General features: G+C 40.2%; 1 protein-coding gene across 1 annotated transcript; it reads left to right on the top strand.

The window, feature by feature from the left end:
* Nucleotides 1–34,860: 34,860 nt before the first annotated feature.
* Nucleotides 34,861–69,771, top strand: LOC124777784 (dehydrogenase/reductase SDR family member 11-like). The gene is made up of 6 exons (XM_047253295.1): nucleotides 34,861–35,011; nucleotides 40,990–41,152; nucleotides 53,837–53,966; nucleotides 60,746–60,875; nucleotides 66,568–66,714; nucleotides 69,638–69,771. The coding sequence occupies exons 1-6, from the start codon at nucleotides 34,874–34,876 to the stop codon at nucleotides 69,677–69,679; spliced, it is 750 nt and encodes a 249-aa protein (XP_047109251.1). The 5' UTR covers nucleotides 34,861–34,873; the 3' UTR covers nucleotides 69,680–69,771.
* The last annotated feature ends 2,318 nt before the right edge of the window (nucleotides 69,772–72,089 follow it).

Genomic DNA, 72,089 nt, shown 5'->3' with positions numbered 1-72,089 from the left:
TTGTCCATGGTAACGAGAATGTTATTAAACCATTTCAAATGGGAACATAAAATGAAGGTATTCTGACAAAGGGAAATTCTGTTAAATTTGGTACATCTTAAAGTAGTTGATACTTGCTCTTAAAAGCTGCAGAGAAAATTAATTGTTAAATAGTATTAAAGTTAATTATGAAACTTGTCAGAAAATCACCATCGACATTTCTGGTAAAAGTAGAACAACATCACTCTGACATCATGTTGCTATGGTCATAACTTAAGCACACAGTATTTGCTAATCATCACTTGTAATGTCCAAGATTCCAAAGTGTCAAAAAAAAGGAACTTAAATCTAACAATATCTCATTCTCCTCATAAGCTTCAAATATATTCTTAAAACCTTGTATGAAACCTCCCTTTCTTTAAATATCTCAGAAGCATCAAAATCATGAGTCTCATCTTCTTATATTCATTGTCAATACTCATATTACACCCTTTAGCACGAAAACCCTAAGTAAACTTCAGGAAAATTGGTACCACTAGCTTAACATCAACATACAAAGTGGCCTTCGTTACTAAAAAATCTTGTTGCAGTTAGTGTCATTACGTAACATAAATATAGTTCAATGTAGTCATCGCAAAGTAACAGAGGTTATCATCCAACAAAAAAACAGGACCAAAGATATCACGTAGAAAGTATCAACATCAATTTGATGACCGAAATTCTCAACTGTAATGTCAACTTCAAATGCAAGTATGAAAAGAGTTTCACAGAAAACAATCATGTAATTCATCAGCAATGTACTGAAATAATTCCAGGTTATTACAATAAGTAAGAAACCTATAGCACTCCGGAAAGAAAGCAGGTAACACTACTAAGCTGTCTCCAGAACAAGATGTCTCCGAACTCATGTCTTTATGATAATACCAGAACAGAACACAGGTGGTGTTATTTGGAGCTTTTGCACGGGGAAATCTTCTGAATGTTTGCACGCTGGAAAATAAATGAGTGCGACACAGGCCTAATGACGTGAAAAAGAGTTCTGTCCCACTGATGTTGCTTGTTGAGGCTATGAGTGGAAATATACCTGGATGGCCGACCGCCTGCTTCTTCCGAGCACCGAGCTGCGACTCCCGAGTTTTTTACTGCGCGCGCCCGGCTCTCTTAACCATCAATGATCTACCTACTCAAAGATATTATGCTCATTCCACCTTGTGGTTGGCAACTATCGACTTTATTTTCTGGATCTACTCTGATCAGACCTTAGCACATACCTTTCACAGTGCCTCTTCATTCCAGTTCTATAATGTCTTCTTCCTAGTCAGGCTACATAAGTATGGAGCCATGACACTCCTCATCTTAATGAAACATTTGTAAAAATTTACAAAGCCTAAAAATACTCATAACATTTGCTTGAATTTAGGCATTGGAGACTCCTGAACATCTCTCAATTTGTCTGGGTACAGTCAAATGTTTTGTGATGACTCTATACACCCTACGAAATTTAATTCCTTTTTTCCCAAATTCTGACCTATTCGTGTTCACAGTAATGCCATGCGTATAATATGCCTGCAACGGATGTGTGTTTCATTGTGCTTCATCCATGATCTTTCGGCTTTAAGCACATCGTCTACATAAACATAATTTTCCTGCATAGTGTTTCTGGTATCACAGTGTTAAGACCCGAAATGAATACTGATAATGGTGTGTTCAGACTAAACGGTAATTTCTTGAACTGAAAACGTCTTTCATGGCATAAAAAGACGGTGATTCCAATTCCACCTGCAAACAGATTTATCTTAAGTCGATTGAGTCTAGAAATGTGATTCGCTGGAGTTCTCTGAAGCAACTCATCTAAAGTTTCCGACCTCTAAGGACGAATCTAATAGACCCATGTGTTTTTGGTGTACAGTTCTATGACATAATTTTCTAACATGGAGTTGATCTCAGTCTCTATCAGTCTTTATATGCAAGTGATAGCTGGTACGGCTGCACAAGGAGTGGACAATGTGGCTTTAATCTGGTACTAAAAAGGCTGGTTTGCTAAAAGTCTGAACGGCTCCAAGGTAATCAGAGTCACTATTTTATATGCACCTGGAAAGTCTCCCAACTCCCTGCATTCAACTTGGGTTTCTAAGTGTAGTTTTTTTTCCCTTGAATACCACATCCAAGCTTTTTGCTACTTCACAACTGTCCTGCTGTGATCCTGAATTGACTCCATACCTTTCGTCCATTTACTCGTTTGAATACACTGTCATCCTGAATGATTTGCGAACTGGATTACTTTTGATTGCAGTCTTGTGAAAAGTTAACGCTTAGATAAGTTCATTCACGCTTAGTGCGATGGAACTATCCTTCAAATTCCTTCAAATTTAGTACGACCAGGTAATGATTTACGAAATTCAAGCCAAGAATCACTTCAACGGTCAATTTCGCAAGGATCAAGAAAATTGCGCCAAAGGTATGCAACTGGCATACTCCAACTGTGCTGAACCACTCTTATGATCTTCGTTTTCTAAAGTGTCAGTACTGGTCACATTCTGCTCACACTACAGTAATTGAAAATAGCTTCCTAAGTAATGGACAGCTGACTGCCAGAATCTAGTATACATGTTATTAATATTTACACTTGTCATGGAACACTTACGAGATAAAACCTCTTCATTCACTTCAAGCAATCTCTCTCATGTCTTCGTAGTCTATGTTGAGAACAGATGAGACTTTCTTCCAGCCAATCTGACGCATCATTGACCTCACATTACTTTCATTTTGTGGAGGATCAGCCAACCACATGACCAGTATCAGAGGAGGCCCATGGTTCACATGCAGTTCGTTTTCAGCGAATCGCTGTCTATTATTAGTGTAGGAACACTGTTCCCGTGATTCAAAACCATAACTCCCGCTCCGCTTTCCGAAATTTCGGTTCTCTAAAAAACCTGCGACCGGTTCCTTCATTCGTGACTACAGTTTCGAGATGGATCTCACTCAGATTTTCTCATAAAATACGAATTATTTGACTCAGTTGTATCGTAGCCCTTGTAACAAGTTTTGGGAAGAGTTCACAACTTCCATACTCCTCTCGGCAATTACTAACTCCCATCACAACTTCTGGATCATTTATGTTATACAAATGCGAATCAGTTCAGGCAGATCATAAGGAGCATCCAGGCGCTGACTATGTTTTACCATGCCTTTGAAAATGTAATGAGTTTAGGATCGTCAGGATAGTCATAATTCTTCTCCGTAAGGAGATTCAAGTTTATTTGGTATTATATGTTTTTGGATTAATATATGTTGAGAAAATTTCCATGAACATTATTATATGTTGCATATTTGCACATCAAAATTAGCAAATCTTCTTCCTGCAAACGGCTACAGAAGAGTTTCCTATTTAGAACGAGTGCCCAGTAAGATGGAAGCTGATGATCAGACTGATCAAGCCACAAACTCAGAGGCTGTTCATTTGTCACATCTGGAAGAGATAATAGTTTAGCATTGATATACTATGTCACCTGCTTTCGTGATTGTGAACGTCTACACTTTAATTATGAGTCGCCGTGCGGGATTAGCCGAGCGGTCTGAGGCGCTGCAGTCATGGACTGTGCGGCTGGTCCCGGCGGAGGTTCGAGTCCTACTTCGGGCATGGGTGTGTGTATTTGTCATTAGGATAATTTAGGTTATGTAGTATGTAAGCTTATGGACTGATGACCTTAACAGTGAAGCCCCATAAGATTTCACACACATTTAAACATTTTTTTCACTATGAATAGAAGAGGCTACAGTGTCTAGAAACTAGCGAATGTTACATGATCTTCCTTCTAATTCACATAATGCTTCCAAATCCTTCCATCTCCATTTCCTGTGCCAAACTGCACATACGATCGGATTGATCCTATCTATGCGTGAATCTTCCCCATCTGAGTTTGTCTGCCAACAGTTCCTGATTCCTCCTGTTAATTCTGAGTTATATTTACTTAAACCTCATGAATGAAAGGAATTCTTTACTGTTGCCTACTCGATCACATTGTGTTTGGTCCAATTTTCCTTCACTCCATAATAAAATCTACTCAAGTGCAACCATAAGTGCATCCAGATTTTCTGTTACCTTTCTCCAATACTTGTTGTGTTCTTTGATGATACACGTGGTCAAGAATCTTTTGCTGTTCTAAACACATATCAACCTCTACCTCCTTTTTATGGCCTTTATCTGGTGCTATTCCATTACAAGTCAACAAGTCTTGTTCGATCCCAACCATGTAGCTCCTGAGTTGATCTGTTAGTTCTGTCTGGCTGCTCCATACTTTATTAACTTTCACTGCTATTTCATCTTTACAGCGACTAAATGTGCTGACCTCTGCTGTATCGTGCTTACGTCATCCGATTTTCAGCAGCTGTTGCATCTTTTGAGGCCCTCAGTTAATCAGATTTTTTTTTCTTTTCGTCTAATGTACTAAGTTGCTTATCACACCTTTTATCAGCTTCCCTTTTTTCCTCCCCATGCTTCCTACTCAGCGCTGTTTGATCTCTGCTTTACTCATCTAACTTTTCTTTCATGTCGTCGCTTAGACTTTGCGAAATTAGTGGACAGCTTGTGTATGTGTCAAAGATGTCGTTGTTTGCTGTATGTGAACGCTGGCTGGCGATACCATACCAATAGCAGCCCTCTTGTTCCGGATGTATGTTTCTACATTTTGGGAGCACTGAAAGCACTCTTCAACTTTCCCCAGCTTCGAACACTTGTCGTCTAGAGTAACCGACTGCACACTAAAAACGTCCTACAAGATCCTTCCCCTTATGTCGCCTCAGCAAACTCGCCCATCCTTTCTGTCTCCTCAAAAGCATTGCTCTGTTCACCCAATCCATCGTTACAAAACTCTATATATTTTCTCGCTACCGATCATAATATTAATTCTCTAACCTCGCACAACATCAAAGAAAAGAAACGTCACTGTTATCAAATCTTCATTACAAACTCGTAAAACTGGAGAGTTAGATATTTCACATGCATGTATCTATATGAATAAGTTTCCTGCACAGGAACAACACACAATACTCTAGGAATCAAACGAGAACAACAGTGTTGGTCAACTAACGGAACTGTGCGAAACCTGAAAGAAAATTTAATGGTTATTACTCATCAAAATGTGACTGTTTATCAAAAACATTCTCATATTCGAGTAAATCCGTAACAGGAACCACCAAATGAAAGTTGAGTGTAATGAAAATTAGTTTACATTTCTTCACATGTTTAGTCACGCTTTCTACCTCATATGCAGGTTAATCCTAGCCAAAAATTTAATTATATTAGCTCTTAGCCCAACGGAGAATGTTAATTAATATGAGCTAGTCAGGGATGGAGCCATAAGCTACTATATACTCTTATTACAGACTCCTCTCTCCATTCATTACTACACCTATTGTCAGTCTCGTTACTGCTGACATACTGGATTGGTCTCTTGAGCTAAAAGAATCTGCGTGTAACAGACAATGTTTTGGTAATGGAAAATTATTTACATAACCAAACAAACAAACACCGTCAAAAAGGGCCTTGAAGTCCCGACGGTACCGACCGGGCACCGTGTGATCCTCAATCCTTGGGCGTCACCAAATGCGGATACGCAGGGGTTCCTGTTTCATTAATGGCTGATGTTTGTTTTCTTAAAGACCAAGAGTTGGCGCAAACAATTTGGGACAAAATTAATACATTTACCACGGGAACGAGTGCATTAAATCATACGAGAAAGGATGGTCCTTTGATATGTGACTTGAATAGGATTATCTAAGCACACAGTGTATAACATGGGCGAACAATGGAAGATTCAAATAGTTGTAACATGCAAGCACTCATGTAAACAATAAATAGTGACCAACCAAACGAACTGCTGCCTGCTGTAAGCAAGCAGAGCAAAGGATGAGTGCATCGGCCAGTGGACGAAGTCATTCCAAAGACACATCGGCAGATTCTTAAATAATAAAAAAAGTGGCTACTAATTAGTGTTTCAGGCACGACGTAGGTAACTGTACTACACAGGGTTTAATGATCTATACACACAGTTTTCAACATTTTTGAGTTCGGGGCTCCCCTGAACAGCTATGTAGGATACATTGCAAAAACTGAAATAATTAATAAAAAATTTATGCAGAATGGAAGATCTCACTTATGAAACCAATATATGAGAAAGGAGACAGATCAAAACCCGAAAATTATAGAGGCATATCACTATTAAATACAGTGTATAAGATCTATGCTAGAATGGTAACCAACAAACTAAAATCCATCATGGAGTGCGTGCTGTTAGAAGAACAAAATGGATTCAGAACGGGGAGAAGCTGTACAGATAACGTATTTATTCTACAGCAAATTAAAGAAAATTATAAGGAATTCAATGCAGAAACACACATCCTTTTCGTCGATTATGTAAAGGCTTTTGATAAAGTAAATAGACAGCTAGTGTCGGAAATTTTAATAAGAAGAAGTATACCAATACACATTGTACAGATAGTTCGAAAGATCTATGCTAATACAAGAATCCAAAACATTGGGGATAATGAAGAAACAACGAAGGTTATTAATTTAGGAGTTCGACTACTTTTCAGCCTCTGTCCACTGCTTTTTAATATATACATTGACGACATTATACAGCAATGGAGAATGAAACTGAAGAACTATACATATAACTTCAACCAAAAAGCTTACACTATGACTTTGTTATTCGCAGATGACCAACTGTTAATTTCAAATAATGAAGATGGACTGCAGAGAGCTGCCTACGAACTATTCCAAACATGCCAGATATATTTCAATATCAGTACAAAAAAAGCCATGGCTTTCTGTGGAAAAAATCCTATAAGAATAAAAATAATTATACACAACAAGATTATAGAGCAAGCAGACAGATTCAAATTTCTAGGAAACATGCAGTCCTACAGGGGAGACCTATATCAAAAAGACAAAATTGAGAAATTTAACTTCTTAAGTGGTACTATCAGGAGTGCCCTCCAATGTAAAGTAAGAACAGAAACATATATAAAATTTTATAAAATTATATCAGTACCAACATTACTATATAGAAGTGAATCTTGGGTAATGAAAAAGAAAGAGAAAATAAGATTCCTCAGGTACATAGCATGATACACCAAGCTAGACAAGAAATACGGATATCAGGAAGGAATTAAATATTTTAGATATAAACAGTAAGGTTGACATATACCGACAAAAATGAAAGTCCCACCTGTTATGAATAGACAAATCATGATTACCACTATATTTTTGGCGATATACTCCGTAAGGTAAAGATGCTTTGGAAGACCTACAAAACGATGGAAGCAGCAGGTGTAGCTGCAACAGGCCGAGGGAAATCCTAATGGATGATGGAAGAAGAAAAAGAAGAAGTTATGCTAAAATACTATTCACTTCTATGCGACACTTCAGTTTGCTTCTTGTTACACAGCTTGTCAATTCTTGGCACCAAATGGCATAGAGATACTCTCATTTCCTTCTTCACACAAAGTCCTGATCTGTATTTGGCCTTCATGACAGCCACTGCCGAAAACTCACTCTCAAAAAGATAGGAGATTGAAAAAGGAGTTAGTGTCTTCGTTGCTTTCTTGCCCATGACTGGAAACTCTTGTCCTACTGAAAACCAAAACGTTGACAATGTCACTGATGGATACTACACGTACAGTAAAGAATCTGATGAAAGTTCTGTTACCTCTTCCTCTTCCACAGTACTGAACTCAGAAACAGAATCATTAACGAAGGGATTTTGAACGCGCTAACCCTACCACACTTTTCAGGAAAATATTTTTCAAAATGAGCATGAAGTTCAGATGAAATGTCCTACAGTTATAGAAACAATATCTGCTGTAAAGCTCATTTTCGTTTATAAAATGTTGCAAACAAGGAAAGTAGTCCACTTCTCCTCCATCGTTTTTCTCTCCCAAAAAAGAAGCTTCTGTTTGAAGGCCGGTAGTTTGCCAGTCAGCTGAGTGGAATGAATTTCACTTTCGTGCAGGGAATTAACCAGTGATTTAAACTTCTCAAGTATATCACTTAAGTATGTGACTTTTAATAGAAAGTCAGTAACTAGAAAGCACTTGGCGCTGTAGTATTTCCTTCTTCCGGATAGGAACAGACTTCTCGCCCAAAGTCAGTCTCCTGAAAGTACTTAGCACTGTATGAGCTCCTTCTTCCACAGAAGAACAGATTTCTCGCTTATGTTAAAAAATGTGCGATAGCACATTTCCCCAGGAAAGTCTGCGAATGCTGCTATTATAAAATAAGAGATATGTTCGTTCAGCACCCACGTTGTGACCATTTGTCTGCAGAATCTAGCTTTCTGAGGACGAGTTTTAATAAAGTTAATTACATTAATGGCAGTTTGCAGTACTTGATCCAGATCAACACTCAAATGTTGCGAAGCAAGTGCTTCTTTATGGATAACGCAAAGTTGGACATAATATTAGGAGCTTTGTCGTGGTAAGTACTTGTAAGTTATTTAAACACGCCATCATACAGCGCATACTGTCAATGCAGACACCAACACAGTGAGCCTAGATAGTTGGATTTTCTGTCATGAAGTTGTCCTCTATTTCGAAAAAAACATTTCCTGTCGTACCCGCATTAATTTCCATGAAAAAAAGATCATCTTCCACCGTTTCATTCCTTTTTCCAACAACAAATCTCACGTAGCAAATAAATGAGCACCTCTGCTGCTGTCGCCGGCCGCTGTGGCCGAGCGGTTATAGGCGCTTTAGTCCGGAAATGCGCTGCTGCTATGGTCGGAGGTTCGAATCCTGCCTCGGGCATAGATATGTGTGATGTCCTTGGGTTAGTTAGGTTCAAGTAGTTATAAGTCTAGGGGACTGATGACCTCAGGTGTTAAGTCCCATAGTGCTTAGAGCCATTTGAACCATTTTTGCTGGTGTCAATGGCTTCATCAAGCTTCAAACCGAAATCTCTCCCTGTAATCTCTATACATGAGAGGCAATGTACTAACTGACTGACTGACTGACCACATCGCCCAGCCCAAACCACTAGGGATAGAAAATTGCAACTTCAGAAGGTGTGGTGGATCTTATACTGCAGACGTCGTTTAAGAAGGGATTTTTTGAAATTCCAATCCTAAGGGGATGAAATAGGGGATGAAGAGATTACTGAAAAAAATCGCTATTAAGGCAATTTTGTAGCTAGATCTACGAAGATTGATATTTGGTTTCTCAGTCAGAAATAAGGAAATACGTGTTTCAGCGTTTTGGAAGTTTAACCCTATGGGGGTAAAATAGTGTGTGAAAGCTTTTTTTGAAAATGCGTCGTTATTAAAGGACTACTAAGCTATTTTCAAAGTTACAGCTATGAACATTGGCATTTGATTTCTCGGTTACAAATTTAAAAAAATATGAGTTTCACTGATTTTGGATATTGAACCCCTAAGGGGGTGGGAAAGAGGATGAGACTTTTTATGAAAACATTTTATTATAATGGCATTTTTAAAGCTAAATCTATGAAAATTTATATTTGGCTTCTCAGAAATAAAAAAAAATTACCTGTTTCACTGTTTGTGGAAATTTGGCGTCTATGGGGTGAAAGTTTTTATGGAAATATTTCATTGTGCAAGCATTTTTAAAACTAAATTTATAAAAAATTGTATTTGGCTTTTCTCTTAGAAATAAAACTTACGCATATTACTGCTTTTGGAAATTCAGTCCCTAAGAGGGCGAAACAGGGGTGAAATGTTTTATGAAAACAATGAAAATATACCATCGTGGAATTATTTCTAAAGTAAAATTTTTGAAAACTGGTGATTGGCTTCTCTGTTAGAGATAAAAAATACGTGTTTCAGTGTTTCTGTAAACCCAGTTCTTAATTTAGTGGAATATGGGATGAAATTTTTTTAAAAGAAGTATTTAGTTACGTTAAAAAAGATTTTAAAGCTAAATTTATGAAAAATTGGTTAGGGCTGTAAGTTGCTACGGAAATATCTCCACAAGAACGCAAAATGCATGATTAACAAAAACTTTGTACCCTAGCTACCAACATCGCTCATTGGTCAGAAGTGCATTCGTGAAAGAACAGGCTTATGTGGTGATAATTAACGTGAAAATCTTAGATGGTGTTCCAAATAGTAAACAACGTGAAAATTCTATTAAATAAAAACAAAAATAATCTCTGCGGGCCATAAAATCTGTGCGAGCGAAGCAGCAGGATGTAAGCTAGTTTTTTCTATAACTGTTTCAGAAAGATCCTCTCTTAAATCTTGAATTCGACGACTAATTGTAGTGTTAAATAAAGGAATGGGCAAAAGCTGCTATGTCAGGGACTCTCCAAGCATAATGGATACCATGTCAATAGTACATGGTAGAATTAGTTCTTTTGTAATCGTATGGGCTATCTTACATTTTGCTAACAGGTAAGCTAGACTGTAATTTGATAGAAGTGCTTTACTGAAAGTTGTCATCTGCTTAGAATACTGTTTTTGTTCTTTCATTTGACTCAGTTTAGTAGAAAAATAGTCTTTTGGCTTGACTTCGTCATTTTTATAAACACTTACTAAATGATGCTTTAATTTTCTAGGTAGCATATGTTTCTACGGAAAGTGTTTCGCCATAACGTCCAGCGTCGGCACGACGATCGAGAACGGAAGAACAGAGGGGGCTGTGAGGCGACGTCAGCCAACAAAACGCTGGCAGACCCCTGTCTAGGACGACACCGAGGCAGGAGCGGCATCTAGAGCCGGCCAAGAGAACATAAACGCCGCTCAGCCTGGCCGCGCCCCGAGTTGATGAGCCGTCCTATGAACGCTGCAGCAGTGACTTAGAAACGGTATTTCGAATTGTACATACTGAAGAGATTGCTTATGCTTGTCTGTAGCCCCTTGCTTGCGACACATCTGTATGTCACAAACTTAAGTATTGTTGTCATTGGCTTTTGTAATAAACTCCACTAATACGATTTGCTTGAATTGTTGTCTAGCGATCCGAGAAAGCAGCTTTCCTAGGCGCCCTATATTAGACCAGTGGGCAGAACACAGCAGAAAGTACTTTCAAATACACTGTGGATGCTCTTCATTGTTCACAACATTGGACGTCGAACCAAAATCTAAGTAGCTATCGTTGTATGTTCTGAACTTGCATCTCCTATCTTCATTATCTTAGCAAGTTTTCGATTTTTACTTCCATTTGACAAATTTAAAAACTTTTCCATAACATCGCCTTTATCAGCTCTATGACAAAGTCACAATATAAAAAAACTGGTTGAAACACACAACAATCACTGCAGGTGCTAAGTGTAACATGTGACAGTTCAGCTTCGAGGTTATGACTACGTAAGCAGGCAGACGATATCTAAAGTGGAATTTCTCCAAGTCCACACAAGTTGACAATAGAAATTAAATTTCCTTCAGCTGTGTTTTTTGTCACTAACTACGAAAAAAAAATGCACTGCGCCCCAGGAAGTCATTCTTAGTGCAGCAGGACGCCGTGGTTCTATGTGATGCAGGTGACTATAGCTCATTAGCTACGAACCCGTGGACGCGTGGGACGTTGGCGAATAGAGGTCGCCTCTATATTCACAAAGAAATATTATTTAAAGATGGACAAACTCTCAAACAGACTTCGCCTTCATCCTTACTCTAGCGAGCCAAACCGACGAATGGACGTGGTGTGTGCTCGGTGAAGCCTATGTCATCTTCAACAAAAATATTGAATAACCAGAAATACAGTTACCGCAAAATAATTCATGTGCGACGCAGGTAGCATTTTCTTTTTTTTCTTTTTTTTTTGTTGTTGACTGTTTTGATGCGGTTCACCACGAATTCCTATATTGTGCCAGATTCTTCCTCTCACAGTAGCGCTTGCAACCTATGTCTTCAATTATTTGCTGGATGGATTGTAATCTCTGCCTTCTTCTAGAGTTTTTACCCCCTATAGCTCCGTCTAGTGTTGCAGTGGATGTTATTCCCTGATATCTTAACAGATGTCCTACCAACCTGTCGTCATCAGTCCCCTAGACTTAGAACTACTTAAACCTAACTAACCTAAGGACATCACACACATCCATGCCTGAGTCTGGATTCGAACCTGCGACCGTAGCAGCAGCGCGGTTCCAGACTGAAGCGCCTAGAACCGCTCGGCCACATTGTCTGGCGCCCCTTCTTCTTGACAGTATTTTCCACATATTTCTTTCCTCGCCGAATCTCCGGAGAACATCATCTTTCCTTAAGAGTCCATCTAATTTTCAATATTTTTCTGTAGCACCACATCTCACATGCTTCGATTCTCTTCTGATGTGGTTGGTTTTCTCACAACCCGTGTTTGACTACCATGCAATGCTGTGCTCCAAACGTACATTCTCAGGAACTTCGTCCTCAAATTCAGGGCTCTTTTTGATGTTAGTAGACTTCTCTTGTCCAGGAATGCACTTTTTGCCAGCGCTGGCCTGCGTTTTATATCGCCCTTCCTCCGTTCGTCATGGGTATTTTGCTTCCTAGACAGAAGAATTCATTAACTACCTCTCCTTCATGATCACCAATCTTGTCTCGCTGTTCTCATTTCTACTACTGCTCATTACTTTCGCCTTTCTTCGATTGTTCCACAGAGTACTCATTAGACTTCATTCTATGCAGCAGATCTCAGAAATCTTCTTCACCTTCACTGAGGATAGCAATATCATAAGCGAAACTTATCACTGATATCCTTTCACCCTAAATTTTAATTCCACTCTCGAATCTTTATTTTATTTCCGTTATTGCTTCTTCGATGTACAGATTGAACAGCAGGGGTGGAAGACTATATCCATGTCTTACACCCTTTTTAATTCGACGCGCAAGTCGCCGAAGTGGCGTCAAATCGAAAGACTTGCACCCGGCGAACGGTCTACCCGACGGAAGGCCCTCGTCACTCGACATTTATTTACCCTTTTTAATCGGAGCAGTTTGTTCTTGGTCTTCCACTGCAATTGTTCCCTCTTGACACTTGTACATATTGTATATCATCCTTCCTTCTAGATAGATTTTAATGTATTACACAATGGCGTGCTAGCTGCGTTATCATGAACACTTGGTCTGGTGGTGATCGAAGAAGAATTAATAATTTCAAAAAGTCCGAGTTCTCGTACAAACTTCCCCTTTATCTTTACTCGCGAACAAAATCAAGGAATATAAATGGCGTGTGGTGGCCGATGTCCATATCAAAGACAATCAATAAGAAATATCATGAATAATTAATCAGATCGATAGTCACTGTTTAATAACTCATATCGGGTGCAGGTATTTCTTCTACGTGGACTTTAATGTACAACATAGTGCAATGTACCATAGCCTAGTGGCTATGAAATCATCACCAAGTGGAGCTGATGGCAAACAATCTTCATACTAGCCACAAAGAAACAATCTCTAAAATAGTAGTAAAGTGATCCAAATTTCTATGCGAACCATCTGTGACAAAATATTAACACACTGTAAGTCCGTAATGCTTAAGGAGTTGAATACTTTAACACATAGCGATGATCCAGTCTCACAAGAAGCGATGACCGTCAGACTACAAGCTTTCTGCTAAATTTAGTAAAAAAATGAAAATTGAGGGACCTCGATTCACCTTCGTAACATAAATGAAACTGAAAGAAAAAGATCTGCATCGACTGCTGCTGATTCGTGAGCACTTTCACTATCTGATGCTTAGAATGAGGCGCTGAAAGCTGCCTACTCAATCCTGTGTGATAAGCGAAAACTGCACATCATCCTCAGTTGTCAGATATTCCCCAGTTGCCGGAACTGTAAATAGCTGTCTCGCTGCACTACAGCATTACGAGGCCCTTGAATGATATCGTGGTGTGTAAATTGCCGGACTTGCCACTGTGAAACGATAAGCAGAATCTGAGTGTCATCCTTACCTGTCGAAACTTTATCTCTTACTATAATAAGAAAACACTCTCATCGTGGTGCAACATTGTGGCAGGTATGAAATTTTCTCTCCGTTCGTTTGCAGAGTATAAATTTAAGCTCTATGGATAGACTTTCCATTAGCAGATTTTCTTCAGTTTGATAACATGCTATACTATCTGCGTAAGTCCAATAATTTCCCGTTGACATTCATCGGCAGCCCTCACCAGTTTGTCGTCAGCTACAACGATGTGTCATGGAAATTAATGTTCAAAAATGCTTCCAGGTGCATATTAAGGCAAAGTCGTAAGCTATTTAAATCTTGACGCCTCTCTACAGCCAGAATAATATGATTAAACTTTACTCCCACTGTGAAAGATGACGAACAATTTTCGTTCAAATTTTCAATAACAATCTGAACAAAATATACCTCACGAAGAGTGAAATATACGGACTTTCATACTGTGTAAAATAAATTGTTACTGACGGTGTTTTGTGTGCAATTCAGGCATCAGTCATATGGATGTCAACAGCTTAGCCTAGGTGCCGACACGATAGCTCAGCGTTTTCCGTCAGATGGCTGGCTGACCGCTGAAAAAAAAAAAGTGGATGCACCATTTCTTATCAGATAAGCGAAGTTAAGCGCTGTCGGACGTGGCCCGTACTTGGATGAGTGACTGTCTGTGTAATCCAAGTGCTGTTAAAGTGCTGTTAATACCTTTCCCTTTGCCTTTAAGGCAAATAGGACAGGAGGAATGGTAGCGTAAAGTAACTGATCGCCAGTCTTTGAGCTAATGTCGGGGATTCAGTTCCAAACCTCTACATACCTAATGTTTCATGAAGTGAGGGGATGCGACTCTGCTGGTGGGATGGGGACATTCACCTCAGCGGCCCCCATGGTGTTCTTCAACAGGAGAAGGCTACACGCCGAAACCCTCCCCCTCCTCTCACCGCCTCCAACACGTACATGACACTACACAACGGACACACTCACTGGAGTCATGTACAGCTAACAGATACACACAGACCGCAACAGGAAATGAAGAGACTTGCAAAGACGCGACTAGCAAGCACAGCTGCAGGAAACCTGTCTTTGGACCGAAGGCCACAGGAACAACAATTACAGATTCCAAGAGGCAGTCAAATGAAAATGAGACAAATGGGAAGAAGTAAGAAGGCTGTTTATTATTCCAAAAGTAGTCGCCATAACTGTTAATGTTTTTATCACTATGTGAGATGAGACTTCATGTGACACTGCACAGAGGTTTGTAACTGAAGCCATGACATTGGCACAATGACTGTGTAACACCGAAAATGCAGGATGCGTGGCACCTGCTACCGATATATAACTTTTTTTAATTAATAAGTAAGGACAGTACTTCACTGTATGTGTGCATTTAGATAGAAGTCTGTTGACGTTTCATTGTCTTTATCTGTGTTTTACCGTGAAACTTACAAGCTCTGGGAAAAGGCCAAAGGAATTGTTATTTGCATCGACTACCAACGATAATAGCAGTGCTCGTGCCTTGTAAAATCTTTTGGTAGGAAGTTGTTGCGTAGAGCGCGCGGAGAGAGCGAGAGACGGGTTCCAGCGCTTGTAGTGTGCGGAAGTGTGGTATTCACGCTCTCGCAGTAGAGGGTACCATTTTCGGCGGCATCATGTACGCGCGCCGGCCAGATGTCTAGAGCAGGAGTACGGACAGTAGACGGGCGTAAGACGCCCGTTCCTATAACTAGCCATGGCTCCACAATATGCTACCGTCTTCAACAACAGCAGCAGTTCCAGCAATACAGTTTCGTCGTCGGCTCCGAGTTTCGTCGTACGTACAGCACTGAAGTAAGACTGTTCATTGGTAGAAAGTATTAACGGCTAACCTAGCAGCACAACTGAATGTGATTTGATTGATAAGATTTATTTAAATAATAATCAGTTATCCTCAGGGCGATTGTGTCCTCATTGCCCCAGACATTGTTGCCAAGCAGGATCCTTGTTCCTTTTTTTTCCTAATACGCTAACTGAGTGTCATAAGAAACAAATTGAATAGTTAGAGCCAGTTTATTAGTGAATAATTTCTCTTTTAAGAATTTTAGCCTCAGTCTACTTTCAATTAACTGTTGTACAACAGACGCTTCAGTATATGACTAAAGTAAAGCAATTTCATTTTTCAATTTTGAGAATCAATCACTGGAAATAATCCAAATCTAAAGAAATGCACCAATTAAGAGTGCGGAAGTTTTATTTATTTTACATATAGCTTGGAGCACATGAATGTTTGGTTTGGTACGTATTCTAGTATTTAGTTCTGTTCAAGTCAGTAAAAAAGCCTCAGTTGTTCAGACAACAATACGAAATCCAATTTGCAAAATAAGTAACCGCTAAATAAAGTGTGCTTCCTTTTTTTCTACATTTCTTTGATGACATTATGTTGAGGTCACTGAAAGTCATTGTTCACTTAACGAAGTTCAGTACTAACATACACTTTAATTGCATATTTCAAATTATTACTCGACTGACTTTTTTCAGAATTTAATGCCAAACATAACGTAAGAGTGGCTTCTCAGTTCTCTTTATCATTACATACTCACTTAAAATTAGTGCCAAAAAAACGTGGCAACCTTTAGTTACCACGTCAGTGTTTAATAATACATGTTTTTCTTTCCCATCATCTTGTACAGGATTCTGGATGTAAATTGCCCTAGTGGGCTGGCGACCGTTAATTACTTCTTTTTCGTTCATTAGTGTAACTTTTGGATTCATGATCAGTGGTACTCCTTTCTGTCTAGTGTTGTTCGTGAGCGAATGCACAAAATAACTTTCATTTTCCAAATTATAGCCCTGTTCGGTTAATTACATTTATTTTTAGTAGACTTTCCATCAGAATGGTCGGTTGTACACTTTCCTCCTACTTATCGGTATCACTTCTTCGGGAAACATAGCCTTATACAATTAGAAAAAATCCATTAGGCATACACGCGATCCACGGTCATATTTTATATCGCAAGCAGGATAGGCCGATTAGTAAGAGGGAGGTTACAACTGGATTCATGGAAAAAATGTTTGCAGTTGCCTACAAAACCACGATTGCACACAAGCCCACCTACACGTTGCCGAGGTTGTTTCGACAACGCAGCACAAGTTTCTCTGGGAAGCCCTTACACATCGTCGATACCGTCCCGATCCCTCCCCACGCGATTTCCACATTTTTTGGAGCCCTGAAGAGACATTCGATCCGGTCGGTTTCCTTCAGATGAACAAGTGCACACCTGGGTGCAATCACGGTTCCGTGGGCAATCGCAAACATTTTCCCACGAAGCCACTGACCGTCTTGTCTTACAGTGAAATAACTGTATGACCATCTAGGGTGATTACATTTGAAATAAACAGTTTACTTAATTTTTTCCGTCTGTCTCGCTTTCATTTCACTGCCCCTTATACCGGGAGGTTATAATTAAAGGGCAGCTTCTCACTGAGGTCCAGCGTCGGCTGTATTTTCGTATGACACTGAAGATTGGAATATATGCTAATGCGATTTACTATGGAAAACAAATTAGTTCCAATTTTGCCCACCAAGAGCAAATCTGCCGCTCTAGACTCTCAGTATGACGGTATGACATCCATGCTGTCAACTGAAAAGCCATAACGTAACATATGGCTATCGGCAAAAAGAGACCGTGCACTGTTAACGAAACTGTTTTATGTGATGTCAGCAATTTCGGTACTGCACTGAGAGATTATCGCCAACTGAAATGCATGAAGACAGGCTGCATTTAAAGAAGATGATAATGAAAACACGGGTGAGCTTGGTGTGACACCTGGAAGAGGAAGGCGTCCTAACCGGCCGGTGTAGCCGAGCGGTTGTAGGCGCTTCAGTCTGGATCCGCGCAACCGCTACGGTCGCAGGTTCGAATACTGCCTCGGGCATGGATGTGTGTGATGTCCTTAGGTTAATTAGGTTTAAGTAGTCCTAAGTTCTAGGGGACTGACGACCTCAGATGTTAAGTCTCGTAGTGCTCAGAGCCATTTGAACCATTTTTGAAGGCGTCCTATCCCAGTGGATACTTTTGTCGAGCTTGCTGTTGCTGTAAGTTACTATTCAGCACGTGCCCTGGGCAGTGCTATTCCTCGTGCAGTGTCACGAGCATTGTATATCCCATGGTCAACAGTACGGAATATTTTGTGGTCTATTTGACGCTGGCAATCCCAAACCATCCAGACGGTGTAGCAATTGAAATCTTATGAATCACATGATCCGCAGCAATGTTTTAAATTTGCGCTTTGGTTTTAGGGACATATCGAAGTTAGACATGTGCCCGGGCAATATTTTATGGAGTGACAAGGCACATTTTACGTTATGGGTTGCAGTGAGTAGACGGAATTGCCGAATTTGAGGTACTATTAAATCGCACGTTATGCATGAAGAGCCACTGCACTCGACGTATGTGACTGTCTGACGTGAATATACAAGCACCTTCACTCTCGGTCTTTCCTTCTTCGAAGAGAATACAGCCAGTGGGCCTGTCAGGTGCACCGTGAAGTCAAAACGTTATCGAGACCTCCTTGTATAGCATACGATGCCTGCTTTGAAAGAGCTCAACTATGTATAAATAACTATTTTCATGCAAGATGGGGCATCACGTCATGTCCCTTGCTCAGTGAAAGATCTGATTAATGCAAGCTTCTACTAATGTGTTACCTCCAAACGTTTTCCAGATGCATGTCACATGATCCTGTGACGTTTGGCTCTGGGAGTACCTAAAAGAATTCGTTTAGTAGGGATATTGCATGGGGGCTTATTTATTTACAATGCAAATAATTTTAATTTTTAGATTTAGTAGCTGCCTGTTCGGTTACGCTGTCTTGTAACCGGTTGGCCCTGACTAGTATTAGTACGCAATCTGATTGCATAGAATAACAACAAAGAATGAAAGGAAATTTCCGTTACCACAGTTAATTAATTAAGTCCCCAGCAACTATAAAAGCTACGAAACAAAAACTACGAACAACAAAGCACAAGTGTAACTGTTCTGTGTGTGGAAGTGTGATTCAACGTACACATCTGGCACGGTTCTTCCTCAATAAGACAAGATATTTTAAATACCATTTACACTGAATTAATTAAATAAAACTGAAATACTATAATTGCACATAGGAACCCGAATTACAGTCTAATACATGAACACAAGATGCTTTGTTGACTGAACATGTGACCAAGAGGCATTGTTAGTTAGGAAATTTAAAAAAAAAATAAAAAAAATGTTTTTTACCTTCATATATATTGACTAAAAATACACTCTGATCATTACAACATCTCCATTCGAACAACATCTGCTGTCTAGCACATCAAAACAACTGCACACGCCATGGCCTCAAATAGTACAGCTATCAACATCCTCTCAGCAAAGCACTAACCACCACAACTTCTGAACAAGCACTGCCAGTGGAGGCGGCAGAATAAAACTCTTTGGCGCAATCTCTGGCGCTGTGACTCAGTGTAGCCACCTTTCATATGCCCCTCCTCCACGGGCTAGAATTTGATGGTATTTTTGCCAGCATTGGTGCAGTTCTTCTCTTGCAACATCATCTGGCACTTCAGCTTTCTTAACCTTTTCATTAATTAATTCTTCGCTATTAATTATATTATCCATCCCGTCTCTGTATCTATTGTCGTTGTCATGAATGAACACATGGTCGTCATAATACTCAGCGAAAACATCAGAAGTAAGAAACCTTAAACATTTTGTGTCTGATTCAGATTTTGTTAAACACTCGAAAAATTTCAAACATTTCGGCATTCCGGCAACAGTCAAATTCACACTTCCTTCTTTAAAGTTTAAAATTGCCTTATGTGTGTTAAGAAACTCCATACCTAATATAATTTGTGTATTGAGTAGTAGAACAATAATAAAATTAGCAGAAAATTCGTATCCTTGACAAATGAAATTTAGGTTGCTCTGTTGTTTGACTTCCACACTTTTTCCAGAAATAGCTCCTCGAATTGTAGTTTTAGAAACAGGTAACACAGGACAAGCAATATTTCTTACACATATACGAAAAACTGATTCACTAATAACATTCAATGGGCTCCCAGAATCTAAAACCGCAGTGAACTTATTCTTACCCACACATACTTCAATAACAGGATGTAAAAATGCGTCTACATTATTTTACTTTTCGTCTAGCAAAATGTCTCTCATGTCTTCCAGGCGTACGTAGTGTAAAGTCGTAGTGTCATTACTTTCTGATCCGTCTATATTGCTGCCAGAAGCCGAAGCTACAAGTCATTGTCGATTGTTTGCATCACGTCTTTGATTATTCGCGTCATTTCGCGGATCAATTTCTACGATTTGCACTTGTCTCTCGGAATTTCTGTCCGCGGAGGATGCCAATTAGGTCCCTCCTGTCTGTTAGATGTAAATTCTTGGTTGCGTCTGTTATTAAAATTTCTATTTTCCTGTCTGTCTGCATGACTGCTTCTTGTGTAATTTCGACTGTCACTTCTGAAATTATTGTTATATCTACTACCCTGGTTATCTCTGTAGTAAGAATTTCTATTATTGTATGAATAATTTCTGTCTTGATGATACCGATTACTGTTTCCGTATGATTGATCATTCCGGTAGGAATTTCCGTTATTATAATTGTTTGTGTAATTTCTGTTAGAACGTCTGTTATTGTCATAAGGTTGGTATCTATTGTCCTGTCTGTTTCGTCTGTCATTCTCAAAATTACCGCTGTAACGTCCATTCCGATCATATTCCCTTCTGTCTGAAAATCTATTCTGATTACCGTTACTAAAAAAATTGCAAGAAGTCCCGTCATCGTTGTCATACTCATGTTCTTGTAGCAAAGACTTAAAAGTCTCAATGTCGTCTTTACATCTTCCGGCTAAAGCAATTTGTCTTATCGATTGTGGCAGCTTAGTTAAACAAATACGAATTAATTGAGTCGGGCTATAAGGGTCGGAAAGGAATTGATTCTTTCGAATCATGTCTTCAAAGTATTCTGCCGGCGTGCGGAACTCCGGCTGTTTAAAATTACGCTGCATAATAAGACTATGTTTGACTCTGTCTTGCGTGTTTTCGGACCAATATGCCGAGAGAAATGCATGATAAAAATCATTTAAATTATTACAATCTCTAATAAGTGCGCGCATCCGCGTCGCCGGTTCGTTTTCTAAATATCCACACATAAATTCCAGTTTGTGACTTAGTGGCCAATTTGGTGGAAGTGCGTACATAAATTGATCTAACCATGAACATGGATGTATGTCATTCCTAGAATTGCGAAAGATCTTAAATTTCCGAACAGTTAAGAAGTGATTATAGTTAAAGTTTTCGCCTCGTGGCGACAAAGACCTACTGCGTCTGTCCCAGTCCGAATGTCGATTTTTGTCAAGTTCGCGCGCCTGGCGCTCTCTTCTCGCATCTCGTAAATGAAATAAATCATTTTCTTCAAAGCCCTCTGCTATCGGTGATTCCAAATTTCTTCTACCGTCTTGTCCTACGATTTCGCTTTCAATTTGTTTGACTTGCTTCCGTAACGCCTCAAATTCCCTTTTAACGCGTTCATTAAATTTTCCCTGATTTTCAACATGTTTATTTATGTTCTGGTACTCTTCGGTTTCTGCAAATGGCAATGGAGCTGTATCATCTGAATCTCTGTCCCCATTTAAACTAAGACTTGTCAGTTTATCTGAAATATCCTCTACTCTTTACGATAAGTCACCTATCTGTTCTTTCTGTTTATTTACGTCTTCCGTAAGTGTCGCGACTCGGGTTTCGGTATTGACACATCTAGTAGTTAACTGTTCGTACTGTTGCGTTAGGTTATTTATTCTGTCAATTCGTACTGATTCCTCGATTCTTTCAAATATTTCTTCCTTATCGTGTGCACGTTGTAAATGTAACTCTGTAAATTTTTGTACTATCACGCGATCTCTTTCTTCCTGTTCTCTATCCCGTTCCTTTTGTCTAATTTCTATTGAAATTAATCTATTATTGTGAGCATTCAAAATTGGTTGTACTTCTTCTCTAATTTCTTTCTTTAATTCATCTTTCATGTTTTTGAAACACGTCCCTATTCGTGAGTCTAACCGTGTTTCCATTGTTTCCATCTCTGTTTTAATTGTTCCTATTTGTGAGTCTAACCGTGTTTCCATTGTTCCCATACCAGTTTTAATTGTTCCTATTTGTAATCCCAAATTTAATATTGCACTCATCAACTGCTCCATATTAACTGGTTCGAAATTCTTTTCGCCCCTAACATTTCCCGTAAAACTAACTTCCTTCGGCATAGCCGTAAAGCTATCTGTGTTCGATACTATTCCAGAATCTTCTGTCGTTAATCTCGTATTCTGAAAATTTTTTGATTGTGAAAAAGTTTGAACTGGTTCCAGAATATTTTCCCTACTTATTAAATTGTTTTCTACTTCATTATTCATCATACAAAACTCGTCACTATACGGAAATTACACACAATATGACTATCACCAACAATACCATTCACACGAAATGCTTCCCTCAAACACGATTAACGAACAATTGAAATCTTCATAATTGCACAAAATTGTCAAACGCGTATACAAGATATCAAAAATTAAATTCTGCAAAAAATACCATTAGAAGAAAGACAACTACAAGTGTTCATTACCAAATCTACACATGCAATATAGACTACAATTACTAAACTACAAATTACTACAACAATACTACTGTCTGCTATTTTTACTATCAAAAGAATTCCAAGGGACGATCCGAAGCAGCGGTCGCCACGTGCATGGGGGCTTAATTAAATATTATGCAAGTAATTTTAATTTTTAGATTTAGTAGCTGTCTGTTCGGTTACGCTGTCTCGTAACCGGTTGGCCCTGACTAGTATTAGTACGCAATCTGACTGCATAGAATAACAACAAAGAATGAAAGGAAATTTCCGTTACCACAGTTAATTAATTAAGTCCCCAGCAATTATAAAAGCTACGAAACAAAAACTACCAACAACAAAGCACAAGTGTAACTGTTCTGTGTGTGGAAGTGTGATTCAACGTACACATCTGGCACGGTTCTTCCTCAATAAGACAAGATATTTTAAATACCATTTACACTGAATTAATTAAATAAAACTGAAATACTATAATTGCACATAGAAACCGGAATTACAGTCTAATACATGAACACAAGCCAGATGCTTTGTTGACTGAACCTGTGACCAAGAGGCATTGTTAGTTAGGAAATTAAAAAAAAATAAAAAAATGTTTTTTACCTTCATATATATTGACTAAAAATACAGTCTGATTATTACAACATCTCCATTCGAACAACATCTGCTGTCTAGCCCATCAAAACAACTGCACACGACATGGCCTCAAATAGTACAGCTATCTACATCCTCTCAGCAAAGCACTACCCACCACAACTTCTGAAGAAGCACTGCCAGTGGAGGCGGCGGAATAAAACTCTCTGGCGCAATCTCTGGCGCTGTGACTCAGTGTAGCCACCTTTCAATATATTCGATCTCTATGTGATATGAAGGCCAGTAAAAGGAACATGTTACTCCGATCCCACTGCAACTGCAGCCTACAACTGTTGATCACGTCATTTCACGGATGTAGCATCTCGTCGACGTCGCCATTGCTCATAATGAACAGACTGTGTAAGTGGTGGTTAATAATAAAATAAACATTACGCTTTTCTCACTTGTTTAACTTTTTTTGCCCACATCCATTACATATGGAAACATTGCTATCTGTTTTTCTTCCTTTTACAGCGCCAGATTTGCACCTGGTGATCAAAATTGGAACTATTTTTTTTCTACTGTAAATCGATTCCTTATTAACACATTAGAATATTTACAGATGATTACAGCCCACACTGGACCTCTATGAGCAGCCACATTTTAATGACTGAGGCCACAGTCATTAAATGTTTATAAGCACCCTTATCTGTACAAGCCTGTCATCCACAAGTGACCAATATGTCTCTGTTTATAATGATTACTTACTCATTCGTATGAAAGAACAGCAGTTAAGAGGCGAAGGCACGTCCTCTCTAAAATCTCAGAACGCTCAAGGATAATTCCGTTGATGGTATTCTTTGGTATTCCACTCTCTGTTCTTGACCTCCATGGTCACCTACGTCACACTTACGAAGTCTGTCAGGTGTGATACTCGTGTGCAGACAAAAAATTATTACAATTTTAGAAAAATGGATGATTTATTCAGGAGGAAGACCTTCACAAATCGAACAAGTCAATAACGCATTAGTCTTCCTCTGGAATGACCAGTGTAACTTGGTGTAGTGTTTTCTCTCCTCAACTCTGCTGGTCCATGCTGAGTTAAGTCGACTCCAAGTTACTGCCTCGCTGTCGTGGTATCGAGAGCATGGAAAGCATATACTGTACATTCCAGCTGTATCGGTTGTAAGCCACTGCCTAAACGTTCTGGCACTTTCTCGCACTAGAGCAGTATCTGCTGTCCTGTCAGTAAAATCTAGACCACTCGTTCCTGGACTGATAGCAAAATTTGCTACGTCCTGGTCTCTCATTGTAAGATGAAGAAACAGGGCCACCGTGGTGAAATATTGCGAAAGAATTTGTAATTTACCAGTTACATTTCACAGAGCACAGATATGAACTCTACAGAGATTCCATTAGCGACTTTTCTTCAGTTAAAAAGCTTTCGATGGTGCTGAGCATGGTAGTAACAGCATTTTTTGAAAGAATACACCGCCATTTGACTGTACATTTTACCCGCTTTGAGCTGACTTCACCAGATATGACGTGTTGATGGTATAAGAACTTCTAGCATTGTACTCGATAATGGCCTAAAAACCGAAATACAGACTGTACAGAAGAAAAATGCAGTAATACACAGTCAAATGGCAGTGTGTCCTTTCAAGAAAATTTCCTTAGGTGTTTGACTCGTGACATAACGTTGACGGACGTCACAGTTCAACTATTAAACAATATTGCATGCTCTTCATATCTGCCTCCTTTCATTCATTCACAAATGCGGGATTTCAGAATGTCAGTGGTCTTAATATTGTCAGTTACTTTACAGTGAGTGCGAACGAACTATAATACACAAAAATTAAACTCACCGTTTTACAGCTGTGAAACGAAACTGCTTCTTCAAGTTGTAGACATGCTAGTCAGGAGACGTCCGTTGTTCCAAGACCTGAACACAGGTCCAACGTTTATCCCGCTTACACTTAACCATGTCAATCCATATTAATGAATGTCAACTCAGTATCGTCATAGAAACATTTTTTCCGTTTATAAACACTTTTCCGTGGGTTACTTCTTATGCAACATTTAGTATGAGATGAAGTAACTTCTGTAATAATGATGTGAGTTACTGTTGAAGGCTTGAGGGAGCTTCAAGTTTATTTTCTTTTATTTATTTCATCAAAGGACCATCTCATGATTATATAGGAGCTGTCACGGTAATATACTAAAAATAAATAGCTCACAATTAAGTAAATACATACAAAATACTTATGGACGAGTTTTAAGGACTTTATTTTTATATTCATAGCGTTCTCTGTTTCATCAACTTGAGATCTGTACGGGTCTCTGGCAATGAGGACACACCGTAGGCATACCTCAACATCAAATCTATTCGTGTAAATTGCAGACGTAAACCTACAGCACTTTAAGGGAAGTTAATTATCATCTTTAGAATAACTTCTCGTTCGTGTAATTGTGTTTTTTGTGTTGGGGTACGTATATAAATGTTTATCCGAGATCTAGGATTCCACCAGACGATCGATGTAGGAAATTTGTGACATTCTTGAAGACCAACATCCGATACACAACGAACTTTCTGAGACTACGCACTATTTCCGATGTTTTCCAAATACATCCAACACCTTATTGCTGAGCAGAAGCAGAAATTCAAGGGCATTATAGTCTCACCGAAACCAACATTCAGGAATGGTCAAACTTCGTTGCGCCTAACCGTCACTGATATAGTTTCCAAAACTTTAGTTCGCCACTCTGAGCGGGATCTGATATCACAATTGAATGACTGGAGAGGTTCAGCTTGCCCACTGCTGAAAACCATTTCAACGATCTCACGTAAAGAACAATGGGTGGACGAAGGATTTCACGGCATAGAAACACAGACTAATAAAAACGTAGCTTGGTAAAGGAAGCAGAAAATAAGGTCAGAAAGTGGAGAAATATTTGGAAAAACTGCATAGTTGCCCAGAAAAAATTGCCTCATCTGAAAATCAGGATGAGGAGTAAGAAGATTTGGGTGATTCAACATGCTTTTCTGAATTTTAAAAATCTAGGCACGTATTCTGAAGAAAAGTGTCTAAGTATTGATGAAATTACCAGCGGAAATAATGCGGCATCAGGACGAAAGGGAGAGCAAAAACTATACTAGCTCATATTCACCCAACCGACGAATTTCCACCAGGGTTGGAATACACTATAATTATTGCAATTCCAAAGTGACCAAGAGAGGATAGATGTGAAACTGCCGCACAATAAGCGAAAATCGCATTGATCTAAACTACTCCTACTTTATCGAAGAATGGAAGGTAAAACCAAAGTAGATTAGGAGGAGACCAGCTTGGTTTAAGGAAAGTAGGGACAGTCGAGAAGCAATTTTAGCTTTGCGTTTAATTATAGGGCGCAAATAAAGGAAAAACAAGGAAACATAAAATACGTTTGTGTACCTCTAGAAGTTATTTCATAATGTATAGTGAAACAGAATGTTTTCGTTTGTTAAGCAGCTACAGGAATAACAGCTTAATCCACTCACTTAATGCGAAAGACTCTGCAGTAGTCAGAGGTCAGTCAGGTATTGAATACGACATTGAAAACAGATTATACATTTAATGAATGTTTTGGTCTTAGTTACGTATCAGACAAAAGTGATGTGAATAATTATAGAGGCATAGTCTTACTTCGGACTGCATACAAAGTTCTATCAGCCTGTCTTCTTCAAAGAGCACAAGAGCATCTGGAAATAAAAACAGTTGTATACCTAGTTGGATTTCGCCCCAGTAGATCCTGCACAGAACAAAATCCATGCTAAAATCCAAAGCAGTCGGAAACCAATAATTTGCACGTTTGTTGACTTTAAAAAGCCATACAAGTGGCTGACAAGCACTTTTTGATATCGTTGAAGAACAACGGTTACATCCAAAAACCCTTAACCTCATTAAAGAAACATTGACTGATACTCCCTACAACATGAAACTCATGGCTGAAATATCCGAGCCCTTTCTGGTCAAAACTGGCGTCCGACAAGGTGATGGTCTGTCTCCTCTCCTATTCAGCTTTGTACTGGACAAGGTCATCCGCGAATGGGAAAAGAAATTGAAGAATAAAAACTGCTGGAAACGTATGCAGATGGGGCAAGTCAAGGATGACATAAGAATTTTATATTTAGCTTTTGCTGACGACTTATCTTTACTTAGCGGATGATGAGATAACAGAAATCGAACAAGTTGAAACCCTTAAAGAATTTACAGAGAAAGTTGCTCTGCAAATGTCTTTCCTAAAGTCTGAGTTCATCGCCACAAAAACTGACACCCAAAACTTGACTACAAAATACGGTTATATCAATAAAGTTCCATATTTTAAATACTTAGGTGAAGTCCTTGAACCAACAGAACGAGAAAAAAAGCACAAAACATTCGCCTCCAAAAACTAAAGAGAGCCTATAGCAGGAATTACAAGGTGTACAATAAAAAATGCTTGTCCAAAAACACTCAAATGAGGCACTATAATACAGTATTAAAACCTGAAGCCATGTATGGCAGTGAATCCCTGACAGTCCACATAAAAGGTGACCTAGAAAACTTATGAAAGGAAGAACGTAAAATCATCAGAAAGATACTAGGGTCAAAGCAACTGGAAGAAGGCTATAGATTACAATCTCTTGAAACAACTGAGAAACTGAAGACACTAGGGCCAAATAAAACAGAAGAGGGCTGTAGACTATAATCTCATCAAACAACTGAGAAATTGTACAATCTTGCAGTAGATATTAGAAAAAGGTGATTAAAATTTTACTCGCGCATCTTTAGGCTTCTAAAAAAAAAGGATCTACAAAGAGCTCAGATAAACTATTCAGATATTTTGGACAGAAACGTATTTAAGCAGACAGTTGACACATGGGAAGTTAAGTCAGGGAACGAAGCTCCGAAGAAAGCAGGAACAAAATGGACACAGGAAAGGAAGAGAGCCCCTGCAGAAAAAAATGAGAGCAATATGGAAAAAAAGGAAAAAGAATGAAGAAGCTTTGCGATATCCAACACGGTCTGATCGCATATAATAATAATAATAATTCCCTTGGAGGCCCGGGAAGAGAATAGGCCTCCGGTATGTTCTGCCAGTCGTAAAAGGCGACGAAAAGAACAAACCACTAATAGGGCTAACCCCCCTTTTAGTGTGATTAGTTGGTTCAGGACAGAACTAAAGAAGCCTCGGACAAGCACCGTCATGGTCGGGGACGACGCTTGAACCCTATGCCCGCCCACAATGGTAACGACACTGCTAGCCAACTGGAAAATGATTCAAATCCAAATAGAGGTGTTTTGCAGGATATGCTTCCTGCAACCACCCTAGAAGGAAAACAAAGACAGAGGATGAGATGGTCAGATGAAGTTAATCGACACCTCATGTTCTGTTATTACCAAGCAACAAACCTAGGAACCAACACAACTGGATACAGATCACAAGTATACACAACATTTATTACCAGATACCCAGAATTAAATTTTTTAACAGAACAACGACTAGCTGATCAGATCCGTGTAATAATCAAAAATAACAGGATACCCCAGTCAGAATTAGAAAACATCAAACAACAAGTACAACAAATACTGGAACAAAATAATGTGCAATCAGAAGAAGAAGAAAATACAGTAATGGACTCAAACATCCCAGAGCAAACAAACAAAGAACAACACGCATCAATTAAACAGTCAGAGGAAAACGAAATCTTAAGACAGCCACCAGAACAAGCACAAATAGAACACGAAGTGACACACATGTTAGATATAGAAGAAAAATTTCAGCTGACATATATAGAATACAAAGACACAAATACAGACATTAGACCATTCTTGCATAGACCGCCAAATAACCCACAAGTCGAAACAACAATAAAAACTATCAACACAATCATACACAACAAAATAAATGAAAACACAACTATGGAAGAGTTACAACTACTGGTTTATATAGGAGCACTCACTACACTAAATATACACACTAGGCAGAGATCAGAACCAACCAACACACAGAAGAAACCCACAAAACCAGCAAGGCAACACAGGCTACAGATCAGAATAGAAAAACTGAGAAAAGACATCGGACGGCTAACACAATTTATAAGAAATGAAATGTCAGAAAAAAAACGAAAAAGGTTAGGTAAAATCTCACAACAAGAAGTGATAGAGCAATTAGATGAAAAGAAGCAGAAATTACAAGCATTGGCCAAACGACTTAGAAGATACAAAAAAAGTGAAAATAGAAGGAAACAAAACCAAACATTCAACACAAACCAAAAGAAATTTTACCAGACAATAGATAACACACACATTAAAATAGACAATCCACCAAACATAACAGACATGGAACACTTCTGGAGCAACATATGGTCAAACCCGGTACAACATAACAGGCATGCACAGTGGATACAAGCATGAACAGATATGTACAAGATGATATCACAAATGCCTGAAGTGATAATTTTGCAACATGAAGTCACCCAAGCAATTAATTCTACTCACAATTGGAAAGCCCCTGGAAAAGATAAAATAGCAAATTTCTGGATAAAGAAGTTCACCTCAACACATTCACATCTAACCAAATTATTTAACAGTTACATTGCATACCCATACACATTCCCTGATACATTTACACATGGAATAACTTATCTGAAACCAAAAGATCAAGCAGACACTGCAAACCCAGCTAAATATCGCCCCATAACATGCCTACTAACAATATACAAAATATTAACTTCAGTCATTACACAGAAATTAATGACACATACAACACAGAACAAAATTATAAATGAAGAACAAAAAGGCTGTTGCAAAGGAGCACGAGGATGTAAAGAGCAACTGATAATAGATGCAGAGGTGACATATCAAGCTAAAACTAAACAAAGGTCGCTACACTATGCATACATTGATTACCAAAAAGCTTTTGATAGTGTACCCCACTCATGGTTACTACAAATAATGGAAATATACAAAGTAGATCCTAAATTGATACAGTTCCTAAACATAGTAATGAAAAATTGAAAAACCACACTTAATATCCAAACAAATTCAAATAATATCACATCACAGGCAATACAGATTAAGCGTGGAATATACCAAGGAGACTCATTAAGTTCTTTCTGGTTCTGCCTTGCTCTGAACCCACTATCCAACATGCTAAATAATACAAATTATTGATACAATATTACTGGAACATAGCCACACAAAATCACACATCTGCTATACATGGATGATCTAAAACTACTGGCAGCAACAAATCAACAACTCAACCAATTACTAAAAATAACAGAAGTATTCAGCAATGATATAAATATGGCTTTTGGAACAGACAAATGTAAGAAAATTAGCATAGTCAAGGGAAAACACACTAAACAAGAAGATTACGTATTGGATAACCACAGCGACTGCATAGAAGCGATGGAAAAAACAGATGCCTATAAATATCTAGGATACAGACAAAAAAATAGGAATAGATAATACAAATATTAAAGAAGAACTAAAAGAAAAATATAGACAAAGACTAACAAAAATACTGAAAACAGAATTGACAGCAAGAAACAAGACAAAAGCTATAAATACTTATGCTATACCAATATTGACCTACTCATTTGGAGTAGTGAAATGGAGTAACACAGACCTAGAAGCACTCAATACACTTACACGATCACAATGCCACAAATATAGAATACATCACATGCATTCAGCAACTGAAAACCTACATTATGGACAGGTAGACAATTTAAGAAAATTCTTTATAGAACGAGCAGAAACTAGCAAAATACACAAAGCAATCACTCATATAAATACATCGGCTACACCACTGCAATTTCATAACCACTTCCACAACCCTTTAGATCACATAACATCAACAGATACGAAGAAAGTAAATCGGAAAAAGAAAACACTACATGGCAAGCACCCGTATCGTCTAACACAGCCACACATCGATCAAGATGCATCCAACACATGGCTAAGAAAAGACAATATATACAGTGAGACGGAAGGATTCATGATTGCAATACAGGATCAAACAATAAACACCAGATATTACAGCAAGCATATTATTAAAGATCCCAATACCACATCAGATAAATGCAGACTTTGCAAACAACAAATAGAAACAGTAGATCACATCACAAGTGGATATACAATACTAGCAAATACAGAATACCCCAGAAGACATGACAATGTAGCAAAAATAATACATCAACAGCTTGCCTTACAACAAAAACTTATAAAACAACATGTTCCCACGTACAAGTATGCACCACAAAAAGTACTGGAGAACGATGAATACAAATTATACTGGAACAGAACCATTATAACAGATAAAACAACACCACATAACAAACCTGACATCATACTCACCAATAAAAAGAACAAATTAACACAACTAATCGAAATATCCATACCCAATACAACAAATATACAAAAGAAAACAGGAGAAAAAATTGAAAAATACATCCAACTGGCTGAGGAAGTCAAGGACAAGTGGCATCAGGATAAAGTTGACATTATACCAATTATACTATCAACTACAGGAGTCATACCACACAATATCCACCAGTACATCAATGCAATACAGCTACATCCAAACTTATACATACAACTACAGAAATCTGTAATTATTGACACTTATTCAATTACCCGAAAGTTCCTAAATGCAATGTAACATATACCGTACAGTTAAAAGGAAGTCACACTTGATCAAGGTCTGCGTCACCTTCCATTTTTAACCAGACATAACGTCTGAGACAAGAAAGAAATAACAATAATAATCATAATAATAAGTATACTGCCAGGAGCAAGACCTTGCGAGGGGAATAATCTGGCTGACATACTGGCTGACATTTTTTACTGATGACCTAAATACGAGGTTCAACACATTTCAAAACTTTAAAGATCATTTGCTGCACTCGCTACGTAGGTGATCTCCCAGTAATGCTAAAACGCAACGCAAACATCGTTGATTTCGTACAAGCGTTCTGTTTCACGCATCCCAAAATTAGCTTTCCTAATTAATTAGAGAAAAATAATTAGGATAGCCCACTGGTTTTGACGAGCACTAAAATTAACAACAGACTGCTTCGCATTTATGTAGGGCACCTACGTGTGCTGATAATATTATCGGTACCACATCTTGTCACTGAGTGTAAAACTGCAGAGCTTTTTTCACTTCTGTGATGTACAGTCTTGTTCACTTGTCCTTAGACAGCCGAGAAATACGCAAACAGCTAGGCTTAGTGAAACAAACAGTCTTAGCGGATGGGTACATGGAAAGCCAAATAATGCGACAGTATAATCAGATAAAGCGTAAAAGAACAATGCAGACATATTGTATCACAGACGACAATAAAGAATAACACGAAATTTGTTCCTATGACATACTGTGGTAAAATGTTGTAACGGATAAGGAAATAATTTGAAAACATAGTAATGTTTCGAAGCTTTGATTCATGAACAAGATAAGTAAAAATGTAGTCAGATATTGGATTTTAAGGCGTACCCAGGAGCAGTTATCGAATCAGATGTCAATTTAGTAATGATGAAGGATAAATTGAAATTTGAGAGAGTCGTCTGGATGAACCAGTGTGGAAGCAAGTGGGATATGAAAAACCATGGTAAGCAGTTCAGTTGAAGAAGAGTGGATTTGTCTAAAAAGGGCAATCAGAGATGTTGCACAGACAAACATTGGTAGAAGGAAGATAACTGCGAAGAAACCTTGGGTAGCACAAGAAATACTTCAGTTTATCGACGAAAGAAGAAAGTATGAAAACGTTCGGGACTAAATAAGAAAACAGAAACACAAATTACATATGAATGGAATAAATAGGAACTGTAGATAAGCCAAGGTGAAACGGCTACAGAAATAGTGCGAAAAAATTGAGAAAGAAACGATCGCCGAAAGTACTGCTTTAGAAATCCAGAAAAGATAGAAAAGTCAAAACAAACCAAAAGGAAGAGTGGTAATATTAAGAGTGCAATGGGAATCCAACTGTTAATCACGAAACAGAGAGCAGATAGTCTAGCAAGAGTACATTGAAGGCCTACTTGAGGGAGAGAAATTGTGTGATGACGTGTTGGAAAGCGCAGTTGGAGTTGATATGGAAGAGATAGGGATCCAGTATTAGTTAGAATTTCAAAGAGCTATGGAAGACTTGAGATCAAATAAAGCAGAATGGATAGATAACTTTTCATCGGAATTTCTAAAATCACAGCGGATAGTGGCATCCAAACGACTATTCAGGTTGCTGGGTGGAATCTGCGACAGGCGACTTAGCATCAGACTTTTGGGAAAGTATCATACACACAGTTCTGGCAACAGCTAGAACAGGAAAGTGTGAAGTCTATCGCACAGTCTGCTTAACATCTCATAATCCAAGATGCTGACAAGGACAACATGCAGAAGAATGGAAAAGAAGAGGGTGTTTTATACGAGGATTAATTTGGCTATAGGGAAGGTGATGCAGTTCTGACGTAGCTCTCTGTAGTGACTTCAAGAGTGAAAGATTTTTCGACCTGGAAAAAGCGTTCGACAAAGTAAAGTGGTGCAAGATGTTCGAACGTTTGAAAAAAAAAAACAGGTGTAAGAACGTTGGGTGATACTCAATATGTACAAGAACCAAGAAGGGACAATGACACTGGTTGACAAAGAACGAAATACTGCAATTAAAAAGGGTGTAAGAAAGGGACGCTGTCATTCACCCCTGTTGTTCAATCTATATATCGAAGACCCACAACAGAAATAAAAGACATTTTGAAGAGTGGCATTAAAATTCAGGGTGTAAGGATATAAATGATAAGATTCACTGATGATATTGTTATGCTAAGTGAAGGCAAATAAGAATTTAGGGATCTGTTGAATGGAATGAACGGTGTAATGCGTATGGGATATGGACTTAGAATAAACCGAAGAAAGGCAGAAGCAACGAGAAGTAGCAGAAATGGGGAGAGCAAGAAGCTTAACATCAGAACTAGTGATCAAGAATTAAACGAAGTTAAGAAATTCTCCCACCTTTGAAGCAAATTAGCTCATGACAGACGAAGCGAGGAGGATATAAAAAGCAGAACAAAACTAGCGAAGAGGGCTTTCCCGGCCAAAATAAATCTAATAGTATGAAACACAGGCCTTCATTTGAGGAAGAAATTTCTAAGAATGTACGTTTGGATCACAGCATTCTATGGCAGTGAATGATGGACTGTGGGAAAACTGGAACAGAAGAAGATCAAAGCGTTGAAGTATGATGCTCAGAAGAATGTTGAAAATTAGGTTGACTGATAAGGTAGAGATTGGAGTTCTCTGCAGACTCTACGAAAAGAGCTACAGCGGCGAAATTCGTTGCAGGGTGCATAAAACCAGTCAGAAGACTGATGACTAAAAAAAAGCAACGTTAATGCAGACTTAACTGTTTGCTCCTTTGTCATTCCAGTCGTTTGAATCATTTCTCAGAGATATTTAAATTTTTGGACTTTATTGACGTTCAAAACCGTGTATTTCACAGCTAGTTCGTGAACTTGCTATTTGTTTGACTATCATCCGACAGATTAGTGAGATGACAAAGTAAATGGCGATAAGGTAGTGCCAGGGGGAGTGTGCGGATCTCCACCTTCCTTATCAGTCAAGGTGTATCCGGGTGGAGCTCGAGTTGTCGCTGTGGAGGGGAATGATGGTGACGCAGCACTTTTCCCCGAATTCGGAGATCGCGTCTATATAAAGGGAGTGGGGCCGGCCTTGGTAGTCAGTCGCATCAGGGCAGCCAACAGCAGCAGGCATGGGCATTGAGACGTACGCAGGCCGCGTTGCGCTGGTGACTGGCGCCAGCTCCGGCATTGGCGCCGCCATCACACAGGCGCTGCTCAGACACGGCCTCACCGTCGTCGGCCTGGCAAGGAGGGTCGACAGGGTCAAGGTGGGCGTTTCCCAGAAAACACACCTCCCGTAACCCAACCACTCAGTCCATTTCTTTCTGTACTCTCTCTCTTTCAACTACTAGGTGACACTCATTGGGCCTTTCTTACGTATTACACGCAAAATCGCCATTCCTTTGTTCTGCATATGCTCCTTCTCGTTTCATGTGCAATTTTCTCGTCGTAGTCCTTCCAGTTCCAAGCCAGCTGTTCCAGAATACCACAGCACTTGTCCCACTGACCTACAGATACATCTACGAGGTAGAGAAAAGTATTGAGACTGATTTTTTTGTCTACCAAAATTTTTATTTCAAACGACAATATTGTTACCTTCAAAATGGTTCCCTTTGGCAGCTACATACCGGTGGAGTAGTAGTTCTCATTCTTGCTTGCAGCACTGAGAAGCTTCCAGTGGTAGAGCCATTAACATGTTGGTCACATTGTTTTCATCCTCCCAAAATGACGTCCTTTGAAGATATTTTTCAAATCTGGGAGAAGAAAAAAGACACAAGGACTCAGATCAGTTGAACAGGGGGGCTGTGGAACAGCAGGCATGCTTTTTGAAATCGAAAATTCCGTCATGGAAGTGGTCGTGTGCCATGGGACATTGTCATGATACAGCATTCACTTGTCTGCGGTGTCCAGTCTCACTCGATTGACCGTTTTCTAGCGCCTTTCAAGGACATCTTCGTAAAACGCTTGGTTGACAGTTTGTCCTGGAGGAACAAATTCCTTATGCCCGATACCCCTACTGACAAAGAAGCAAATAAGCACTGTTTTGATCTTTTATCTGCTCATTTGAGCTTTCGGTCGAGCAGATGTCTCAGTGTACCACTCCTCAGTTTGCCACTTTGTCTCAGGACTGTACTAAAAAATCTAGGACTCATCAGCTGTGATCAAATGACTGAATCATTCGTGGTCATTGCAGACTTTTCAAGATTAGCAAACACATTTCTTTGACTGTCCTGCTCAGTTGTGAGGTTTCTCAGTACCTTTTTGGCAAAAGCCTTTCGCAAATGCAAATCTTTGATCAAAATTTGATGTGTGGTTAAAGTGTTTAACAGGTCACCTGTCATTTTTACTGTTAAACATCGGTCTCATCTCACAAGAGCACACACGTATTCGTCGGTTTTTGAAAGTGAAGGTCTCCCTGAGCGAGGTTCATCTTCAACGTGTTCTCGGACTTTCAAAAAAGGTTTGTGCCAGTGAAGAACTTGTGCTTTTGATAAAGAATGTTCCCTTCAAGCCTATTTCAACTCTTCGCAAATTCCCCAAGTTTAACATAGAACTTGATGGCATATCGTTACCATAAATTCCGTTGTTCAATTTTCGAAACGCACACAAAAAAAACGCAAAACACAAAAATCACACGATGGCTGTAGGAAGCTGAAATGCGGACTGTGTGTACAAGTGCAAAGGATGAACACACTGCTCTACACAAGTAGAACAACACGGTGTTGGCAGATTGCACGCACTGTTGTCAGTCTCATTACTTTTCTCACAAACCTCGTATACTCCCTGAGCGACCCTATTTTGTTTGGCGGACGATACCCCTTTCCTGTTCCAGTCGCGAGTGGGGTGAGTGAAGAAGATAGTTCTTAAGCCTCCTTGTGAGCCCGCATCTCTTGAATTTTAGTTTCAGAGTTTTTAAACGAATATATTGAGGGAGAAGCAATGTGACAGTTGGTACTCCTACTAACGTACACTGTCGGATTTTTAATAATAAAACACACCTTGATGCATACACTTCGCTTGCAGCATCTGTCACTAGTGGGCTGAGCATCCTCCTGACACCTTCACGTTTACTAAATGAACCAGTGGACAAAGTGCTGCTCTTCTTTGGACCTTCCTCATTTCCTCTATCAGTCCTATTTGGTACAGATACTTACATGAAATGTATTCGCAGTTCCGAATATGAACAACCATCAGCTGTATAAGGCAATTATGACAGTGAAAATTTTGGTGGATCGGCACACGGACATGGGTTTCCTACTCTGCACGAGTGGTCACCTTATCCACTTTGGCTATCCGTGCACGACTCATAGCTAGACCAAAATTTCTATATGTCGTCCTTCCTGCGTCACAGTCTATACTCATACACACATTATGTAATTCCTATACAGGGGAGGATATTTTAATTGAATGTCGCTATCTGATGCTGGCGAAAAAATATGAATTTACAGTGCCTGTGTTACTAAGAACATGCATGCATGTCTGAAGGAACATTACATCGTTCTTCTCAACAATACAGGCTACATTCTTTGTGCGTGGAGTACACCTTTCGGTATATCTCAGCCTATCATATGCCTTACCTGAAGTTGGCTTTATGTGGGTGTTCCTCTTTAAATCAAAGCTGACGCGCACTGGCACATATTATTTAATGAACTTGACTGCTTCCAGGGTTCGTTTTGAAATCGTGCGATCATACAATTATGGGTCTTTCCGTGTGTTTATGCTCAGTATGTTGCATTTGTGTATGTTGAGGATAAACTTCCGACTCCTGCGCCAAGTGTCGATCCACTGCACGCCTCCCTGTATTTCTCCACGCTTTTCTAGCTATTCGCCTTCTTTGTACATAACGCAATCATGCGCGAAAAAACCTCATGGAACTTCTGACGATTTCCACTACGTCGCATATAGATATTCTGGAAATTAACTGTCCTTTAACAATCCCTCGGGATACACCTGAAGTTACTTTTACGTCCTACGAATTCTCTCCGTTTAGAAAAATTTGAATGACTTCAGCTATTAATGTCACTGACCTGTAAAAGTGCGTGTGCATGTGATAACGCCATCTGCAAGTACAAGTACTAGCCTCGCTCTTTTGTATCTCTGTACACAGTGAGAGAGAGGCTGTTAGTGTGTTTGGTAGTGCAGCGCACTTACAACGGCAGCTGTTGGTGAGTGGAAGCCAATGAATCGTGTGGGCGTTGGCAACTGATAAGTGAAAAGGTGTGTTGCATTTACTCACTGGGAGAGAGAAATGGAGTAGAGGATGAGTTGTTTTCATGCACATAATATGCACAATTGAAAGCGCAAAAATTCATACAGGCACTTTGGTGAGGAATAGTGATTGTGAGACTAATGAAGCTGAAAGAGAAGTCCCGAAATGAGACCTCCAGCAGCAAAAGGAATCACAAGGCAACGTGAATAAGCACTTTCAGCCCCATAAATACCACGACAAGTGTACTATGGAGAAGTGATGAGCGAACACTGGACAACATGAGGACTACAATAACCGCAGTTACAATTTCTTTAGCAAACTAATGGGCCGAGATAGCTGTTTTCTTTCGAAATCTAACTAGGGAGTGATTTTAGGTGTCTTGTTGCGCTAAAGGCAGGATGTAGGTCCCTCCAAGGATACGTAACACCAAAACTGAAGACTTTAAACGAGTCTGTAAGAGCGTAGTTTGACACAGATAAGGACAATGGATCAAACTATCAAGTGTGGGCTGTCGAAGCGGCTTGAGCTGTTCTTCCGGACGACTTCAGACCTCGATAGCATAATGTGAGTGCCTTCAAAGAAGGCATATTATAGTAGACTTCGCTCGCTAATGCATGGAAGCAACCAGTATTATAATACAGACAGCATAATCATTTGCAGCAGATGAGAACATGTTTATTAAAGACGAGAACATAAGAAAGAAACGCGTGTGCAGCAGTGACCAGACTCCTTTTTTATGGACTACCGCCGCGGGGGATTAGCCGAGCGGTCTCAGGCGCTGCAGTCATGGACTGTGCGGCTGGTCCCGGCGGAGGTTCGAGTCCTTCCTCGGGCATGGGTGTGTGTGTTTGTCCTTAGGATAATTTAGGTTAAGTACTGAGTAAGCTTAGGGACTGATGACCTTAGCAGTTACGTCCCATAAGATTTCACACACATTTGAACATTTGAACATATGGACTACCGTCTTCGTCAACGCTATCACACATAGTAGCAACATCCATGTTAAGCGTTTAATAGTGGCTTTCACCACCCGTCTTCACTCCGTTGCCAACAACCAATTTTCTGCACTACAATACATCCTTTTATATGCGTGTCAAAGTTTTCATTACTAAATTCATATTTCTTTTGTTATCACATTTCATATGTGTTAACTGTGGTCTTTAATGTTGGAGTACTGCAATGTGGATGCACCGAAAATGAAGTAGTGTTCCTAGATGTTGCCCATGTTAAGTCTGTACACTATTCCATCTGCCCGTGCTTTAATCACTCCACTGAAACTCTACGTTAATACTTTGATAACGAATAAAGGAAGGACGAATAAAACAGCAACTTCTACTTTGGGAAACATGGCTCCGTCAGTACAGAATATGACGTATTGTTTCCAAAAAAATTTGGATTTATGACAAATAATAACTTAGTTATGACCTGTCACTCTGATGGCCATTATTGACGGTAATGTGGTATTGTTTCTGCAGCGATCTGTGCTGATATAGTGCAAAGTGGCACTGTACACCAATGCGGAGAAAAAAAAATGGTTCAAATGGCTCTGAGCACTATGGGACTTAACTGCTGTGGTCATCAGTCCCCTAGAACTGAGAACTACTTAAGCCTAACTAACCTAAGGACATCACACACACCCATGCCCGAGGCAGGATTCGAACCTGCGACTGTAGCGGTCACGCGGCTCCAGACTGCAGCGCCTAGAACCGCATGGCCACTCCGGCCGGCACCAATGTGGAGATTCATAGACAATTGACTTTCATGGATGGTAGGGGAGGTACAACTCCGAATTTTAAAACGTGTCATTCGAATGTGTTAGATTCCCTTTGCAAGTGAATTCTTTCCCCTACGTGTTCACTTATTACATCACCTGTGCTCTTCATTTTTAACTCCTGTCAGTGATGCTGTATTTAAAATATTACCACTATCTTTTCCTCTGGATTTTTCCCCATGATCTCAGTTTTATTATGCAGTACTGTGCTCTCATCGTACAGTATTAATAACTTCTTTGTCAGTTCAACCTGTACATTCGATGCAAGAAAGCATGTTTTGTAACAGAAACCCTTTCTCACGCAGCAATCTGCTCCTTATGTGCCCCGTGCCATGGTTTTCTTTTACTTGATGGATAACAGAGTTCCCTTATTTCCTCCGCTGTGTTTTCACAACCGCTGTTGTAATTTTTACCACACATTTCTACCTTCGTACAACCTTTGTCACTGATCTTTTGGGTTTCATCCAGTCAGTGGCTCATTGAAGCATTCCTTTCTCGCTATTGCAGTTGTATTTATTGCTTAACATTTTGTTATTGCTCCTTCGCCACGAACTATTGTCATCATTGCGATAAGGGGGCAACCTGTATGAAGTTTTCTTCGACTGCAAATAGCTTTTCCTGCTGACAGGAAATGTAAACATCTGTAAACAGAAGTAGTTACCTGACCACTGTTTTCCTTTCGTTACTCAGTGTGTCAGGGTCCTAAGTGGAAAGAGATGGAAACTCGTTATTTTCTCTATTGATTTTGACTTTCACTGTGTGGATGTTTGTGAATTCTAATGATTGCACGGCACACTGTGCAGAGAAGTTAGTTGAGCTGTTAGCGAAGTAAGTCTTTTTTTTAAAATCTTTGTGATAGACAGGAAAGCCTGATTTCAACTTGTGACAAATTACGTTATTACACGTAACACTAAGTGTAGTGAAGGTATTTGGACTATGTCAGGTAGAGGTCTTTTTATTATATTGAGCAATTATTCTTCTAATTAATTTTATTTTTTACAGTATCGGCTACTATGCATTACCCTTTAGACATATTTAGTGGTGAAAACAGAGCGTAGTTCAAGTATGACATATCGTAAGAAGCGTTTAAGTAGTTTCACGCTAAAGTACTCACTTCAAGTATTAGCTAAAAGAATGCATACGACATTTAATAATTACTGCTTTCATACTATGAACCGTGCACACTACTTTTCCTTGCGGCCCTGGCTCTGCTAGAGTCCTGTGAGTCACAGCGCTTCATCCGCTGTTTGCTTCTTTTCTTACAGGCACTCGCGCTGAAGGACGCTCCTGGTAAACTGCACGCTATTCAGGGCGATGTCGCAAACGAGAGCAGCGTTGTGGCAGCATTCAAGTGGATCAAAAATAACCTGTCCGGCGTCGACATCTTAATCAACAACGCTGGCCTGATCACTGAGGCCGATCTGACGTGTAAGTATGCGAGTGTCTTCCGAAAAGTTCTTACGAAACCATACAGCATGATGAATGAAATTTTTACTCATTCCGACAAAAGCATGAGTCTGTTAAGCATCGCTGAAGATCCGCCGATGTTGTCTGCCGTTGGAGCGCAACAAAACGTATGTAGTAAAAGACTCATCCACTGACACTACTGTCATCAATTTTGATGGAACTTATCACAGCGTAAGTACACAGTTGATGGTCAAGACAGTGTCGCACAGTAACATGCCACGACCATTAATTTATTAGTAAAAGGGAACTTTCCTTTTTTATGATGCATTTAGATTATACAGTCGTCTAAAAGGGTACTTAAGTAAATTAATGAAACATGACTTTCAAACAACACAAAAACAAATAGACATTCTTTAAGAAACAGTATAAATACTGCGGCTCCAAATAACATTTGACTCGTAAAAAAGAAAAAAACAATACACATGTGTAGTAACAAATCGGCTCCCAAAATTCTAAAAACTAAATAAGGGAAAATCGATAGGCTTCCTCATACAGAAAACTGGTCTGCAAAACACTGGTTACGAAATTCGCTGTTACAAAATAGAAATAGCTTTCGAGATTCAAAAAATATCTATAACAAAACTTTCATTTCAAAATACACGAAGCTGGGTCCCTATAAAAGACTCATCAAACAATATGTTTCTTAATGGCGCCTGTAACACTCATTTTAAACAGAAAGATTGATATTGAAGAAATCCGAAAGAGAAAGAGAAAAGTTATCAGGAAAACTTTAGGTCTAAATTATACTAAAGATGGTTCTTACAGGCCAAGAACAAATACATAAATTGAAAAGTGTATCAATATTTATTCGGATATGAAAAATGCAGGCTAAAATTCTAAGGACAAATTAGAAAAAAAAGGACTCAACCAAATTAATTTGACGGTTTCTTGAATAAAAGTCTCCGTGAAGTTAAAACTGAAACAATAAAATGAATCGGTGTGTTAAAAGAAAACCTGAAGCAACCAGGAATAATATAGCTTTATGCACCACGCAGAAAAAAGTTAGGCGAAAAATTCTCGACTGGACACTTGTCCTGACAAGTACACTGATGGAAAAACATGCAACACCAAGTAAGACGTTGTGCCACCGAAACGAAAGTTGGTAGGCGTGTTCCTACAGTTGAGAGACGATGTCTATTCAAATTTCGTGCCAGTCGCATAAGAGTGTCGCTAATAGCGCCACTATGAAGATGCAAATCAGGTTTGTTTTAAATACATGCTGTAACGGTCGTTAGCGTTAGGTACCTTTGAGATTGGACGTGGGGAATTGCTGTTAGTCCAAAATGCCTTTAAATCAACAAAGACGACATTGTCTACACCTCACAGAGTTTGAACGAGGTCGTGTAATACGGCTATAAGAAGCTGGATGTTTCTTCTGCGATACTGCAGAAAGACTTGGCAGGAAAGTAGCCACCATAGACGACAGCTGGAACGGTGTTCATAAACATGTACACTACTGACAATTAAAATTGCTACACCAAGAAGAAATGCAGATGATAAACGGGCATTCATTCGACAAATATATTATACTAGAACTGACATGTGATTACATTTTCACGCAATTTGGGTGCATAGATCCTGAGAAATCAGTACCCAGAACAACCAGCTCTGGTCGTAATAACGGTCTTGATACGCCTGGGCATTGAGTCAAACAGAGCTTGGATGGTGTGTACAGGTACAGCTGCCCATGCAGCTTCAACACGATACCACAGTTCATCAAGAGTAGTGACTGGCGTATTGTGACGAGCCAGTTGCCCGGCCACCATTGACCAGCGTTTTCAGTTGGTAAGAGATCAGGAGAATGTGCTGGCCAGGGCAGCAGTCGAACATTTTCTGTATCCAGAAAGGCCCGTACAGGACTTGTAACATGCGGACGTGCATTATCCTGCTGAAATGTAGGGTTTCGCAGGGATCGAATGAAGGGTAGAGCCACGGGTCGTAACATATCTGAAATGTAACGTCCACTGTTCAAAGTGTCAATGCGAACAAGGGGTGACCGAGACGTGTAACCAATGGCACTCCATACCATCATGCTGGGTGATACGCCAGTATGGCGATGACGAATACACGCTTCCAATGTGCGTTCACCGCGATGTCGCCAAACACGGATGCGACCATTACGATGCTGTAAACAGAACCTGGATTCACCCAAAAAAATGACGTTTTGTCATACGTGTACCCAGATACGCCGTTGAGTACACCATTGAAGGCGTTCCTGTCTGTGATGCAGCGTCAAGGATAACTGCAGCCATGGTCTCCGATCTGATAGTCCATGCTGCTGCAAACGTCGTCGAACTGTTCGTGCAGATGGTTGTTGTCTTGCAAACGTCCCCATCTGTTGACTCAGGGATCGAGACGTGGCTGCACGATCCGTTACAGCCATGCGGATAAGATGCCTGTCATCTCGACTGCTAGTGATACGAGGCCGTTGGGATCCAGCACGGCGTTCCGTATTACCCTCCTGAACCCACCGATTCCATATTCTGCTAACAGTCATTGGATCTCGACCAACGCGAGCAACAATGTTGCGATACGATAAACCGCAATCGCGACAGGCTACAATCCGACCTTTATCGAAGTCGTAAACGTAATGGCACGCATTTCTCCTCCTTACACGAGGCATCACAACAACGTTTCACCAAGCAACGCCGGTCAACTGCCGTTTGTGTATGAGAAATCGGTTGGAAACTTTCCTCATGTCAGCACGTTGTAGGTGTCGCCACCGGCGCCAACCTTTTGTGAATGCTCTGAAAAGCTAATCATTTGCATATCACAGCATCTTCTTCCTGTCGGTTAAATTTCGCGTCCGTAGCACGTCATCTTCGTGGTATAGCAGTTTTAATGGCCTTTAGTCTAAGATCACAAGACTATGCTCCGGACGACTACGTGGCACTACAGTGGCAAAACCATCTTTTTCGTAGTCTGGCGTTGGCGCATCGTACTACATTTGTAGCGGCAATTTGAGCAGCAGTTGACACAACAATGACACAACGAACTGTTACAAATCTGTTATTTCAAGGACATCTCCGAACCAGACGCCCTGTAGCGTGCGTTCCACTGATGCCAAAACACCGCCTTTTGCCACTTCAGTAGTGCCAAGCGAGAACTCATTGGATAGAAGCGTGGAGATCTGTTGTGTTTTCTAATGAAAGCCGGATCTGCCTTGGTGCCAGTGATGGCCGTGTGTTGGTCAGGAGGAGGCTGGTAGGAGACCTGCACCCAACATGTCAGCGTGATAGACCCGCTTGACCTACTCCTAGAGGTGTGGTCTGAGGTGTGATTTCGTATGACAGCAAGAGTACTCCCCGTGGTTATTCCACGCACCCTGACTGCATATTTGTACGTCTGTCTGATGCTTCGACCTGCTGTGCTATCATTCATGAACAGCATTACAGGAGGTGTTTTCCAACAGGATAACTCTCGCCCACATACCGTTGTAGCAAAAACATACTCTACAGAGAGTCAACATATTTTATAGCCTGCTCGAACGCCAGATCTGTCTTCAATCGAGCGCATATCGGACATCATCGGACGACAACTCCAGCGTCAACCACAAACAGGATTAATCAACAGTCCCCGTACTGCGGGACCAAGTGCAACACGCATGGAACTTCATCCCACAAACTGACATCTGGCACCTAAGGAACACAATGCATACAACACAATGCATGCACGTTTGCTCTCTTGTGTTCAGCATTCTGGGGGTCGCACTGGTTATTCTTTTTCCGTTGTCAGTCTTCTGACTGATTTCGTGCGGCCCGCCACAAATTCTTCTCCTGTGCCAAACTCTTCATCTCAGAGTAGCACTTGCAACCGACCTAGTCAGTTATTTGCTGGATATATTCCAATCTCTGGCTTCTTCTACAGTTTTTACCCTCTACAGCCCCCTCTAGTACTATGGAAAATTTCCCGTTTTGGCTTAACAAGTGTCATCCCATCCTGTCTCTTCTTGTCGCCAATGTTTTTCACATATTACTTTTCTCATCGGTTCTATGGAAAACCTTCTCATTCCTTACCCGGTCAATCCACCTAATTCTCAACATTTTTCTGTAGCACCACATCTCAAATGCTTCGATTCCCTTCTGTTCTGGTTTACCGACAGTCCATGTTTCACTAGTGTACATTGCTGAGCTCTAAACGTACATTTTCAGTAGTTTCTTCCTCAAATTAAGGTCTCTGTTTAATATTGGGAGACTTCTCGTGGCCAGGAACGCCCTTTTTGCCAGTGGTAGTCTGCTTTTCATGCCCTCCTTGCTCCATTCGTCGTGGGTTGTTTCGCTGCCTAGATAGCTGAAGTCCCTAACTTCATTTACTTCGTGATCACAATCCTGTCTCGCTTTTCTCATTTCTGCTACTTCGCATTAGATTTGTCTTTCTTCGATATCCTGTCAATCTACACTCTGTACACATTTGCCTGTCCATTCGGTTCAGCAGATCCTGTAATTCTTCTTCAATTTCACTTAGAACAGCAACGTCATCAACGAATCTTATCCTTGATATCCATTCATCTTGAATTTTAATTCCACTCTTGAACTTTTCTTTTATTTAAGTCATTGCTTCCTCTATGTATAGATGGAACACTAGGGGCGAAAGACTACATCCATGTCTTCCACCCTTTTTAATCCGTAAACTTCGTTCTTGGTCTTCCACTCTAACAGTTTCCTCTTGGAAACCTCAGAATTGTCTCTGGTGCCTTTATCATACCTAAAGCCAAACTGATCGTTGTCGAACACACCGTCAATTTTCTTTTCGAGTCTTCTGTATGTTATTCTTGTCAGCAGCTTGGAAGCATTAGTTGTTAAGCTGATTGTGCGATAATTCTCACACTTGTCAGCTCTTGTCATCTTCGGCATCATTGTGTGGATGATGTTTTTCCGAAAGTCAGATGATATATCGCAGGACTCATACATTCTATAAACCAATGTGAATAGTCGTTTTATTGCCACTTCCCTAGGCGATTTCAAAACTTCTGATGGATTATTATCTATCCACTCTGCCTTATTTGATCTTAAGTCTTCCTAAACTCTTATAAATTGTCATTTTGATTCTGCATCCCCTGTCTCTTCTATATCGATTCTTGTTTCTTCCATCAAAGTCTTCCCCATCATATAGGCTTTAGGTATACTCTTTCCACCTACTTGCTCCGCATTTCACGCTGGAATTCGCATTGCATTATTAATGTTGTCACCATTGCTTTTAATTTTACCGAAGGTTCTTTTGACTTTTCTGTATTCGTCCTTTCGACAGTCATTTCTTTTTCGATTTCTTCACGTTTTTCAAGTACACATTTCGCCCTAGCTTCCCTGCACTTCCGATTTATTTCATACCTGAGTGACTAGTATTTCTGTATTTCGGAACTTCTCTGAACGTTTTTTTAATTCCGTCTTTCGTCTATTAACTGAAGTATTTCTTCTGTTACCCATGGTTTCTTCACACTTACCTTCTTTGTAAATATGTTTTTTCTTCCAGCTTCTGTAATAGTCTCTTCAACTGCACTGCCTACTCTGCTATTTCTTATCGCAGTAGCTATAGCGTCAAAGAGCTTCAGGCGTATCTTCTCATTTCTTAGTACTTTCGTATCCTACTTGATTGCGTATTGATTCTTCCTGACTGATCTCTTAAACGTCAGCCTCCTATTCATTCTACTAAATTGTGAGCTAAGTCTGTATCTGCTCCGGGGTAGACCTTACAATCCAGTATCCTATGGGTATCTTAACAGGTGGAAGAATCATAGGGGAACTGGAAGATGGGCGAAGTCTGATGAGTGTTGCCCAGAAATATGGTATTACTCACGGTACTGTTTCACGTGCGTGGCGAGCGTTCCAAAAATCAAGCATTGCTGCCTGAAAGAGAGGAAGTAGTCGACGGTCAACTACAGCAGCAGATGGCCGCTAAATTGTGTAACAGGCAAGAAGGGACCCACGTCAAACGGGGCGTGCAGCTGTGATCACAGTTAAGAGGTTCAAATGGCACTGAGCACTATGCGACTTAACTCCTGACGTCATCAGTCGCCTAGAACTTAGAACTAATTAAACCTAAGGACATCACACACATCCATGCCCGAGGCAGGATTCGAACCTGCGACCACAGCGGTCGCTCGGTTCCTGACTGCAGCGCCTAGAACCGCACGGCCACTCCGGCCGGCTCAGTTAAGAGGACAAGAAGGTACGGTGGTACCTAACGGTCACTGCGGGTGTAGTTGCTCTTCTAAACATCATCCGATAGGGGAAACCAATTGTGTCTTTACCTGCGGTTACTCGTACTTTAGGTATGCACCGATATGTTAAAAAATAATAAAAAAAGATTAAAAAAAAGAAACAGCTCAATGTAGTCATAGGTTCGAGCCGCGCACGTCTGCTTTCTTGCGACGCAGCTGTGATCCACCAGTCAAAGTCTATGCATTTTCTAAATTGCGATTTAATAAAATACACGTAAAAAAAGTTAAAGGAATAATTTTCTAAAAAGGGTTCCATTTCAACATCTTTAATTGGCGTCTGCAAAATGGAATTATGTTGAACAATGTTTATTCAAGGAAGGACATCTTAAATAAGTGGTCCTACAATATGCAGTTAAAATACGAACAGAAAATATCCTTATCAAATGCAGTAAAGTTATTTTAAGCGTTACGAGAATGGTAGTAAAGTCACAAATTTAAGTAGTCATCGAAAATACGTGAAAACTAAGTCAATTTCGTAATCACAGTACGCGAAACATTCACTGGCTAAAAACAGTTCATAGCTCAACATGATGATTTATCAATTAAGACCTTCGAGATGGCGAGTAGAAAGTTATACTGTCTCTGTCCTCAGTTCTGTAATACAAGCGGAAAAAGTTAGCGGGAAGAAGACCTCTCGAAATACAGTATAAAGTCTCTGCAAACGTTAGAGTATTTTAGACGCCATTCACCGCCCAGATTGTCACCTACTGGATCAGATATCACCCATTATCATAGGAAGGTCTGCCTTCTTTCATAACGAACTTCCAAGTGCCCAGAATCGTTCCCTTGAGCTCTTCATTCGTTCTGCTGCTGTCCATTTTACCATTGTCTGAAGGCTGTTCCTACCAAAATATATAGTTCTTAAGTTCTATTTGTATGATCTGACTCAGCCTGACCACTTCCCAGACTAAAGTAATATAACAATATTTAAATAAAAAAGCTTAGCTTTTAAATATTTCGCCACACTCAGTTCATTCGCAAAATTACAAATATAGGTTTGTTCATAAATAAGTAAGCTAGTATTTTTGTACAAGTGTGCTCACGTTAAATGACAATGAATTGTCATCAAATATTTATATAACAGTTATTTATTCCTTCTTGACAGAAGTTTCTCTTGTTCCTCTTTTCTGCTATTCTCTACTTTCCCATTGGCTGAAGGCCATCCTCCACCAAAAATACTGTACATCGTTCTTAAACTGTACAGAAATGATTTGATTCAACTTGACCACTTACTGCACTAAACTAATATATTAGAGCAATATTTAAATAAAGAAATGTAATAAATATTCAGTCACACTCAGACCATTCACAGTATTTCCAAATAAAGGTTTGTTCATAAATAAATATCATTCTTGCGCAAGTCTACCCACGTTAAATGACAAAGATTTATCATTATGACTTCTTGACAGAAGTGTCTCTTGGTTCTCTATTCAGATGAGGTATCCACTAACATATGCGATACACCACTTTTAAATTAGCAAAGCTTTTGATAACACTTGCATGCAACATTTATACACAGGTACGTCAAGATATGAGGTATTCATGGTATTCATATTCTGTGTAATTGCGGAGACTACTACGTTTAAGAGATTAGCAGTTGCTAATTCAGAGGTTTATTACGGAAATGTTTGGTCACTGTGAAATCTTAACTTCTGTAGTTTTAAAGACATTGAAAAATGCTGTCTAACTGGATGTGCCTCACTTTTCTGAGATCACAAATGTATTCGGATTTGCTTCAGTACTTGGCAGTAAGTTATTAGAGATTCTCAGAGAATTGTAAGATGCCATCGGTTGCAGCTTGTCTGCAACTCCGCCGTTGTTGATGCACCTCCTGCACAACGGGTATGCAAGTAAGAGCAGCCGAAATTTCCAGCTTTTGGATTTATTCATTTCTGCCTTCTCTGCTCGTCTTTGTACCTGGATTCTGCCATGCCGGTCACCTAGCTGGAACTGCCATGGCACTCTTGATACCTAGGCTGTTAGCGTTCAGCCGTACAAGAAATTCATCTTACCTCGTACCAGTACTGGGTGGCCAATTAGGTAGCCTACATACGCGTAACTTTAAAAGGCACACGATCTCGCACTCCCCTGAGATACTTGCCGTTCGTGGTCTCTTTCTCTGACGATCGTAACATTGTGTTCCGTTAACATTCGCGGCGCCGTTTGCAACGGTTCCAAGCGCGTAGGGAATGGACCAACAAGGAACACATTCTGAGGAACATATTCTGAGAAACACATTCTGGATAGTAATTCTGGACGTACCCTCTTAACGTGGGAGATAGGAACGCGTAATACAATCAGGACCACTGTCAAACATGACCGTCCTGCTGCTCCAGGTGTTATGGGGTGAAGAGGAATAACGTCGCAGAGGCGTACTGCCATTCAAGTCTTTGAACATACTACACTCTCCAGTCAACATTATTGTGACTACAACTTCCCCATATGCGTCTTTTTAGGGACGCACTCGGCCCTAATTCATTTTTAGGCTTCCGTACCTCATTTGGAAAAACGGAATCCTAATGAGATCACTTTGCTGTCTGTCTCTCATTCTGCCCGCTTCCCTGTCTGTCTGCCAGACGGTTCAAAGCCTTTTTCTCAGCAATGGGCAGATGTGTCATGCCGAAATTTATGTCACACATTATGGGAGCCCGCCCAGCTAGCCGCGCAGTCTAACGCGCTGGTTCCCGAGCGGGAACGCATGCCGGTCCCCGGCACTAATCCGCCCGGTGGAATAGTGTCAAGGTCCTTTGTGCCCGTGGATGGTTCTTCAGGCGGTTTTCCATTTACTCCGGCGAATGGGGGATAGTTCCCCTCATTCCACGCAAACACCGTTTCCACGTATGCGCCGCACACCATAATTATTCTACAACGCAAACATTTGGGGTTACGTTCGACTCTCGTCTGGTATGAGACGTTCCTGGAAAGGGGGGGGGGGGGGGGGAGTACACTGGGGGCCGAAGCCGAACCGCAAATTAACCCTGGGTTCGGTGTGGGGCGGCGGTGGGATGGATGGACTGCTGTGGTCTGTTGTTGGGTTGTGAACCACTGAGGGCTACGGCGGGACGAAGCCTCTCCGTCGTTTCTACGTCCCCGGTATAATATACAGGGTGTTACAATAAGGTACGACCAAACTTTCAGGAAACGTTCCTCACACACAAATAAAGAAAAGATGTTATGTGGACATGTGTCCGGAAACGCTTAATTTCCATGTTAGAGCTAATTTTAGTTTCGTCAGTATGTACTGTACTTCCTCAATTCACCGCCATGATTTCATACGGGATACTCTACCTGTGCTGTGCCTTTACAAGTGCGACACAACATGTGGTTCATGCACGATGGAGCTCCTGCACATTTCAGTCGAAGTGTTCGTACGCTTCTCAACAACAGATTCGGTGACCGATGGATTGGTAGAGGCGGACCAATTCCATGGCCTCCACGCTCTCCTGACCTCAACTCTCTTGACTTTCATTTATGGGGGCATTTGAAAGCTCTTGTCTACGCGACCTCGGTACCAAATGTAGAGACTCTTCGTGCTCGTATTGTGCAAGGCTGTGATACAATACGCCATTCTCCAGGGCTGCATCAGCGCATCAGGGATTCCATGCGACGGAGGGTGGATGCATGTTTCCTCGCTAACGGAGGACATTTTGAACATTTCCTGTATCAAAGTGTTTGAAGTCACGCTGGTACGTTCTGTTGCTGTGTGTTTCCATTCCATGATTAATGTGATTTGAAGAGAAGTAATAAAATGAGCTCTAACATGGAAAGTAAGCGTTTCCGGACACATGTCCACATAACATATTTTCTATCTTTGTGTGCGAGAAATGTTTCCTGAAAGTTTGGCCGTACCTTTTTGTAACACCCTGTATACATACATACATACATATATTACGGCATGTGTCCTTTTTTGATGCATAAAAGTGAAGCATCTAAATCAATGCAATTAAAACAAGCAACCACTTATATCGCCATTTTGACATTCGCAAAGCATTCGTCTAAACATACAGGCCACTTCCCGTTGACCTAAAATCATGAAATTTGGCAACAAGCAAGGTTTCACACCACAACCAAAGTAAAAATTCCAAATATTGTTGATTTGTAATTACATCACACGAAAAGAAATTTCATTTGCTATCCGATTGTCTGGACGTCTATCCATTGGTGAAGACCCCTTCTTCTCAGGAACTGGGAGACACATCAAACTGACTTTTATGTCAGATACTGATGTCTATGGTCCTTTTGTGGTTTAAAAATATTACGCTCCTAAGTCAATTCACTCGAAAGATTCGGCAGTTTATGTCACATACTTTGATACCCGCAAATTCACTCATTAAAACCTGTAGGCTAACTCCCCTTGATGTACAATTATGAAATTTGGCAAGAAGAAATGTTTCACAGTACAATTAAAGTAAAAAAATCAGGAAACTATTATAATTATATTTATAACTGTATCACACGAAAAATATTTCTTCTGTCATTTGTTATTGGATTTTACACATGAAATTAATTTATTCTGGAAATCTTCGAATCCGTTGGACTGATATCTTGCCAGTATCGATGTCGATAACAGCCAAAAATAGTCGAAATCCTAGATTCCCGAAATGGATAAGCTGTCTACATACGTCATCGAGCTTGTATGGAATCTTCCGTGCGTGAGTTCTATTCGCATGTGCCAAATTTTTATGGATGACAACGAGGGACCAAACCATAAAGCGAGGCAGAAAGGGCTCTTGAAACGAGATGATATTCAGCAAATGGACTGGTCTGTCCGTTCGCCCGACTCAAATCCCTTTGGGAACGTGTGGGATGCTGCGGGAAGACGTACTGCAATTGCAGCACGACCACAGGCGCCAGCGAACATCCAACGACTGTCAACTGCCTTGATGTCGGAATGGAGCACTCTACCACAAGAGCTCCTTACAAAACCTGTGCCCAGCATTTGAGCATGTTGCAGAGCATGCATTTCTGTCCGTGTAATGTCAAGCGGACCATCATGAATCGTCCTGACTTCAGTGTAACTGATGTTTTTGAATAATAGCGTCATATCTGTTCGTCTCATTGCTTATTTGTTTCACTTACCTTCTGTGCAATATTGTAGCAGTTCCTTATATGTATGGTTCAAGTTTCAATCGAGCTGTGTTACTTGGCAGTGACACATCATGCGAAAGGTACTTTCCTCCTTAAGTTTGCCACACAAGTGTACACTGAAGATCCAGAACTTAAGGCCACTTGCATAATAGCTTTTTTGTCAGTCTTTGGAACAAAATACACCACTGATTCTGCGTATCAAGGATCCGACAGTCTGTCGGTAAATTTCTGGAAATATTAGGCATTAGATGTCTAGCATAAGTAGCCCTAGAGTAATTCGCGTACGCGATAATGGCGCTCGATAGCGTCCCCTATGGGTTGTACAGGATTTATGTCAGGCGAACTTTGTCGCCGAGACATCAGTGAAAATTCACGATAAGGCTCCTCAAACCACTGTAGCACGGTGGTGGCTCCGAGACACGGAAAATTATACTGCTGAAAGATGACATCCACGTCGGGGAAGACATCAAGCATGAAAGGTTGCAGGTGCTTCGCAGCTGTCAGCGTACCTTCGATTAATACCGTCGATCCCATGTAAGCGCAGGAGAATGTCTCCCTCAGCATAATAGTGGTTTCACAAGCCTGCGTCCGCCAAGCGCTGCACGTTTCGAGCTGCTGTTCAGCTCGATGACGTCGTTCGTGGAGACGACTATCGACCTAGTGTATCGACAATGTGATTCACTTCATGAGTTAACAGGTTTCGACCGTCGAATCCCGATGGTCCTGTGCTCAATGCAATCGTAATTGACGATATCGTTGGGTCAACGTGTGAATACGTAGGGGTGGTCTGCTGTGGAGCTCGATGTGCAACAATGTACGTTGAATAGTGTGCTCCTAAACACTTGTGAGTGAATCAGCATTGTGCTCTTTCGGCAGAGACGGCACAGATCACCATCTGTCTTGCCTTACAGGCTAGACGAGCCTCCGAACCCCAAGTTCTGTGAAGAGTCGTGGACCTGTAAACATTTAGTACCTAGTGGTAGTTTCACTGTCCTTCTACCTCTTTCCGCAGTTTCTCACGACAGTAGCACGTGAACATACGACCAGCTTCGCCGTTTTCGAGATATTTGTTCACAGGCTCTGTGTAATAATAATCTGTCCACTGTCAAAGTCGTTTATCTGAATGAATATCCCCATTTGTAGCCCATACCTTCGCTGGGGTCATCCCCCGTCCGTGTCTGCTGTTCTTACATACCTTTGTTACCGTGTCACGTGCCCGCAACACCACCAGGCTGCATCCAGCGTCGCGGTGGTTAGTGGTCATAATTTTTTGGCTGATCAGTTTAAGCGCGTGTTGACGATATTCCTCTACTGAAAAGCTCTTGTTTCTATTTGAACAGCTGGCAAGACGGAAAACTGGAAGCGCATCCTGGACGTTAACGTGCTGGGTCTGAGCATCTGCACCAGGGAGGCTGTGCAGGACATGCTGAGCCGGGGCGTCGACGACGGCTTCATCATCCACATCAGCAGGTATGGAGAAATAGTTCCCTTATCTACTTGCCAGCCCACTGGTTGTTGTACTGTAGCCTGCTCATCTACTTCAGAAGACCACTCATATTTAACAGTCCATCAGAAATTATACTCTCATTCGTATTCCTAGTAATGTTATCATCTTACTCTGTCTTACGGACGTGCAGAATACGTCAAGTGCCATAACCCGATTTCCCAGAAACTTCGCTCAGTGGAACAGAGGCAAAAACAGTGAATATGTGTCTCAGGTTATCACTAGATATTTGATAGTTTCTGAGAAAACGACGATAAAAGTTTTCAGTGTAATTGAGATGCATTTTTATGGGGAAACAGTCCAATCAGAGCGATGCCACATTGACCAGCGTTGCGGATTCACTTTTTTGCGCCTCGTGTTCGAAAACTCGATTATTATTTTTAATATTGTTATTTATTTATTTACCCATGTCCGTAGAAGATTACTACACAAATGATGTCCTTATTCGTCTACTAATAGTAAGCCTGGAGAATGAATTCAAAAAGGAAAACAATAAATTAATGTAAAAAGTTTTTGAAACTGTTTTCGTTGAAATTCCTGTAGTGCATTTCTTAATCGATTGGAAGGGCCAGTTTTCGCAAAGATGAACCGTTATGCATGGTTTGTCGCGAAATTATTGCCAGTGCATCAAATCTTCAGCAGTGTTAACGACGTTTCTTTCCCGAGTGAGATTCATATGAAGAAATGTTGCTGTGACAGGCATGCCTTTGCGCGATCCTCGTGATGTTCGGAATTTCTAATGTTTCGAATGTTTCTATGTTCAGTGTCATCCGAGGACCGCACCAAATCTTTGTGAAGAATAAACATAACAATAAAACATAAGAATTGATATAAGAATTAAATATAAGACTATGAGAATATAAAAAGATTGTAACCGTGAAAATACCATTCACAGAAATATTATGTTCAAAATGGTTAAAATGGCTCTGAGCACTATGGGACTTAACATCTGAGGTCATCAGTCGTTTAGAACTTAGAACTACTTAAACCTAACTAACCTTGCAACGTCCCCTTAGAACAATTAATGAGTGGCTGTGCTGGTAAACCTCTTACATTATTTGCTTTTCAAACAGCTGAGCAAAACTGAACGTACTCAGACATTACTCTCTTTACTTATTCTGATCAACACTAAACTGACGCACAATATTTTTTAGCGCAACGCAATCTGACTTTCAATAATCCCTGCAAATGAATGGCCCTGACTAACATTAACCTATACCTTTCACAAATCACTTACCTCACAAAAATCTTCGTTACTCGAACTACTGCAATACAGCGAGCGCCAATACTGCCAGCGAAATAAAAGATTCAAACTACTGAAGGCACTAACTACTAATAGGCATAGTTAGCAAATGAAAGATTTTAATAGAAAACAAACAACGTATTTACCTTAATGGTCATAATATATATAGCAGTTCATGACATCCAGTCTTACAAATTTCAAAACTCCGCCATCTCTCTCACCACATCCACCACTGCTGGCGGCTCACCTCCAACTGCGCAACGCTACGCACTGTTCGCATCCAGCTGCCCAACACTACAATGGCAGACAACAATGCAAACTAGCCACAGATTGCACACTGCACAGCCAGTGATTTTCATACAGAGCGCTACGTAACGTTGCCAATAATAAAACATAAACAGCCTACTTACACACATCCATGCCCGAGGGAGGATTCGAACCTGCCATCGTAGCAGTCGCGTGGTTTCGGACTGATGTGCCCAGAACTGCTCGGCCACCGCGGCCGGCAAATATTATGCAATAAAAGTAGGACACTTATTGTGAAACCAAGTAGTAATTTTACAATTAATATAACGCTCTTCTGTTGTTTAACTTGATAAGGAACATCGTGTAGTACCTGCTACAGGCGTAGGCATGGGTAGATAAATGAAAAACTAAAATAAAGTAAAATAAAATAAATAAAAACAATGATCGGGTTTCAATCACAGAACGGAAAAGTGAGAAACCGCGATGCCACCAGTTGGGCGCTAAAAGCCATTCAAATCACACCGAAAACTTTGGCGATCGTTTTTTCAGAAACGGTAGAGTATCTGCGGGTAACCCGACTCACGTGTTTGCTTATTTTGTTCCTGTTCCACCGAGCAAAGTTTCTGGGAAATTAGGCTGTGGCACTTGTCTGTTCTTCTCGTGAGTGCAACATTCTTCTACATACTTTTAATATTGACCTCATTCTCAGAGTTTCATGAAACAGATTATGGCGAGACACAATACACCATTCTCTTCCTTCTTTTCCTATTTCACGTTGCCGTCATAAGAGTAAAATATAACATTAAATGTACTATTCACCTATTAAAGTCTCGTAAAGAGTACGATTCATCGTAGCATAGTCTCAGAAACGATGTATGAAGGATGAAAAGTTAGTTTAAACTTGGAGTTCACTATACGCGAAGTGCAGATAGACAAAAAAGGAATATCAAAATTTTTTCGGGCAACTGTCAACAGCATCGATATCCTTGGGGAAATGAGTGGTACACACTGTTCTGTTTTACAAATATATTTATTCACAACCTGTTTCTATCAATGATCATCTTCACAGTGGAAAAATCTTGTGACAACTGCACGTCACACATGCTATTTAACCAGAAAAGACGCCACACCTGACTTTCAAACATAAGAAGAAGGTACTTCATGGCGGTATATTTCTCTGAAGTTTGGAAGTCAGTTTTGGCATCTTTTCCTGGTTAAATAGCATGTATGACATGTGAAGTTGTCACAATATTTCTCTCTGTGAAGATGATCAATGATCGAAACCTATTGTGAATAAATGAGTTTGTAAGACACAGCAGTATGTACAATCCATATCTTCAAGGGAAAAAAAGGCACAATGAGAGCATGGATACTACTGCCACTTCAGATATTTCCAGGATCAACAATCACGGTTCCATTCAAAATGGTTCAAAATGGCTCTGAGCACTATGCGACTTAACTTCTGAGGTCATCAGTCGCCTAGAACTTAGAACTAATTAAACCTAACTAACCTAAGGACATCACACACAGCCATGCCCGAGGCAGGATTCGAACCTGCGACCGTAGCGGTCGCTCGGCTCCAGACTGTAGCGCATAGAGCCGCACGGCCACTCCGGCCGGCAAACACGGTTCCATTCTTAGAAGTTTTACGGAGTACTGAAACGAAATTATTTGTGTGTGCGTGTGTAGCTTACGATTACTCTTGTGTATTTCTCGACCTGGGAATAACAGATAGGCAGCCTATCGCTTCCGTTCAGCAAGCATACTATTTCTTCCTCTTCTTCGGACAGAAAAATAATTTAAAGTTGAAACGTCCCCATTGATATCTGTCTTCCTATTACTTCTGTATCTGCTGTGAAGACTGCTTTCACTTCCTGCGTTGCGCCTTCTTTCTAAAAGTTAGCAAGAGTTTCGGTAAGGAGCTATACTGCTTCATATCCTCCTTTATGTTCTCCTCTTCAATTTTCATTTCAATTATGGTCATTTCGTTTTGTAGACTCATCCATCTCTGCATTCTTACCCATTTAAACCGAACTCAGATCAGTGTAATTGTTTTCTTAACAAGAAATCGATGTGACTTTGTTTTATTTGACCAGGTTTTAATTTTGGTATTTAGCACATGATCCTTCACAGACCGCTGCCTATTAATCTGCTAGTACGTCTTTCTTCAAGCGTCTGAGAATGTTGTTTGCTGATTTTAGACGCATTCTTTTGAACTTACTACTTGAGTGCTACGACTCTTGGCCTGAATAGCTCCAGGCAAATCCCGGGGTGATCCTTTTGAAAGGGCGCAGCCGATTTCCTTTCACATCCTTGAAACAGGCCGAGCTTGTGCTCCCTTTGTTGTGACCTCGACGTCGACGGCATGTGAAACTCTTACCTTCCTTTCTTTTTTCTTGGTCTTCATAAATACGTAAGTATTACAATTAAAAATATTTTTGAGTCATTCATTGTAAGAGCTGGCACTTGTTCACAATTTTATTCAGAAGATTCTTTACAGCTTTGAACAAATTATACGAGACATGTTCAATAAGTAATAAACACATTTCTTTCTCTGCCAACTTCTGTTGAAACAATTTGGAATTTGTTGTGAGACATCGTGTGGAACACTCCTATAATTTCATGAAGTTTCCCTAGATGGCGGAGCTATACGTAACTTTCAAAATGACATCGGTTACAGAGGCGCATGCCAAGTAGGGAGCTGTGACGGAGTTTCTTTAGGTGGAACGCCAGAGCATCGCAGGTATTCATAGTCCTTGCAGAACGTTTACGGAGGCCTATCAGTGAACGAAAGCACGGTGGGTCTTTGGGCGAGGCGTCAGTCAAAAATCATCGCAATAAGACTGCGCAATCCTCTCCGATATCACGCATGCCAGACGACCCTACACAGTGAAAGTTCGCTTTAAATAATGGAAACATCACTCACGTAGTCTATTTAGAGTAATAACAGCTGTGCAGAAGTAATAATCAACTGTTGTAGACAACTGAACTGTCGTAATGAGAAGGCAAGCCTTTAATACTGGTGAACTGAATATTCTGACTGCGAGAATTTTGAACAGTATAAATGGCCTGAATAATGAACTTTGACATAAAATCTACGATAATTAGTATTGCAAAACTGATCCCGGATCCCAGAACTAAGACTGATACACAACACAGAAAATTTAACTGTCACTGAATGACATAAGTTGGCCCTGATTGAATTTAAAAAATCAAAATATTTAGTTGCAACCTCTATTCTGCGAAAATCTGGATAACGCGTTGCAGTACTGATTTGTCTTGGGCGCGGCTATGCTAAAGCTGCAAATTACTGTATCTATACAGAGAACTCGTAAGGTGCAATGAGTTCTCTGTTAGATGCAAATCGAAGTATTTTCGGAACTCAGTTCTTTTTCTACTTTTGAAAAAACCATGATCAATTAAAAATTGTAAAAGAAAGGTAGGTGAAAAACGGCGCTGCAATAACAAAAGTGTAACTTCAAAACACTACCTTATAATTCCTCTTCACGTAAATAAAAGATTCCATTACACTTCCTCCTTGTCAGATCAATTATATTACATAATCTTCTTAATTAAGCACATGGATCAATTGATACTTTACGTCTGAAACAACATTACAACTGCTTCCAAACTGTAAGACACCTAACCACTTTTTGCTACTGCGCCTTCGGGCACACCAAAGATAACCTAACCCTGCGATCAGCTAACAACATCGCTGATCACTCACATGTAACAGCTCGAGAGCAAAGATATGACGTTATTGTTCAATCTATTAATACTCAGATGACACCAATCAACGGCTGTCGCTCCTGCAATGTTGGACACCCCCATTCGAAGTGATCGACGGACTGCAGTTAAACACATTGCTGCTCAGTGGGACGTCTCTGATTGTAGGGCTGACTCTCTCATCTTCCCTCACTGTGCCACGATCACCTCTGAAGTGTATTTTGCCACCTTGAGGAAAATGAAGAAACAACTTCAGCGAGGTCGTCGCCACAAAAAAGTAAACGAACTTCTCCTTCTCCATCACAACGCAACGCCCCATACAGACCTGCGCACCCCACAGGAGCTCACAGAACTTCTTTGGACTGTTCTTACAAACGTCATGAATGACGTATTATTTAGTCAAAACTTAACAGCTACTTGAAATATACTGGGCAAATCACTTAAAATTGACACCGCAAATGTTGCGCAAATGGAAAGTGCTATTGCTGTGCGGTTTTCACACAGCCGGTTGGTAGTCGGTATCTTGCATTGTTAGCCAATAAACAGATAAAGCAATACTTAGAAAGTGGGTTTCTTGGGCAGACATACACTTTTTAAAAATGGATCGATGCCTGTTGATATTAACAGACTAAGAGTAGGGTAAATCAGAATGTCGGTGGTGTCTGTTGCAGCATTCTAGTGCGGGTCGTTTATTAGATACGGTGTTTTGAAAAGTTTCTACACCGACGCTTGTTTGTGCCATTCAACCGACATAATTGCTAGGTACAGTGTTGTTATCTTTGCATGTGACAACCGCACATCAATAACACTGGTAACTGCAGCTTTTGACATTACATTACTGTAGCTTATTCAATGAAAATAAGTCTGCATGTCCACATGTCGACCTCGTCAAGAGACCACACTCTCCACTCAGCTTCGTTTTAGTTACCCCATCGAAACGCCCTATTTGCTCTTGCAGAACGTATAATGGAAGAGGCTGCGATAGTACAGGAACCTGTACTTCGGGAAATATGACATGCGTACTGCATGTGTGAACATACATTGTTGCAAGCAAATGTTTAATTTTTTGTCAAATGGTATGTACAGCTCCCGTGAAAATTCTGGCCGTATTTGTCCGTTACAGTGTATTGTTTACTCACTGACTTGTCCGGCGGACCACATGTCGGCGATTTAAAATTATTTTCGTTTTATTACATTAACTGAATTTTCAGTCGGTGCTTGATAGAAGATGACAGACAGCAACATTAAACAGGAAAGACATTTGTGTCGTTATGCAAAATATTACTTATATGGGCACGAAATGGCTTTCAGCTTATTAGACCATGGTCTGGTGACAACTGAATGTCGCGAAAACGGACAAAATGTCGTGTGAGATAAATAGATATCACTCATACAGATTTAACAGAACGCCAGAAAAATGTAATACTGATTTTTGTTTGCTTTTGGTCGTTCGGCCTTGGGGCACTTCCACGGTCATTGAAAGCTAAATGTCAATGAGTAAATTTTCCTGTCTTCTCTTTGTGTACACAGCGTAGTGGGACACGTGCCGCCAGCCAGCAGCTCCGCAGCGATGTACACGGCGAGCAAGCACGCCGTCAAGACGCTTCTCGAAGGACTGCGGAAGGACCTGGTCGCCAAGAAGAGCAAGATCCGCGTTGGGGTGAGTCCACAGTCCCAGACAGCTGGCGACAGTGACATCTGAGCGCAGCTTGTCACATGGAAAGTTACTTAGTACCACAAATTTTTGATGCAGTCGAGGCTATAAAGAACGATCGGAATTTTTGGGCAAATAATTTAGTCTCTGAGTGTCAAATTTTACTCTATGCAAAAGTGCTGCAGTAATGTCAACTGTTTAAACATATCCACGCCTGTTTATTGCAAACGTGATGGTGTTGATGAGGTATTTCGAAAGAAACACTGGGCAATGCTTTAGTTACAAGCTCAGTTCAAAGAAGGGTACAGTATCATAGGGAGCTGGCCCAAGTGCGAAGGTATATACAGCATCGGCATTTTAGTTGAAAATAATCATAGCTCTGTTGCGAAAGAAACTGAGTACCGAGGCAGAAATCGTTATAGGTACTGGTACTGAAAGTTAGCTGAAGCAGGAGATAGGCTCAACCAAAGAACCTAACTGTACAGACAGGATAGATTAAATTCAGTTGGTAGCAGAGTGTTTGTGGTTGTTAGGAGCATTTTCTAGAGTAGAGCTAAAACAAGTACTTTCTTTCACTTGTTATAATAGGATAACTAAATAAATTAATAATTTGTTCATTTTATCGTCATTGCGATTCAGATGGTATACTTGCTGAAAAGTTCGAGATAAATTGGAGTCTCGTTTCGAAGATGTACCCGCTTCCTACAATTGTAGTAGATGGAGACTTCAATTTGCCCTCGATATGTTGGCGAAAATACATGTTTAAAGTCGATGATAGGCAGAAAACGTCTCACAACACTGAAAAATATTTTCAGCAATCAGGTATCCAGTTCGAGTTGAAATTGTTGCGATAACATACTCGACCTTCTAGCGCCAAACATTCCTGAGCAAACAGAGAGCTTCGCTGCAGCGAGACTGAATACCACACAAGCAAATTCACAAATAATCAAATTACATGGGATGGACACAAGAATGGCAACACCAAAAGCGCTTGACCATTGGCATTCAAAACAGCTTCTAGTCGTCTCGGAAAGGATAAATGCAGGTTCTCTGTGTTTTTCAAGGCAGTCTTATAGCATGCTTCTTGCGAAACAGTGGCAAATTCAGGCAATAATGATGAAGGTAGATTACGATCACGCACCGTCTCTCCAAACTAGACGACAAAGGCTCAATAACACTGAGATCTAGTGATTGTGGTGGCCAGGGAAATGTGACAGTCCATCCTAATGCTTACGAAATCATTCCTGGACGATGCAAGTTGTTTGAACAGGGGCCGTGTCGTCTTGGAATCCAGCATCAACACTGCGGAACAAACACTGCACCGTGAGATCGAAAACGCCAAAATGAGTACATAATCCGTGACAGTATGCGGGCATGCAGAGCACCCATGGGGCTCACGGAATACTGCAATACGGCTGCCCAAATCATCATCAAACCTCCGCTAGGTTTCACTCGTGGGACATAATCTCGACCAGAAGTTCGAAATAGAGTGCAACAAGACTCTCCCGAGCAAATGATTTTCTGCCACTGCTCTACAGTGGCTTCGCCACTACGTTTTCCTGTTACGGGCATTTGCGACACTGATGAGTAGTTTTGGAATTCCATTTCGCCCGCAATTCCCAGTTTGTGGAGCTGCCTTAGTGTTGCTTAGGTGCTGACAGGGTTCGCAAGTGCGACTTTAAGTTTCGCAGCTGTCGATCTCTTATTTTTCGTCACAGTCTTTTTCAATGACCGTCTGTCACTATCATTCAACACGTACTGTCGTCCGCAGTGTGACTTAGCGGATGATGTTTTTCCACTTTCCCTGCATGAGCTATAAAAATTTTCGATTTGGTGTCTCTTAAAACACCAACACTCCGGCTGCCTTGGTTACCTAAGTGTCCACCTTACCAGCACCAACCATCTGCCCACGTTTGAATTCACCTAGCTGCAACATAATGCACTCACAACTACAAAGAACAGTATTCTAACGACGACTGAAATCCGCAACGTGTTGGGGACATTTCACAGGCGCCATTTGCGTTCAAATACAACAGCACAACCTGCAGGCTTTGGTGGTATTTGCATTTATCTACAGGCATGCATTTCTCCCTGTATTACCGCATTTTTATCCACCTCCTGTATATTTTTTAAAACTGCAGAAAAAATTTGCTTGATGCCTTCCTAAGAGAAACTCGCCGTTCCTTCCGTGTACCTCAGATTCAGACCAGTGGTGATGGCGGGAATTGAGAGTCTTATATCAAGTAAATTAGTAGAAACCGAACAGATCCCCAGGATACAGAAAAAAAGGTCAGGCACTGCTGCAGAAACAAATAAAAAACAAAAGCTACATTTAAAACAATACATTATCCCTAAGACTGGTTATAGTTTACAGATTCTCGAAACTTAGTGTCGAGTTGCGAGGTGATTTCAGTAGATTCCACAAAGAAACTGTCTCGAAATCTGGCAGAAAATCCAAAGGCGTTCTGACCATATTTAAAGTAGACCAGTGCAAGGCACGGTTAGTGCCTCATTGTACGTTACCGATGACAACGCACTGAAGTGGAGCTACTAAACACAGTTCTCCGAAATCCTTTAGCCAAAAATGATGTATAAATATTGCAGAAGTGGAGCAACTTCAGTCACTTAATAAAGGGAAACCTTACGTTCCTTGTTGTATAACAATTAGGGTCCCCTCAGGATTATCTGATGAAATAGCTCCAATTTTAGCAATCATGTAGAACATCTCACTCGACGAAAGATCCCAAAAAGTGAAAAGTTGCTAATACATAAGTACAAAAATAAAAGCAATCCGCTGAATTATAGACCTGTATTATTGACATCAATCTGTATTAGGATTCTGGATCATATAACATTCAAAAATTACGAAATTACCAAAGAAATCCGCCTGTTCACATGTAACGAGGACGGATTCAGGAAATAATGTTCTCGTGAAACATTTCTGGCTCTTTATTCACTGCGTCATGGGCATGGATCTCTAGTCAGTCCAAATTTCTAGACTTCGAAAAGTCTTTTGGAACCGTTTCTCATAAGCGACTTCTGTCAAATTTTATGCCTGTGCACTATCATCTCAGTTAAGCGAGTATGGTTCAAATAGCTCTGAGCACTATGGGACTTAACTTCTGAGGTCATCAGTCCCCTAGAACTTAGAACTACTTAAACCTAACTAACATAAGAACATCACACACATCCATGCCCGAGACAGGATTCGAACCTGCGACCGTAGCGGTCGCGCGGTTCCCGACTGTAGCGCCTAGAACTGCTCGGCCACTCCGGCCGGCAGTTACGCGCGTACATTCGTAATTTCCTGTCATAAAGATCAAAGTTCAGATTATATTTGTGGTCAGCTGAAGAAGCGTCTTAGGCCCTATTCTTAATCTGTATAAAAGATTAACTGGGAAAAGCGGCAGTTGACCACTCACAACGAACAGTGAGAGGTCCTCCAAATCATTGCTAAAAACACTCAGTTAAATTTCGGTTACATGATAAATAACACAAATTTAAAGATTCTCCGTTCAACTAAAATATCTAGGGATTACAGTTACGAACAACTTAAATAGGTAACATTAAAAAAAACGTTGTGTGGGAAACCAACCAGTGACTGTGTTTTATCAATAAAATGCGTATAGCGTCCTGTTCTGGAGTACCGCTGCAGGATCCTTACTACACAGGGATCCTTCCAACCGAATCAATGCGTGCATCCAAGCCAGATGATGTACAAAGTCATACTGATAAGTGGCGTTCATACTGCAAGGTTTCTTCCTAAATCTGATTCGATACTGAAATTATTTAAATTATGTCACATATCCTCTCAATCCACGAAGTTTCGTTCTATTTTCTCCTCTCCTTCTGGGTACTTCACTTATTTTCTCAGGCAGTGTAGTTGTGAATTTAGTTTATAGACGGAGGTAATATTTTTGAAGTTGAGGGCTTTATCATTCTTTAGTGGTAAAGATAATCTGCATTTTCTGTAGCGTACAGAGTTCATCATAATGTTTTTCTGGGTTTAGTCGTCGTACCGCCAAGCGGTCCATCCAGTAATTAAGAGTCTTTTTTCTGAAAATTAATACTGGCTCCAGTTATAAACAACTCGACTCATCCAGGGTCACTAGTACCTGATCAAGCCTAAAGCAGCAGGTGTACAGCAAGGTTCACGGAGGTACTGAGTTTGCCAGTAGCGACTGATTCTGTCCACACCAGCAAACATCACAATGTGGGACTGTACGGCTTTTCTTTAGTAATGGATGTCACCCAAGTGTCCACCGTCAGGCTGCACAGTGGGTGACGAAGCGTGGCCAGAGCTCCAGAGCTCACGGCTACAGAGGGTAGGTGGTGCACCCCAGACCCGGGTTCAGGAACTCTCGGCTCTACAAAGCTGCCCAATACCAAGATCGGGTCGAGTTGCCTGAGGTGCTCGCCATTTGACAGTACCCAAGACTCACGTAAACGAAATGTTTGAAACTCTTTGCAAGAAAAAGCTGAAAACATTTAAATGTCTACGCACAGAAGGACTTGGGCGTGGTTTCTCCTTTAGTGGCTCCCAAATATAGCTGAAAGGGTGATATACAGTGAGGCGATAAAAGACACGGAATAGCGATTTACACATATACAGATGGCGGTAGTATGATGTACACGGTATTAAAGGGCAGTATATTGACGAAGCAGCCATCTGAACACAGGTGATTTATGTGAAAAGGTTTCCGATGGGGCAATGGCAGCGTACCATGTAATAATACAGGAAAAACCCTTGTTTGGGATGTTGTTCTCCCCACACGACAGACTGACTTGAATGTCGATTACGTCGTCAAAGCGTCGACCGTTCATGTGAATTTCTGCACTCTGTCGTTTCGCAGTAGGTTCGTACTGACAACACGAAGTTCTGTCACCCACAATGGTTTTTTCAGGAAAAAACGTTGTCAGAGTTTTACATTTCAATCAAATCGCGGCCTTTTTTTTTGGTTTGGATGTCACTTTAAAAATACCTTTCTCTTGTCCAATTCTGGAAAACGTCTTGCATGTACTTGATTTAGAAATGTTGCTCCACTGCGATTTGTGACACAACAACACAGACACAATACGCCTATCTGTCCGCTACTTAACATTGCCTGCTCACATCTGATTTGTCTAATGCGCATCTGTTGTTTACAGTTGTTAGTTGAAGCTGACACCGCACTTTCAGCGCTGACGTCGCTTCTACTCTCGGAATAAAATGAGCCTCGTAACTTTTCGGACGGAAAACATGTGAAGTATTATTCCACATAAATCTCTGGCAATGGCCACGACACGAAGTGCAGAGAAATTAGAGCTCAGTGTAGGGTTGCCGGGAGCCATCTTCCAATGCACCATTCGCGAATTTATCAGGGAAGGGTAGAAACGAAAGTGGTACCAAAAGTATCCTTTGTCACAAACCATAACGTTGTTTGCGGTGTACAGATGTAGATATAGAAGTAGATTATGGTGGATTTGATGGAATACTTGGATCAACTGTGCGGTAAACTGAACTCCCCTTTCTGTAGTAACAATTGTCTGAGGCCTTGAATATTACAAGCGTAGCTGTTACGTCGACGTGCAACCTTGACTGACAATAATACATAAGTGTTGTTTACTGGAAAAAAGCTACTTTAACTTTTTGGTTTGTAGTTATGCTGTCTTTTTTCACACTAATTATTTAGACCAAAAATATTTTCTTCTTCAACAGGAAGTTTCTCCGGGAGCTGTGAAGACTGAGTTTCTGTCCAACATGACGTCGATACCACCCAGTATTTTCGACACTATACCCTATCTGCACTCTGAGGATGTTGCGGAAGCCGTTGTCTACATGCTGTCCCAGCACCCACGAGTACAGGTAAGATCGTGCAGCCCTTGAGCTTCACTTTAGGTTTCGGGTACTTTTTCTCTTCCATTTGGGACGCTATGAATCGTGAAGAAACATCTGCTAGTAGACTTATAATACCATTACGGGAAGCTTTGTTTCATCATCGCGTTTGGCAGTTCTCGAGTACAATGTCGTGGATCATTGTCGATTAATGCGTTTAAACCCCAAAGGTCTTGCTGAACGTAGAGAGTCACTAACGTCGAAATGATCCTCCTTAAATGGGTAAACCATTTTCTTGCCGTGCTCTGTCGAGTGGCATAGTCTCCACATACGGCGCAAATGTTTGTGATTGCCTCCGCTGCTGTCACCCTCTTTTGAAATCAAACGAGAAGAATATGTCGGAAATGTTCCGTTTTCTCCACTTGGCACTCCATTTTCTAGCGTCCACAGCTCCACTCAGTATGTCCAGATGACTTAATGACAATATGTAAACTTACGCAGCTACAGTGAACTACAAATAAAATATGACAGTTGATAAATACTCCCAAAGCAACCGAAATACCGATATGCAAAACCAACCTTGAGACAGCTTGTAGATCTTAGGCAACGATTCGCAAAATAATTTGTACCAGTAAACCCGCAATACTGTATAGAGTAGCACTCCTGTATATATAATAGCTTCAAACGTCTGATTACTTTAGAAAATGAGTCAATGTGTTAAATACTTTGCGTTAAGGATTTAAACTAGAAAATTTTCACAAAAGCTTTGAAATTAAGTTTAAAATTTGTGGGAAGTTATTAAGTAATCACATTATCAAACAATGGATGAGTATAATCTGAGTAATTTATAAAAGCGTCTCAGTGTAAATACGTAATGTCTCTAGAGTTATGCGTCGTACGGTGACATAATTTTGCAGGTGCATTCAGCAGCATATCTTATGAATAAAATTTCTAGTGAAGAAGTAATCATTTAAAATATCATGCATGATGCTGAAGTTTTACTGCACGAACAACGAAGGTATTATAAGGAATAAACTTGTCTTATTTCATCATTTTGCGAGGGGTGTGGTGTCAGCGAGGAAGACTTTCATAAATATATGAAATTATGTACGTATAAAGTGTGTTGGATGTTGCTAAGCGCTCTCACTCTCAAATATTGGATGAATACATTCCAACGAGAAGAACACGACAAGTACCGTAACCTGATTTCTCAGGAATTTCGTTCAGTGGAAGAGGAATCGAAATCGTGTCACGGCTTACGCGTAGATACTCGACCGTTTCTGAGAAAACAACGGTCAGAGTTTCCAGGTGCTTTAAGTACCTTTCAGCGAGTAAATAGTTCAACCAAAGCGGTGGCATAGTGGCTAGCGTCCCGCCTTCGAAACCCGATATTTATTTTTATTTTTGTTGCTCATTGTTCTACCAATGTCCGTAGAAAATTAATACTCTAATGTTTTCCAATGCATATTGAAATAACATTGTCCTTTTTTGTCTACTAGTTCTATGATGGGTGAATGCATTTTACGAAAATTTAAAAATAAAAGTAAAACATGAATGAGGAAATAATTTGAAATTGTTCTCGTTGAAATTTCTGTTGTGTACCCTGACCCGCAATCAATTCAAACGCCAGTTTTCGGTAACGTGTTGCGTTATGTGTGATTAGCCGCAAAATTATTTCCAAGATGTGAAATCTTCGGCAGTGTTAACGACGTTTCTTTTCCGAGTGAGATTCATACGAATAAATGTCACGTTGGCAAACCCACTTTCCCGGGATGCTTCTGATCTTCTGAATTCCCTTGTTTCGGCTGATTCTATGATTGGTATCATCCAAGAGAATGCACCAAATCTTCCTGAAAAATAAAGATAGGAATAAAACATAAGAATGAATATAAGAAAGAAATATCAGAATGCGAGAATTTAAAAAGATTATAACCGCTGAAAATACCATACACACTTATATTAATGTATGACACTTACTGTGAAACCTAGTTCTAATTATACAGCTAATATGACGCCATTGTATGGCCTAACTTGATTAGAAACATTCGTACGGGTAACCTCCTATATGGGGAAATAAATAAAAAAAGAAAAAGAATAAAAGAAAACAATAATCGGTTTCGAGCACGGGGCGAAAAAATTAGAGGTCCCAACGCTGCTCATAGTGCCACCATTTCGGCAGAGAACATCGCGCGATGTAAAGCATCTAAATTAAGCAGAAATCGTTTACTCAGTGAAGACCAAGGAACTACGGATAAATCGAGACACGTTTTCGTTTATTTTGACTCCTCTTCCACTGAACGAAGTTTCTGGGAAATAGGGATATGGCACTTGCCGTGTTCTCCTCGTAAGTAATTGGCGTAGCGCGAGTTATGGTGCCTTAGGATTTGTACAGTTCCCACCTACAGCACTTGTCTTACTGTGTTAAACCCTTAACATAAAATTATGGCTCCCAATGTGTAGACTGTGACAGCATATTCATTTTTAAATTCAGTTAATAATTTTATGAAATACTGAAAATGAAAATTTTTATTGCCGCTGGAATCCGTTAGATAGGTAACATGTAACTGTACCTGCACCGGGTTAGTCGTTCAGTAGTACAGTTAATGGCGCTCTGGCTAAGTAAGCCAGAATGTGACAAACTATAAACTGTAAGCTCCGGAGTTTCGCCATCAGTTGGTTCTAGGATTTTCCCGTGTGACTTCTTTAACCCAAGATTTGTTAATGACAAAAACGCCAACTTACAGGATGGTTCAGATTCAGTGTTGCTTTCCAGGTCCCCCTATATCTGAGTGGGTAGAGACAGTTGGTAAGTCAAAAGGATGATGCAATCCATACCTAGTAAAGCACTGGCTGTTCAAACTGATCTTCAGGTTCAGGATAACATTATTTTTAATGCTTCTAAATTCTTTGTAGTAACCCTGTGAATATCTAAGAAAAACGTTATTTGTTACAGGTACATGATGTCATTATCCACCCTACTGGCAGTTCGCTGTGACGACGCTGTGTATCGTGTCAAACAAACCAGCTGTAATATTTTACATGTATTTGTACGTAATAAACGTAACTTAATTCAACGTTCGAACTAAAAATTTGTTTCTTTATTAATCTCTTATATCTGTATTACACTGTAAAAGATCTTTGTCAAATATGTTTTGTGAAAGACGTCTCATAAAATTTTTGATGTGGTACTGTGACACCTTTAATATATCTCTTAAAAAATTTTGACTGGGACCTAGCTTCTGTAAAACATTTGTCAAAGAAATTCCACAGTGTAATACGGGCCTTACTGAAACGCTATTCTCCATATCCATGTAATTTAATTGCATATGTTTCTTAAACGAAATAAATTTACTAATTTTCTTTTTACTAATTTGCTGATGTTTTTCGGTCACTGTACGTATTCAATCGAAGCACAAGGAGTACAAAGCGTCAGAAGAACAGTTATACGTGTATTAGCAACCATGAAATGGCAGGAAGAAATCAACATAAAGTATTTTGTCACAATTGCTGATACGACATACGTGTAAACTGAAACGTGTAGGCGACGTGTAAGAAGACGTTTTTGCCAAATATCAGCCAGATGTTGGTATTTTTATGAACAGAAAAGTACTTTTGAGTGCAGTTGTACCAGTGTACTACTTTAGTTCGTAACATGTAACAAAACAATACCTAATGATCGAAAATTTACTTCCTTTTTTGTGTCCCAACGTTTGTGTTCTTGTCCCACCGAATTGTTGAACCAACAGTCCTAAAACCCCGATTTTCTGCAAATTGGGTCTAGCAATACTAGTACCAACACACACAGGCAGGGCTTCTGCTTCAGCCGTTTAAACCACAGTAGTGAGAGCTTGGTCGCACATCGCTGGCCCACAAGCTGCTGGTCTTCACCCCAACTCTGTAAGAGAACGTCACAGGGTAGGCCTGCTAACAGCAGGGCCAATTGGACACAGGCTTCTTCAATGAGATAAAGTAACAGGGAAGAGACAGCAACAATAATGTAGGAAACACGCAAGTTTTGAATCCATTTTTAGCATTTTAAACAACTGTGAACTTCGAAAAAGAACTATTATTTTTGCTCTATATTACTGGAAGATGAATGTACTCGCGTCCAACTAAACGACCGCGTTCGGCCTCTGCATATCAAAACTCTGTACTACATGAAGAAATTAACACTCTTTTGAATGATGACGAGTCTGGTAATATTGCCAGTTCTTCAAGTTGCAAAACTTTGGAAATATAAAAACCCACGGCGTTAAAAAATAACAAAATTAAGTACAGTTAGTTGCTGCTATTTTTCGAGAATATCTGTAAAGTAGAAAGGAATATAACACACAAAATAAGTGTTTTCAGAAGTACGGTATAAACTTTCTCATTACGCGACCAATTTGAAATTAAAAGAAAGGTGCTTGCCATGGCAACTGCATCAGAAATGAGAACTGCTAAAGAATCGCAACTATTTGTTCTGTTGATGTGACGACTAGTGGAAACAACTACAAGACTTAAGTAAAGAAAGTAATTTCTGCATGCCCCGCCAAGTATCGAGAGCAGTCATTTAGCCATTTAAATTAATGCAGAGGATAATTTGTGATGGAAGTGAGTTCAAACTTGTAATATACTAATCCATGTAAAAGAAAAATGTAATTATTTCTAATTTTTGAGAAGAATTCTCGTAGAGAACAGCCGTTATCCTTAGTACTTTAAAATGAGCATTAACAGTCCCGACCGCTAGAAACCTCTGTTTTTGTGTCAGGCTGTTACGGTTAATAGAGCAGACGTCAACTGCTACACAATTATCGGATGTCGCCACACCTCAGGAACGAGCCCACTATGTGGCTTGTTATGCGGAAACGAAATCACCCACAGGCCCAGATCTACGGGAGGATGGAGGGGAGGTGCAAACCGTGGTATCTGCCCCGGGCGGCTATTTCAGGGGGCGCCAAATTCATATTCTTGAAGAAAAAAAAAAAGCCTTGCCACTGAATTCATATTCTTTTTTTTTTTTTTTTAAAAAAAAAAGCCTTGTTTCACAAAGCGCCTAGCATCCAACGCACGTTGGTCTATCAAGTATTCATATGATTTTGAAACGCATACCAGTTGGTTTTTGAAAATTTATGAACACATTCTAAGTTGGTTTCTAAACGATTTTTGAATGTGTGCATAGTGTACGTGATGTCTCTGCCAGGGGAATCCCCGCCGCATCTATAAATAAAAAGCTTTCCCGCAGACAAAACAGGACGGCACTATACGAGATGAACCGTATGAACGCGAACGGGTTAATGCCAATCGCTGTTTGCTTATTAGTTGATTGGGTATACGAAATCCTTAGATACGGATTACCAGAGTGGAAATAAAGGACGAACAGGAATAAAAGGTAAGAAAGATTACTTATTATCTTCTCGGTTTAT

Source organism: Schistocerca piceifrons, chromosome 2, assembly GCF_021461385.2.
Source record: "Schistocerca piceifrons isolate TAMUIC-IGC-003096 chromosome 2, iqSchPice1.1, whole genome shotgun sequence".
NCBI classification, from domain to species: Eukaryota; Metazoa; Arthropoda; class Insecta; order Orthoptera; family Acrididae; genus Schistocerca; species Schistocerca piceifrons.
This window is presented reverse-complemented; position numbering and strand designations above follow the sequence as displayed.

What these genes read in the sequence shown, in the direction of transcription:
- LOC124777784 (XM_047253295.1), top strand. Translation starts at nt 34,874, where the DNA reads ATGGGCATTGAGACGTACGCAGGCCGCGTTGCGCTGGTGACTGGCGCC. An exon ending in GGAGGGTCGACAGGGTCAAG is followed by an intron (nt 35,012 to 40,989) that starts GTGGGCGTTTCC and finishes CTTTTCTTACAG; the next exon opens with GCACTCGCGCTGAAGGACGC. An exon ending in CACTGAGGCCGATCTGACGT is followed by an intron (nt 41,153 to 53,836) that starts GTAAGTATGCGA and finishes CTATTTGAACAG; the next exon opens with CTGGCAAGACGGAAAACTGG.